Below are 60,948 nucleotides of genomic sequence, written 5' to 3' on the forward strand. Positions count from 1 at the left end.
TTACATAAGAATAATATTCAGTAGGTAATTTCACTTGTTTTATTCAATTTATTAGCTTTGTGGACTTATATGATTATTCATTTATTAAACATACCGATGTTATTATAATATAATATAGGTTCGTTTAAAGTGAAAAACATTCCATTTTAAATTAATGCATTATTTTTTTTAACAATTTTAAAATAAAATTTCGAAAAATCGAGCACTGTAAGCAACTAAGTATGTAACAATAAAGTTATATTGATTTTGTCTTCGCAGAGCACAGCAATGAGTAATAAACTTGTGATGGTGTTGTTGGAAATCTTAATTATATTTATTACATTTTTATGATCCGCCATTTTTTTTTTTTACCTGAAAAGATTCTTTTTTCCTCCATATAATATTATTTCACTTTATGATTACATTAAACTTTAACAATTAAATATTAATTAATTACTTATACATGATTAAAACTGAAGATAACTATCTTAAATTAAAAACATTTTGAGGTATGAAAATTTAAAAATAATATATTTTGAGTATAGTGTGAATAATTCATCGTCAAAATCCGATATTATTAAATATCTATGTACAATTATTTCAATAAGGCAAAATTTTTAAATGTATTCATAATAATAATAAAAATATACCCAATATACAATTTTATTTTATTTTACATACGACTACGTTGATAAATGTATAACTCTGCAGTACCTAATCATTCATTTATTGCGAATTTTTATGAGTAAACACCTTGGTTGCATTAAGAAAATGAAAACTCAATATTAGTCTCGTGCAAAGAAAATGCTACTAAATATGTCGAATATAATATTAATTGCTACATTAACTTCTAATTTGATTTATCACTGAAAATCTTCTCAAGGTTATGTAGGTAGGTATGAGTGAAAAATTCCATCAATATAAATCTAAATAAATCTTGTAAAAAGCTCCTCTGGGTAAAGCTTAAACGTGACCTTACTTGTTTATAAGCTGATGTAAACCATTTCAGCACGTTTATAATTACTATTAATATTGTATACATTTTTATGCGTTTTTGACGTGACCAGGCGTAATAACTCACAGTATTCACCAAAAAAGGACCGATACCTCCGATTCTATGTCATCACAGGTCAGTATATATTATTATATAGGTACTTATTAAAGAATTAAGATTATTACAATTTTAATTGAAATTATAATACTAAAATAATTTTTATACTCAGCCATATAGGTTTAACTATATATTAATGTATTATTAGAATAAATATGTACCTATAATAAAATAATTTCAAATTGCAGATACTTATATAACGTTTATAATTGTATGGAATACTTCTGTTAATTTTTATGTGGTTTCGTAAAAATTATAATCTTTAGATCTGCCATGATTTTTGTTTTATTATAACATTAAAGACTAAATATTTATTTATTGAGATCATTTCAAAAGGTTAAACAGTTATTTATTTTTCAAGTTTTGCATATGAGAGTCATTTCAATTACACTTGAAAGCTAAATAGTAAGTAATCTTTATAAGTAGGTCATAAAGGGGTGTTTAGCGCACACATATATTACACGGAGCAGTCACGAATGAGTTTCTCAGAAATCTGACGCTTTATCAAACTGATAGCTAATGATAAACAAAAGTTTAATTTCACTAACGAGACATTATTGCGCGTGCTACGTAGCCACGTAGGTAGACCATAATTTTATGTAATAAAGCTTTAAGTGTAATGAACTAAACATATTTGACCTACAAAATATAGAATAATATGATATATTTTGTTAGTAAAACGTTCTTTACCTTTTATTTTAGTGACTCAATTAAATTAAATTAACTATTATATCAACAATTATACATAAGTATTAGGTATATAACTATATAGGTACCTCATATTATGACAATTTTATTTAAAACAATAAAAATAAAACTTAATGTAACTAAAAATTATTCAGCAATATACCTATTTTTTAATACTTTTGTGATGAGCTTTTATTTATAAAATCATTACAGAAAATATAAAATAAATTATTAAATACTAATAAAAATATTTGATAATTATACAAAGTAAATTACATTAAACTGTAATGCAAAGTAAATAAATCTAGAAGTGTATAAGTAGTATTATTATTTGAAGTTAACATTTTAAAAAGATAATATGATGAAAAATAAAATAAACGCTGATTGGTATAATTTAATTTATATATACTTATTATTAAGTAATGATTAATTTTATTAATTATTTAAATTTATATACCTAATTAAACTTTCTAAAATTGTTTTGGTGATTTTTGATTATATAATACATATTATTCCTAACACCTTAAAAACATTAAATATTTTATCAATTTTATCTAAAATGTAATTAATTTTTACTATAGATTTATCCAAATGTCACGTATAAAGTGAATAAAGGTTCTAGTAATTATGCCCGTGTTACCGAACCATTATCCAGTGTAAAGTTACAAAAATTAAACTTTTATCTTGAAGACCAAGATGCTAAAGTATTTGGTGTTACAAAAAAGGGTGGGATAATATTTATCAAGGATGCAAAACTTTTACAAACATTTAATAATTCACAATTCACGTAAGTTTAGGAAAATTTCAAAATATTTATTTATAATATTAGTTTACTAGTTTATCATTTAAATCATTATATAATTAAATCGAGTCAATAAAAAATTGTACATAAGAATGTACAGAATAAACTGTTATTAATTATTTATTATTAATTAATATTCTTATGAAAATTAAGTATATTTTTTAGGCTAAAAATATTTTATGGAAAAGATAAAAAAACGGAAATAATTTTAAAACTTGAAAATTTACTGGAAGAACAATGCAAGAAAACGTCACACTGTTCTAATATTCATTTAGACACAAAATCTGAATGTACATCGTCATGTGGGATTGGGTGTGTAAAGTATAAACTTTGATATTTATATTTATAATACAGACGTTTTTTATGATCAATCAAAATATCACTGAATAGTTAAAACTATAAACAAAATGTTTAAGCTCTGTCAAGGTATCCTATATATTAGATAATAATTTGATACTGTTTTAAGAATAATTATTAATTATACATTCAACGTTGTTATGAATCTATACTGTTTTTCTAATGTCACGATTAAATTATAATTTATGAAGTTTTTACAACGAACTATAACCATCGCATTGATGATTATAGTCGTTTAATTTAAATTTTTTTACCAACCTTTTTTTAAAATAACATAAAAACGTTATTAATAACAATAATTTATGTAAGAAATAATATCGTAGCCCGTAGGTACATTGAATATTATTATTAATATTATAATGAATATAAGTAGTAGCTATAGGTACAACCTAATATTAATTCAAATCTTCGCAGGGCTTTTTCAAAATGCCAATGGCGAGAATCACCAAAACCAGATATGTTCACTGCAAATTATTCAACTTGTTCCCCAGATATTAACACTTGTCCAGATGGAAATTGTGACAGCCTGGAAAAATTGAACCATTTAATTTGCCCACAAGACTGCACCAGTAATTATAATTATAATTTTTTTACTAATATACATATTTTTTACCAATATAATTGTGATAAAGATGAAGTGTTTGGAACTGGAAAAGAAGGTCAACCTGGGATTTCAGGAGCTAAAGGCATTTGTACGTGTGACGAAATTGGAAAATGTACATGTGAAACAAAACTCAACATTGGACCATTGAAAATTCAAAAAATTCAAAACGATTCCGTTGTACCCACGCATACGCCATGTATGGTATAATCTATTGCACATAAATGTAACATCTAAATTAATTATGTAATTAAAATTTTCTCTCTTGAACTCATGTTTTATTCAGTAAATAATATTGAACAAGATACGTGCGGAAATTGGTGCGACAGCAAAATAAATACGAGTATAATAATAGTAGTAGCGTTTGTAACAACTGGGGCGGTTATGTATTGTTGCAGAAATAGGTAAATTTTAGTTATCTACGATATAATTTTATTATAATAGTTTTATCAAAACTATAATTTTCAGAATTGTGTGGATTTTGGGTAGTAATAAAACGAATAGGAACGTCAGGACACTCGAGGAACTGTTACCAAACTTCAATCAAGATGAATATCAACAAAACCCAGTACCTAACAGAGATACTTTTACCATTAATACAGTAAATAACACAGTGCCTATTTTCATTACACAATTATTATCATACTTTTTTCAACAGGACTTTGACCCTAAATGGGAGTTTCCAAGAAGTAGACTTATTCTGGAGCAGGTGATTGGCGAAGGAGAATTTGGTAAAGTGCTGAAAGCTCAAGCTATAGATATTCCTGGTACTAAAGGTATAATTATCTAACTTATATTAATATATCCTATCTATGAATAATGTGCATACATAATAAATATATAACTATCTATACCTATTGGCGATTTCGCCAATACTTTACATGATTGTATATAATAACGAACTGTCAAAAATGTTTTTCATAATAATAGTGTATTAAAAATACTAATTCAATCCATTACTATACTCAGTCAAAAGTCACGTCTCGATTTTGGTATGGGACTCATGACCTTAACGGCTTTACGCGTTTGAGCTATAATAATATAATATATGAACACATTCATTATTAATAATAAAAATGCTACGACGGCGTCTCAACGCCGTCCTGCAGCTATTATATGCATACTCGAGTTGTCTTCACCCCTTCGATAGAGTGTCACTGAAGGGGGTCACATTCCAACATTATTTTATGACTTTGTGTGTTTATTAATAATATATATTATGCATAAATTCTACATATTATATAGGCATGTCAACGGTCGCAGTAAAAACAATAAAAAACGATGCAGGAAAAACCGAAAAGGATGATTTGTTGTCAGAGTACAACTTGTTAAAAGATGTAAATCATCCAAATGTAGTTAAACTACTCGGAGCTTGTACAACTCAAGAAGGACCATTTTACCTTATTATTGAATATGCCAAATACGGCTCACTTAGGTAAGTTGGCTTATGAATAAATTGACATCGACTTAAAAAAAAAACATTATCTAGATCTTACCTGCGAAAGAGTAGAATCCTAGACAACAATACAAATGGCCTTGTTTCCAATACTGCAGGAAATTTCCAGCAAAACGAAAGCCAGATTTCTATGGCATTTCCACTTTACCCGATCAGTCCAAGAGATATTTTGAAATTCGCCTGGCAAATATCCAAGGGAATGGCTTATCTAGCAGACCTAAAAGTAAAATATTTCGCTTGTATTACATTTTAACTGATACTAAACAATACAGCAAGTGTTATAAAAAATTAAAAAATACTTTAAAAATATATTTAAAATAATACGCATTCAAATACATTTTTAAAAGTATTTAACTTCTTATTATCTTATTAAGCATTATTTTAGCCAATGCATTTATATGTAATACTTATTAAAAATTCAAATACTTTTTTAAACCAAAAAATTTTGTTTTTGTTCCTACACCTAAAATATAACTATTCCTAACATTTCTATAGCATTTTAATTATAATGTCAAAAACACAAATTTGAATTTTATATAATTATTTAAAAAATTACTATCAATTAAATTAAATAAATCATCCCAAAATAACAAATAAAAATCACTAGTATACCTATAGGTGTTCATAACACCAAAATTTAAATAATTGGTAATCTTAATTGGTAGATTGTAAGTGTTTAAAAAATGAGACATTAATAAAAACAAGACTAGAAGTAAGACTTTTAAATATAAATACGAAAAAACAATGTTAAACATATATTATCTATAGTTAGTTCATAGAGATCTGGCTGCAAGAAACGTTCTAGTTACTGAGGATAAAGTATGTAAAATATCTGACTTCGGTTTGACCAGAGATGTTTATGAGGATAATACTTATTTAAAAAAAACAAAAGGAAGAGGTTTGTATATTTTTTTCTTTAGCTAATATATCTGAAAAATGTACTAAATTAATGAACATAAATTGTGTTTTAGTTCCAGTGAAATGGATGGCACCAGAATCATTAGCAGATCATATATACACAAGTAGATCAGATGTTTGGAGTTTTGGAATCTTACTTTGGGAATTAGTCACTTTAGGAGCAGTTCCATATCCTGGAATAATCGTACAAGATCTATTTAAACTATTGAAAGAAGGATACCGAATGGATAAACCAAAAAACTGTTCAGTTGAATTGTAAGTATAAGGACTATCTATCAAGGGCGGATACAGTGGTCCTAAACGGGGAGGGGGCAATTTGTTAGCTATCAACTAAAAAAAGATCATAATCTATTTAAATAAAAAGTTTGTTGGAATATATGATACTTTTTTTGTGAACCGGGGGGGGATTGCCCCCATTGCCTCCCCCTTGTATCCGCCCTTGCTATCTATAGGTATACATATGACAGAATGATTGCAAAAAAAAATTTTAGCATCTGACTTTTAAATTAAATTGATCAAATTAGTATTAATAATAATATCATTAAGCGCTCAACATTTTCAGAAATTAGAAATTAAAAATAGCAATATTTTAAAATTATAATTTTAATAATAAAATTAATAATATATACGATTAATCAGATCTCAAAATAAAATTTAAAAAAATTAAAACAAAATATTTAAATAGTAATAGCATGTTGTTTTGTATACACTGATTTTAATTCAAACATTTTCATAGTTCTGTTGGAATTAATAAGAAATTAAAAACAAAAAAGCGATAAGTAGGTCAGACAGGTCAGTGTAATGAAGAAGTGTTAAATTTAAATTAAGTAATAAATTATAGCATAATACAAAAAACGACCGGATTCTTCGTATGGTGTATTGGCGTGTCAGCTTCTATGTCTGAATATTTTCTATTATTATTTATTTATATTAGCAATTAGCAATAGAGTAGATTGAAATATACATTTTGTTCAAAAATTTCACATATATTAATAATAATATTGTATATCATATGTGATATATTATTATTATTATTAAGCAGTGGCGGCTCGTGCATAATATGTGCAATCGTACTCGGTGCGGTCGTACTCTCTACAGAAATGTATAATTTATAGTACAAATATATTTACAAAATAAATTGATACTTATTTTAGTATATTATACATTAACAAATTAACAATTCAGTATATTTTTAATTATTATTAAAATTATTTTCGTAGTACTTGATTATAATATCGTAATCGTTACGAACTCGCGATGTTTTTATACGGGTATATGGATATACGCCTATACAACGCCGCAACTTGTGCGACATTGTGGATCGCACATAAAAATACCGGTTTCCTGTATAAACTGCAGGTTTAATAATATCATACGAGTAATAATACGTCATATAATGTCATCACGACAGCGCGGCGGCTATAGAAACTTATGATGTACGGCAAATTTTGTCGCTCAAATCGGACGGCAACGACATATTTAATTATTATATCATTATTTTATCATTTTAATTTTTTGTATGATGTATTATATTTCTTTAATTTTTTCATCGCACTCCTGTGCTAAACTACTACGAGCCGCTACTGTTATTAATTTATAAGTCATCAATACTAAAGTAGTAACGTACTACAAAAAAAAAGTGTAAATAAGTTAGTGGTTTAAAATTAATCTAAATGTAAAATGGATGAATATTTTCATTGTGTATTTGTGTATATAATTAAACAATTTTAGTGGAATGTTTCTACGATTATTATTTTTTTAGTAAGTAGTAAATTAACAAAAATAGTTTGAGGAGAAATTTTGAAGGCAAACCTTCGAATAATCTGTCAAATTTTGTACTTAAAACATTCAAAAACAAATTAATGGTGTTTTACGTTAAATTTTCTCTTAATTCTAGCAAAAAAACTCATATGAAAAATCATTTTCAAACCTCAGGTGTCAAAATTAAAAATGTTATGTCTTTTTGAACTACTAAAATAATTTACGAGATTTCATAAATTTCAACAATTGTGTTAACGTTTTAACTTTTAATTGTTTATAAAAAAAAACTGTGATTAAATATTTTTAATATTTTTAAATTGTAAAACTAAAGAAAATTTTATACCACAAACTTGGAAATTAAAGCATTTTTAATACTCCTAAAGGTGACGTCACTTATAATATTTTAATATAATACATTAATTTATAATATTATAATTAATATTTAATTAGTTTTCACGTAAAAAACATAATTTAACAGGGGAAAACTACAAATTCTAGTATAAATATTTTTTTTCAATAATTATTAAACACTCATATTTGAATTCAAACTTTAAAAAGATTAAATATACTAATAAAAATAATCGTAGATAGAATAATTATATTTATCATAAGTACTTGTCACAAAACGACTGCAGTACTTCAAAATATGAATTATCTATATAATAGTAACAGCTACACATAATATGGTTTATGTTACATTTATACATTTATCAAGATCAACAAATTAAAATAATATGATAGGATAGGTACCTACACTTATATAATTATATCTTCAATGCTTTACCAATAAGTATTATTTTAACAATTTATAACTTTATATAAGTAGGTTGTGTACGGTGCACCTAGCGGCTATAGTTTGCATTTGGGCAACATAATTTTTCAACATATATATATTTTGTACAATAAATATAAAATGACAAAAGAAAAAAAATTTATATTCGATATGAAAAAAAACAAATTTATATTATTTGATCTTTGTATCAATTTACCTATGTAAGGTTTTCAGCTGTTATTCGTTTCTTCGTTAGTACTTACGAAATACGCGTATCTGGTTTAAAAAGTTTGGCTTTTGCCTTTTGTATTCTATGACCGTTATTACAAGTGCATATTTAATAATAACTTTATATATATATATACAATATATAGATTTCAATTCTATAATGTATACATCATATGAATTTATGATGTTTAAATAATACAGTTGTGTTTTGAACAAATCGTTGTATGTTGATTTTCTGAATTATGTTTACTATAGGTACGATATAATGAACAACTGTTGGGCAGAAGACCAATACAGAAGACCTAGTTTTAAATCGTTAACAACGTCGCTGGAAGAAATGTTAGAAAAAGGAAACGATTACTTAAAATTGGATTTCAAACAAATTGTGAATAACATGTGTTACTTTATGGATGGTAATTTCTTATTTACAGTCGCATAAAAAATTATTTTGTAACAAAATGTTTTTTATATATATATATAATATATAGATGAAGAAATAGCAAATCAAAATCAAACAACAACTGAAACTACACAAGAAGAAGTGAAATATGAAATTCCTAAACCTGTTGGTGAAATTGGAATAGCATATGTAACGATGAAAGATTTTAAATTTGATTCAGAACAGCAACAAGCCGAAGTTGTGTGAAGTTATTTAAAAATATGATTTTGTGCCAAATGAGAGTTACCCAAATACTAGTCAAATTTTATATAATTTAATATTATTATTATAAGTAGTAGTTAATTATCAATACATTTTATATACAAATATATTATTATTTAATCTAATAAATTTAAATTAGATATTATGCTTCCAATTGTAAATGTATTAAAACATATTTTACTGTAAAAAATTTTTAATTGTAAGTTATATAAAAACATTATTTATATAGGTATAATTTTTATTAGGTGCTACATTTTAAATTTACTTATTTATTTATTTAAGTTCCTATCAATAATATATAATTATACAACGAATGCAAACATAATAATATATAGTTACATCCTAATATAATTAATCTCTTCAGTTTTCTTAAAACATACTATTATACCTCACCATTTGATTTTTTGTATTTCTAACGAATTTATGGATTGAAAATTATAAATATCAATGACTAATTATCAATATAATATTTTCTATGATTACATCACAGAACGGCTGCAGTATGTGTGTTTAACACACTTGCAAAAGGTAGATAATATACAACTCAACACGACAACACAGTAATTTGTATAATAGTATATAATACATAAAAATCCACCTCATACTAACTTGGCTACTCGTATAATATTGTAACGTGGTCGGGGAATGACCAGTTAAATATGAGATATCCAGGGAGAGTCGTAGGACTCTATAGATATAGTTTCCGTAGCCAGGGGTAGAATGTAGGAATCTTAAATGTAATATAAATAACTAGGATTCTGTTTCAGGTGTTATTAACTTTTATTATATACTAAATACTTATAAATAATGTTACTCACGGTAATTATCTTCTATACTAAAAATGACCTTAACGTAGTCGTACGGAGTCCTGCAATCCTTTATGTCTAAGGTGTGACTGGCTACCTATACATTCGGTGGCTTGGCTATAGGCCTTACAAATATATGTGTGTTTGTATGTGTGTGTTAATACTACATTGGTCAGCAACAGAGTCCGTACGTATACATATAAGTGTCATGTAATATACTTATTTATAATTGTTACAAGGGTACGTTTGTCAATTTAAAATATTTTTTTTCGTTCAAAAATTACATTTTACTACAAAATTTCAACCATACCTATTACCTATATATTTTTCAATTAACAAAATAATTCAATCACTAAACTTTTGACTAAATGGCTCGCACCGCGGTATCACACTTTCGGGCTCGATATTTAGATGCAAAAAATCCTTGAAAGCAAAATGGAGAAAAACTTAAACAACCGTTTCTACCGATAAATAACATAATACCAACCTACTCTACATTAATATATCCTCCAATAAGTCCAATATAATTTTTCCTAATATTTCGAACCCTTCTCTGGGGCCTATAGGTTAGCTGTAACCTGTAGAATAACTCGAAAAAAATCAGACACTTTCGTGCCGGAAATCATTTTAGGAAAATCAAAATGTAGTCATTTAAATTAAATTCAAAAAACACCTACGAATATAGCCGTATACTTGGTTTTCAATTAATCGATGAAACAGAAAAGAGACGTAAATTTTAAACAGATTTTACACTACATATCAGAAAAGATACGTATCGTGCTAAATCGACTGCCCTTCAAAAATTGAAAAACTGAAAGAACAAGGAATATTTTAACGCAGTGTAGACAAACAATCGCCCATTTTTTTGCAGACTGGGCCGTACTTCTTTCGATGCGGCCCGTGAGATCATAACAACTTGAATAAATAAATTGTAAAATGACTTTAAGAACTTGAACAACCCAAATATATGATATGATCTATTACAACGATGATATTTACATCCGAACAGAATTGTCAAGTTACCTAAGATGACAATTGTCTTCACTTTATTTTTTACGTGTTTATTTATACTTGCTAACTGTATATATTCAAACTTTGGCCAAAAAGAAAGGACAAACATAAAATATAACGCTGTAATGGTGTAGCTTAATTTAGTCTCTATCTCAATTCACGGACAAATCGGCTTACCTAATCGTATTGTACCTCGCTTTGTAAACTAATGCGACCGAGATGGGCAATCCGCCTGTGGCAGATCAGATATAGCACTAGGTATATTTTCCAACGTAAGTTAAAAACTATACTCTATAAATTTTCATGATAACTCTAAGAACAAACTCTAAAACTTAATATATAGGTCGATTATTTTGTATGTCTACTATAGCTACAACAATAAAAATAGTGCATTTTTTGCACATTTGAATAACAAACAATAAATTAAATATTTTCTTTGATTTAAAAATGATCTTATATATGTATGCAACGCATACGCATGGCGTGGATTTGCTTGTATATGCTAATTTTTTTTTTTTTTGTATTTCTGTAACCGATAGCAATCTTGCATTCCTACCTATTCATAAACAAAAAATATTTAATTTCCGTGAGCCAAAACGAAGTTTATGTGTTAATTGCTATATACAAATCTTTATTGCGGTAATAATAACGTTAAAATGCCCCACGTTATACAAAATAATTCAAAAAATCTATAGACAATCTATAACTTTTTTTGAAACCAGTCAAATATATTATAAGTAAATATACTTTAGTACTTTCCAAAATTAGTGCGTTCCAACGTACAAACTCTTCAACTTTTTAATACTAAAGTAAAGTTATAGTAGTAATTACTATTTTTCGTATTATTATTATAATTATTTTTTTGATATTTTGAATGAAAATCATACGAAAATAATATAATGCATTTTATGAAAACTATGCAAGTGCAAGTCCAATTTGCGTGTATATTTATACCACGATAATCGCACTGGTCCACGTTCAGACCACGATGTACGGAGGGATACCAAACTTGTACGAATCAATCGAATCATGGAGGAAATTAAAATATTATGAACAACAAGACAACTGCCGCCATAGAATTTTCTCTCCCTGGTCACTTGTATTGACTCTATGTGAGTTATTGAAATAGAAAGAAAAATTGTCGATACACTGAAAAAAGGACAATAACCTATATTATACTATTATTTATATAATCTATTGCTATAACAATTAAACAGTTATGAAATCATTTTTTCAACGATCGATAATGCACAAAATAAAAAATACTTAAATACGTGTATTGCTATCAGTTGCAGTAAATATATTATATTTCGTATCTAATTTTTACATTGAAATAAAAGGTAAGCGAAATCAGTATTTTACATAACACACTTAATATTATGCATTTATATAGTATATACATTATATATACTGAGCCTATAAGAATATTATACGTTATACGATAAATGATTATGTTCAAACAGCCAAAGTACCTATATAGCCTAGTATAACGTTTTAAAATAAATCATTTGATTAGGTATGCACTATGCAAATTTATGAGTACTAACGTGTAGGTAATTATTAAACGGTTTTTTTCCGCGTATTAATCAATACAATAATAATTAATAATTTGTTTCTATTTATACCTTTAATGTAATTAGGTGTAACGTCAACTAAAGTCTATAATTTATATATATATATATATATATATATATATACATATTATAATTGTTTTTCAGTTATAATTTATATATTATATATTATATGGATTATTTGAAATCGGATAATTTTTATTAAGCAAAAAAAAAATGTCTGATACATTCCAACAAACTAACATTAGTAATCAAACGACAAATAATGAAAACAAAAAGGACGAGGTTAGTATTTAAAAAATAAATTATTATCGGAGTTTAATTCTTTTGACTACTAATAAATAAACTCATTAAATTTAAATAAATATATCTATTTATTTACCAGGTCATTGGATTTAAATTATATATGCATATGCACAATATTAGATAAAATAACACATAATACAATATAATATTATTTTATTATTTTGAAATAATAGGTAATAAAGTTTAATTACCAACATAGTGGAAGGGGATCGTCATCAGATATAACAGAAAACAAGATTGTGGTATTGGACTACATGACTGCAGGTAGGCAAATTAATCTGAATCTTAATAATTCATTTGATAATTTAAAGAATGAAACAATAGTTTTGTACAAATTGAATATTTCTTATGAAGATATTGTTAAAACGTTTAAAGAAAAGCTTTTGTCGAAAACTGTAGACGATAAATACATCATAAGCGATAAAGACGCTATTAATTTGGATAAAATGATAGGATTGGCGTGTATTGCTATGAGTGAATCTGAAAAAAATAACAAAGAATTAAGGACCAGAAACACAATTTTACAGAATAAATATGAAAATTATAACTGTGTAGTTAAAGAATGCAATAGGCTAAAATCTGAAATGGATAAAATAATAACTCATCTTTGTTTAGCATTAGGTCGTAGATTCAATGACAAGGAAGATATTATGCATTTGATCAATATTTGCGCTGCGTTAGTTGCGCGTGAAAATGAATATCATTACATATTAACGGAAAGCGAAAAGTTGAAAAATATTTTTTATAAACAACTAATGAACATACGCGTGAAAACGTTAAATAATTATGATGAAATACTTAACAGTGTAGATAAATTAAAAGAAGAACTGCATATTAAAGATCTAAAAATATCACAGTTGAAAGACGAGATATATTCAATGAACGAAGAAAAAAATATACAATTACATTTATTACGTGAAAATTTGTCAGAGTTTCCTAAAGAATTAATTGATGAAAACTACGATGGCACATTTGATAATCTGCAAAATAATAACGAATTGTACGAAGGCAAAATGTTGATCACCGAACAAATCAACCAAATCCAAGGATCTAGTGACTTAAAATCCGAAAATCATCAATTGAATGACTTAATCAATATGCTTGTGAGATTAACAGCCGATAAAGAAGAACATTTAAAAACAATAAATAGACGTTTAATAAGAAATTTTGAAGACAAAAATCAACAACTAACAAAAGAAATTGACGATCACAAACAATGGCAAAAACATTTGGAAAACGAGAACGAAAAACTAAATCATGAAATCGAAGACTTAAGACATGTCCATAAAATGTTAATTGGAAAAGAAAACGAACATAAAACCCTCAAAGAAGATTATTCGAAAATGCAATTAATGTACGACAAGCTAAATAAAGATGCCACACACTTATTAACGTTGCTCGACGACTACCGACAACGATTGACTAACAGGGAAATTAAATGTCTCGATGGCAATAACCTAATTAAAACGCTTCAATCAAATTTATTAGAGCAGACGAATAAATACGAATTTGCAAATGCAATGTACAACAAAGAAAAAGAAAAATGTCAGAGAAACGAAACTTACACACAACAAATGATTGACGATTTTACTAGCCAGCTCCACGAAAAAGACATCAACATTGCATTGGTACGAAATGAATGTAATGGTTTGAAACATCAAATTGAATCATCAGAAGCTGATGTCGAAAATTTAAAACACAAGACAATTACCTTAGAGTATATGTTGACCGAGAAAAATAATACCATACAAAACATGTTAAAAGCCCAAAAAAAACAGCAGCACAGAGCAACTTCACGGTCGTCTTTATTGTTATCCGATAATCAATTGCACATTCACAGCCAATTGGAGCAGCAAATGGACATACTCTTAGACAATATATGTAACTGGCAAAATATAATAGTCGGTTACGAAAAAGTATTGTACAACATGCAAAACGTCGTCCAGCAACAGTCCAAGAAAAGAAACTATTTGACATCCAAATACCAATATCTTAAAGACATTGAATACAAAGCAACGTTGACAGAACATTTAACCAAAGAAAAAGAAGTTATTCTATCCCAACACCAAAATGAGATGGACGATGTAAAAGAGAAATACAATTCTAAGATCGCACACATGTCAGGTATTATATGTGTATACTCGTATAAAAATATATTATTCTTTTATATCTGTTAATATTCTTATAGATTAATAAGAGTAATAAGACGTGTTTTTAATTTTCAGACACAGAGAATGAACTAAGAAATGAAATTCGAGACTTAAAGGCAAGTTTAAAATTGAAAAGTGCACACATAATGATAGCCGAACAACTAGCAAGCACACAATTAAAAGAATCTCTTACCACTATTCAACAGTTAACCGAAATCTCTAATAATCAAGTATGTAATCGCTTATTACTAATAATTATGTAACCTTTCAAGATTTTATTATTATAAAATATTAAAATGAATGAACAGTATGAAACACTATAGTTGTGTACCTATTTATAATGTAACTTTAAAATGACGGAAAGGTAAGTAACCAATCTGTTATACACTAGGTCACTAGGAGACGAGTGTACCTTTGTCATTGAGATAGGTCACTGCTATAATATGTTTAAATTTTAATTCAATAATAAATCATTGCATAGGTATGAAAAATGATTCTAAACGGACTAGCGGAGTCTCCGTCGTCAAGACTATATTTCTAATATTTTATTTTATAGAAATTTGTTTTACTTAGTAGTTTGTAATACGACATAAACCAAAAATAGGTTACAGTATAACCGTTGTCCAATATTCTAAACTTTGGTAATACTAAAAATGTAAAGAATTTATATACAAATGATGAATGGCCAATTGTTCACATTTTCGTTAAAAAATATCAAATAGGTATTCATAAAAATTATTGCGGATTTACACTTTTTTTCAATTCTAGTAATAATAACTTATCAGAAACCTTGAACTAGATTTTTAAGCTTTATAACTAAACGAACATTTCATGTAATTAATTATAGTTTAAGAGTCAATATATTTTAAAATTTATATTATTATGTACTCGTGTAATGAATACAAATATTTTGTGAAAATGTCGTTTAGTTTTTACTGCTCCAAAAGGTAATGACAAAAAAAAAAATAACAACATTGAACATATTGTCGTAAAATCAATCCATTCATAGCTCCGCTCAGTCTAAAAATAAAATTTTAAATAAAGTAATACTTATAAGACGTTTAGTATACAGTATACTAAATTATTTAGTCAAAGTATAGCATTATATAAATTAAAATAAAATAGGATCATTATAATACATAATGTCAATAATTTAATGAAATCAATTTAAAAAATGCTTTCCGTGGCATATTTATAAATAGATGGGTCGTGGAGAAAGGGATTACTCATAGTTTATATATTTTACATCTCAATAAAAATTATACCAAAATCTTTGACAATTTTACTATCTATCTGGTACTCAAGTCACATTGTCCCCTCTCCTTGTCTCATGTAATGTACTGTATATATAAAACATTACAAATCGCTGTATTATTATGCATTTTTACTAAAAAATATATTAGTTACCAATTTATCATATACTTTCTTGCAGTCATTGCAATTAATGAACATACAAAATAGAACACCCAAAAAGTGCTGCGATACGCATTTAATGAATACCACTAACAAACGATTCCAGGTAAGAATCATATACACCCCAAAGTCAATATAATAACACCTTAATTTTTTTTAATTAATTTAATATTTAATTCCGAACAGCAAATGGAGGGTTTGGTTGATTATATGCTGAAACTGAAATCAGAGAATAAATTGATGAAAAAACTTTGTGAAATTCGCAATGAAAAATTGCGATTATTTGATAACTGTCACTGCATATGTACAAGGACGACAACAATAATGAGAATGAAATAATTATTACTTTTGAACTGCTTTATATTACTATTTAAATTACTTTAAACCATTAAGTGGAATATTATTCAACTTCAATTAATTAATTTTGTGATTTTCTGTTTTAAGCAATACCTAGTGAATACTAGGAAAATTCTATCATGTGTACAGTTTAATTATGACTTTGCTTTGTTATATTAACCAATTATTCTACTTAATAAATTTATATTTTACTAAATACCTTAAATATTAAAAATTTAATAGACACAAATAAATTTCAAGTTACTATTTACTATTTAGTACTTTTATTTGAATATCAGTCATAATAATAGTTCAATATTGAACTCTATACACCTAACATTCTTATTTTAAAATTGTTAACGAATTAATATAATAAATCTTAAAATTATAATTATTTTAATATCAAATCAATTATTACATATCCAAGTACTCGGTAGATATTATTTTACCATTTATTTGAATAGGAAATTTATTAAAGTCAAATGACAATTATTACACATACACTCCTTTTAAAATTATTCACAGGTTTCTTAAAGACAATAATTATTATTAAAAACATTAAATTTTAACTTGTTTTGTTACTCACATTGGAAATTGAGTAACTGGTCAAAAATTAAATATGGAAACAGGACACAACACGTAATGCTGCTTACACCATAGGTCACAAGTTAACCATTATATAAAACAGTTAATATTGTATTACTTAAATAGTAATTTTAAAGTAAATAAAAACTAAATGCTGAGCTGTAGCAACTGACAATATGTATTAAGAATATTAACAATCCAATTATTTTGTACTAGAATTATTTACAACAATAAATTAATTGTCACTACAATACTGTCTAAACAACAAAACATTGATGACGTGTATATATATATATTTATATTAAATTATATCATATATACTTATTTTACTTAAATGGGGTAAAATAAATTGACATTACAATTTCCTTTTTTATTAAATGTTAAATGTTAACTTAAAACATATTTTCAGTGGCTAAAAAGTTCTTAAAAAAATTCTTTAGTTGGAATGAGAAACAAAAAAAAAATTTCCTAAACTTTGAAACACACCGAGAATACAAAATAAAAAAAACCAACACGAGGTACTTATTTGATTATCTTATCATTTAATCAAAATGTTTATACAAAAGTAGCTTAAATTTTAAACGATAATATATATATTTATATATATTTTTTTAGAAGACAAACCTATGAACTAAATTACAATTCAGTATTTCAATTTTTTATTTTTAAATATTATTTATATTATTTACTTATACTTAAGTAGTATTAAATTTATTTAAAAAAAAAAGAAATTATTGCGTTATAATCTGTTATAAAAAAAAAACCATTATGTAATAGTCGGTGGTCGAGTTAGTTTTAAGTATTCCAGTCAAGTGTTACCTAGTTTAGAAACTTTTTTTTCACAAGTACATGCTCAAAACTTGACTGATAGTGAGTGACTAGAGACTTAGAACATGTACACAAGACAAATTAGTAGGAATATCGTGTTTAAAATTTTTAAAAAAAATCCAATTTTGTCTTAGTCACTCAGTAGCAAAAAAGCTTTGTTTTACAAATTATGTATAAAAAAAAATTACATTTTGGAATCAAATTCTATCGAACGGAGTTACCGAGTACATGCGGCACTATGTATAAATTATATAAAATTAAGAGACTTGTTCAATTGTACATTATGTCAGTTTACACATCATCTTCTTCTTCTACACCATCTACATCATCATCTTCATCTTCTGAACAACCTGTGAAATTAATGCATGAAATGACTATAGTATTAAAAATGTGTTATATGTAATAACTTACCGTCAGCTTCATCTAGATCATCTTCACCTTCGGCGAATTCCTCTTCTTCATCTTCTTCACCTTCGGGTTCATCTTCTTCGTCTAGGTCTTCCTCACCATTTTCTTCTTTTTTCAATTTTTTCACTTCTTCTGATTTGTCCTATAATTTACACAACAAACCGATTTAGTTATTTTACTTATGAGTTACAATAGTTACATTACATTAATTCGGGGTATACTGGATTTTAATATTAGATTCTAATCGCGCAAACTCGTTGGTGTAGAATTTTAGAATGCGAGCATATTTTAAGTAACACACATTACGTAATACCGTCCTGAAAATGGCGTCGGCAACTCCGAACGAACGAAAATTTTCAAATAAAATGCGAAAGAATCAGTACGCGCCGCCGGTCTTCGGCTCCGTGTCAAGACATCGTGCTCAAGTAATAGTAGTAGTGGAAGTAGTAATAATAATATTAGATATAAATATATATTTTTATAAAACAATAATTCCCCCAACCGAATCGACTCCACCCCACCACCGAACAGAAGGGCGATGATGGATCAGTATCGCGTATTCGCGTCCGTTTCAGTTCTCGACGTATCCGTGACGTGCGGAAAACACGCGTTCGAGACGACAACGGCAGTATAGGCCGGTTACCCCCGCCGCCGGAACACACAACGCCAACGTCGGCCATCCGTTATGGAAAAGCGGCTGCGGCGCGCGTTCAAGCGGTCGGTCGGTAAGGTGCGCGTGTACTATAAACATAAACCATAGTACTCGCCCAGCGCAAAAGGATTTTGATTTTAAAATAAAATATGTAAAAAGGCCGCCACCACCACCGCCGCGTTATTACAATAATAATAATAACCGTACGACGCGCCGCAGTAATGAGTAATATATTATATTAATAACGTAATAATAACTCGAGACGCGAGTTGAACTCGTGTGTGCGGCGCGTGTAATTACACGGCGTTTTGTGGTCAATTTCTCGTACGAGAAAACAGAGTACGACGGCCGCGGTTACTATGACGTGAGAGGGGTGGTGGGGGAGGTGCCGCGCCGATGTACCGACGCCGACACGATTGACAGGGCGGGCGGGTGAACGGGTGTACCGTGGATGGACGGGCACGGGAGGAGGGGTTTTAAAAGAGACCGGGTAAACAACCGTCGGTGTGCCGGAAACAAACAGCGCGCGCCGTCGCCGAATATCGGAATACCTACGACAGCCGAGGTGATTGGTGAAGGTGATAATCGCGACGAAGAAGATGTAGATGGCGGCGGCGGGCAGCGGAGGTTTTCTGAACGGTATATATCGAGACAATCGAACCACTCGGCGGCGGACGATAAAAATCGGGATATAAAAAAAAAATATAATATACACGATAGCCGGTTAGAATGGGAAAATAGAGTTCGAAATATTAACGAACGAAAAAATTTCGAGTGGTTGCGCGAAGGCACTCGAAAGGACGCAATGAAAAAAACCGCACGCATGCCGGCCGGCAATGGTGTATGGCCGGGGGTTAAAAATGGCGGGCATGTGGTGTTTTGTAATCGCGGCGGCGGCGGTCGCCGGTAACCGGCAACGCGGTGACGGTTGCGGCGGCCCGCGCGATATTTCGAAAACCGGGTAAAACGCGCGCGTAACGGATGCGCGGGACTCTTCGCGTACGCGCGACTATGTCGAAAATAATAACATTAAATACTAAATCCCAAGTCGCCCTATCGAACAATATTGTTGTCATTATTTTTTATTTTGTTCTTGTCGTTCTTGTAACGACCGCCGTTGGATTAATTATAAACCTAGGTGTATTAAATTATATGACACAAAAAATACAAAACAGAAAAAAAAATACTAAGACTACAACTTACGTCTGCTGTTCTTTTGGTGCCCTTAAGGTCGGCCTTGGCGTCTACGACATCATTTTCGGCGATCTTGTCTACTGCGACGTCGTTCTTGGCTTCTTTCGTACTCATTTTGGTTTTGGGGTTTTGAAATTAAAAAAATTTAAAAAAAAAAATTTAAAAACGTACAGCTGGACGGGGATTCGCGACGTTTAAAAAATCGACGGGAATAACGCACCGGTGCGGAGTGCGTGTGCTTATTGCGGACGACAGAAAACCTGGTCACACGGACTTGCGGACGGAAATAATCGTAAAAATGAATAAAAACCAAATGTTATGCACGCGGGTCGGCACGGAAAGCTAACAGAGCACACGGACGATCGGACAAACGCACAGCGAATACGGCCCGAGCGAGCGGCGTTCTTTGTTTGTGAAGATGGCGCGTGCTGGTGGGGCTGGACGTCGCTGATTTTTCAAAGTCTATTTTCACCGGTTAATGGCCATTTAAAACCCCAGTAATAGTTGCTAAATTTTTTGGACATTTTTTTCAATACGTTTATGCTTTTATTTTGTTTTTAAATGACCCACGGACGAAATTCGAGAAAAATCGAGAGGGGTTTGAGATTAAAACCGGAGGCCCACGGTAATGGTGTTGAGATTAAAGCAATCGCGAGCGCGACCCCGCGGACGCTTCGAGCGTTAATATCGAACAAAAAAAAAACATGCCGCGGTGGACCGTGTTTTTATACGAATTCAAAACATTGAACCAATTTCGGAAACATAATTTATTGTTATTATACACTGTAGTACTGTACTAAAAATAATGTTAAATTATGTTACATTACGCAGAAGAACGCTCATGATATTATTATATATTATTATAAACATTACCACTATTCTTGGGCCAACGTACTCTAATTAGTTATAAGTATTAAAACTTATTGCTATTAAATAATAAATATTAATTTTTTTTCTATTGCACGTTCGTATCCAACAAAAAATTTGTTTTAAATCGTACTAGCACGACTTTCGGCAAACGCAACACATTGTCGTAGAATATTATAATTATAAAACATGTTTCGTGTTTTCGTCACACTCTGCCGTAATTTTAGTGCGATTGCTCTACACGACACTACTTGTACATTTCGTCTTCTCACATAATATTACACATTAATAATACATTATATAAGTATATCGGGGAATTGATGAATTCAGTCTAAATACACACATCATAACTTTATAACAAAAATTACAATAATCTACGTGTTTTACACTTTTTGATTTAATAATATCAATATAATTAATTAATCCGGTATCATAATATCTTATTATTTAATAATAATTAATTTATCATTTGTCAATTACGTGTGTGTAAAATATTATGATAACTGATAACTATGATAGTTTCGTTAGGGCACCGTCGTCCGTCACACTAAAATGCCTAGATCGGACGTAAACACATTATATTGTTGACGGCGGGCGGATGGGTGGCGTTCGCGTAAAAAGTACAGTACTAAGTGTTAGTACTCATTTATTCAAAATTCTAAATATTTGAATGTTGACCAGTACATTTTTACGCAATTACGCATAGATACTTGAGTTTTTACTTAGATAGGACGTGGGTTACCGTTTGGTGCTCCTCGATCGAGATTCAGCAAACATCCAAAATTGTTCGTCAATGGCCGTTATTGTTTGTTTAAAATAATATTAACTTTTTTCCGCGCGTAAAAAGAATGGTACATATACATGTTCATTGATTATGCATTTATGCTTACATAATATAACATACATCCATTCGTTTTATATTATTATTATAATAAATAATAATATTATATTAAACAATATACAGTAAACCGCCCTTATTGTTTACGAGTTTGCGCGCGCGCGTTTGTGTATGTGTGTGTGTGTGTGTGTGTGTATGTATGTGTGAGTTATATACTTATACAATGTATAAGATGATGATTTTTAAACAGGACACAGAAAACGAGTGAACTGTACCGCGTGTAATAAAATATAATATTATGAAAGAAAAAAACAATAACAGCAATATATATTTTTATTATATTATATTATATAACAATATTATGAGTTTAACGGTTCCGGCGATCCGGCACCGCCATCACCGGCATTCACCGCCACCGATGCCACCTACGCGCGTCACCAACATTGATTTTCCAAAGAGAATATAAACCAGAACGCCGCGTGCCCAGGAAGTTGTAAAAACTCACTGTGTTTGTAGTTTGTATTCGTGGCCCGCGCGCGCCGTCGTAAACTCGTAACAAAATAACGAATAACGATTATACTATGGCGTCGCAGACGGACGTTTGCCACTCTGTAGTTATTTAAACATAATATTTATTTTAAAACAAAAGTTAAAATTACGTGTATAATAGTTATTTTATTTTTCATCAACAAACAACGATATTAATCCAGTACTCTTGTGCGAGATTACAAAAAAACGTCGGTAAAAGAGAAAAGCAATATACTAAAATGCATAACAAGATTTGTATCGGACATACGTAAATGACGAGTTATTGGCCCATGCGACTGTATAAAAAAGAAAAAACGCAGGCCGATGCAATTGAAGTTCAACAACAATTTATAGTACCTATTATAGTTCTGGATTTATTTGCTTTAATGTAATTACTAATTAATTTCATGTTATTATACATTATACATGAACGTCATGAACTATTTAATATATAGGTACATGTTGCATTTTTTGATATGCGTATACAGCACTTAATATTTTGATTTTTTTTTATCACTTCTTCTGGAGTCTGCCCCAAAATATAACGAATGCGTATAATAAAAAAAACTATCGTAAATCTAGATTATCATCAGTATATACGCGGGGCGTCCTTCACTACAAATAATATGAAACGCGACGAGATTCGAATTATATTGCTTGCGTGTTTCCGACATTGCTGAGCTGTCCGTTAGTTCGTGTGTTTTGACTTTTTGTCTTTGAGAAACTAAAATCATCACATCGGTTTATTGCTATATGCGCTGCACAATGTTTCGTACCTACCCATATATATATACAGTGGTGTTCCCATGAATTTTTTTGAGAGTATACTATAACTATATCATCAAATACGCATGTATTATGGGTATACGCAGTTACCCATAATTTTGAAAAAAAATCTTGAGAGTATACGGCATATATGTAGTATACCCTATGGGAACACCCCTGTATATATATATATATATATACACATCAATAATACTAAACTACGCGCGTATATTATACACGAACACGATACACCATACACCGGGTAAATTTGTCAATCCAACACTATGGCGTTTGGATAAATCTCTAGCTATATAATGCCCTATGCCACAACAATAAGTATAACGTTTATAATTTCACGTCATAATCATCGCGTGTTAATTCGTTGGATATACAATATCTTATATAATAATATGCATAAATATTCAAGGCGCTCGTGTATATAAAATATACCTATACATAAATATAATAAAATAATATCCTATTATAGTTTTTGTATAATACGTACGATGTATGAACCGCTGTTCACTTGGTTGGGTACTTTTGGGTCCGAGGTAGGTCGAGGCCCTATGCGCAGGGGTGAAATTTTAGGAACACGTTTCAACGGTATACAATGCATGCGTTTATTTATATATATATACAATAATAGGTACCTCCTATAACGCGTATATTATAGGTCCAGGCGGTTCATACATAGTTGTTTGGAAGGACCGGCGGCGGCAAACAATCAGAATTTTCGTGTACACCCGGCTCACGCATGATGCGCGTTTCTATACGTAGGTATGTTCGCGTATATTTTCGTTTTTTTTTCTTTTAAAAATATTGCATTAATTAAGTTCGTTCTTTAATCTATGTATTCGTACATCATATACAGTCAACCAGTTTCGAACAAATTATGTTTTCGATATTACCTATACATGCATTATGCAGTATTATATCGCCGGTAAATAGCTAGCGCCTAGCTGTACCTACAAAGTGTTATAGTTAAATAGAGTACCTATCTAAAATGTAAATATTTACGTTTGTAATGTAAAAAAGCATGTTACACCGATTATACCGAATGTTGTTTGATGAACAGCATAAGAAAAGGCATTGCCAACTACCTGTAGGCTGAATTATAGAAAAGTAAATTAAATGGGCTATATATACAGAGATGAATATTAAACAAAATTATTCAATTATAATTATTCTTATTATTTTAAAATAAAACTAGTTTTTTTTTGAACATGATGCTAATCTCTGAAATTATTTAAACTTCTTTTTGAATTTGATAGACTACTTCTTGAGTGTGATTATAGACTATTTAACATTACGCTATTAAAGCTGAGCAAAAAAATAAAAATAAAATCATCATAAATACTAACTAGTATAAGCCATTTTTACTTATATCTTATTAGTTATTATTAATAAATAATAACGATAATATTACACCAACTATCAAGTAAGCCACTAGTTTCAACAGATTTTAATTTCGTATATAATATATAATTCTATAAATATATAATATAGATTACCTATAACCTACGCTTTACAAATTATATATTTAAATATAAATAAATATTGAAATAAATGAACACCATGTTAATAACCTTTTTGTTTCACACTAAACATCAACGTGATATATTTTAAAACAATGTGACACTTAATCGACATATTTTAATTTAAACCACGATAGCCTACAGGTTAAATATAGTTATAAGCGTAAAATATAAATGGTAATTAAAGAATAATTAACAATTAGTAAAATAAAATATAAATGTATAAATATAAAATTATATGTGTTATTAATATTATATATTATGTATTAATAATTCAATATTTATTCAAAGTGTTAACGCTATTTTTTCACGATATTATGTAAATATATAATTAATATTCAGCTTATACGAGTACATTTACTGTAAAAAATTTAACAGATTATAGCATATTTTAAATAACATTGAAAATAAAAATATTCATAATTCATATAATAACATTTGTGATTTTGAGTTTAACTTTGTTTTATTATTGATAAAAAAATATAGAATCTTGAAATTAGTGTTCTGTGTTTTTATTCATTGATTGATTGAAGGTATTCACGAATCTAGGAAAAAAAGCCCCTAACATTCATAGGAAAAAAAAAGCCGTGTACCAACTAAACATATTATTCGTTATTTTATTATGATTTACATAATTAAATACGTCATTACATTTATCTGTCTAACACTTTTTAATATATTTATAATTATAAGTATAGCTGAAATCTGCATTTAACATTGTCAATAATAAAATTGTCATTTATCATTTTATACTTACATATTTTCAAAAAAATTTAAAATAATTATAATTTGTCATTTGTATATTATATAATTAAAAAAATATTAAATAAATTATTTAAATTATATACAAATGACAATTTATTTATTTTTTTAAATTATTTTAAATGTTTACCCTTAAACATTTTTTAAATTATGTAGGTACAAATTACAATTATCGACAATATTATTAAATGCAGATTGCAGTTATACTTTTAGATATGTTAAATTAATGTTTCATAGAAAATGTAATGATTATATTTAGTTATGTAAATCATAATTCATAATAAAATAACGAATAATGTATTTAGTTGATACGGGGCTTTATTTTCCAATGAATGTTGTTAGAGGGTTTTTTTTTTAGTGCTTTTTTTTCCGATTACCGATTTCACAGTACTTAGTACTTACCTACTATTCTACTCTACGCGTGTAGAGTAGAATAGTGCGTATTATTAGATATATAGGCATATATGATATAAGTATAGATACTTACTAATCACGGTGTTAATAGTGTACATATCTATATAACATGTAAAATATACATAAATATGTCTATATATCTATGATTCTCTATACTATAAATATTAAAACATATAAATATATATTGTAATAACTAATAATATGGTTTTATTAAAGATTAAATAGCAAATTTATAGTTAAAAGTTATACCTATTTTTATATTTAAAATGGGTAAAAGTGTAGCACTACAATAGTTATATGTAAGGAATAAGGATACGTACCATAGCTATCTGATTTAGCAGATTATAGTTCCATCATGGTATCATTATTGTTATATTTGTATATTGATCATAAATACTAATATTGTAGTATTTATCATGGTTATATGTTTACAAGTTAAGTAATATAGGTATATCTATATTATATGTATTATTTATACAAAATATATTATATTTTACAGCCATGAGTCTATGATGGTATTTAAATAAATGCTATTACGTAACATAAATAAATAATTAAAAAGTAGATTAAACGTAATATCAACATTATCTAATTAGTAATTAGTAATTAACATAAGTATACCAAAACTTAGTTATAAGTTCCTCCTAGTTTCTATAATTTATACATGTCTATAGAATATAATTTATAGTTAAGCAGATAAATAATAGTTAATGAAACTTACTATCAGCTAATCGAATCTCTAAATAAAAGATAGACCATAACCGCAAAAAGTTCATAAATAAAAGTCCACGGATGTCGAATACCAGAATTTAATACACATTTAAATTATTTAATATTATTGTTTGTATAGATGATTTCATTAAGTTAGGTAGGTTTTGTCAAATAGACCTACTTATATATTTTTTAGATTAAATAATTATCTCAAAATAATATCAGATGGTATTAATAGTAGGTTAACAGGGTAATCGCAATAATAGAACTGTGTCTAATGAAAATCGTATAATTGAGGCAGTTGCCGATAAAGTATACCTACCATAACGTACATTATAAATTTATATAGTATTTTATTTATTTTAAGTTATTTAAGTATTTAAAATTATTCTTGTTTATTATTAATCGTATGGTAATTGTATATTTCTCCCCTCCCCGATATATTTTCAACCCCCTAACTACGACTTTTCGAGTTACCAAGTTACTCCCCTCCCCCGGGTTAAGAAAAGCTACTCCATAGAACAAATTATAATTTTTATTTTTTATTATAGTTTTGCTGTATACTACATTATGGTGAAATAGATTACTCTCTATAATATGTATAATGTTCGTATATTTTTATAAATATGATACACTATAAAATGTTTATAGTTGATAAAGTATATTATATATATATTCATATAAATTTGTATTATTTTTATATGGTTATTATTATTTGATTATGTATAGCCGTATAAGTATTTAAACAAAGTAAAATACAAACTAACTGTTTATATTTGCATGCGTTAACTGTTAATATAAGAAAAAGTACCTAGTATTATTATTGAGTATATATTAGTACAATATATACTCAGTGGTATTACGTAATTATAAAATAAATATTAATTTTTTTACATTGGACTTTTTTACGCCTAACTTTTAGTCTTATAGAAACTAGAATACCCAAATGACAACTAATAAAACTCAATTTATTATTTAAAATAGACATTACAGTCGATTTCTGTTAAAAATACCGTTTAATAACTGTATAAAAACTATAAATTATACATTTAAGCTTTAATTATACCTCAAAAGTCAAAATATATAATAACGTTATTGATTTTTTGAATATACGAAAAATAATATTACAACTCAAAGATTATGAAAATAGAATGCTGTTAGTCTAAGTACGAATGGTTTATTACTAATTATACATAATGACATAATGTAATGTGTTAATTAATAGAGAATCATTTAGGATAAATTAAATACCTAATCATATAAATGAAGGAATGAAGTCACTAATAGCATTGATTTTAGAATATTCTAATTTAATATAGTTATATATGCAACAAGGAGTAGATTATAAATGCCTGAATGACTACGTTCGTATTTATAGTTATTTGGTTTGATATTTAAATGATTTTTGACGGAAAAAATAATATTATATTTACTTTAAATAAATTAAGTAAACATAATAATAATATATTGTTACTAATTATCTTATTTCTATAGTTCTATAATAATACAATAGAAAGCTGAATTTACCAAATTTGCATCTAGATACGAGATACCAAACGATGTACCTACGTATATATGTACCTAAGCATAATATTCTGCCTTGTTGAATATATTCATTAAAAATCGAACAATATATTTTTTAAACATTTGTGTCTTTATTATTAACTCTATATTATTACCAAGTATGTGTTTTTATGTGAAATTTTAGAATAACTATTGTCCATGAAGCATGGAAGTTTATATAGTAGGTGTAACTAAGTATATTTTGTATAATTAAATATTAGTATTCCACTGCCCTTGACAGTAATAGTACTTAGCAGTTTTATACTCGAAGTAATAATACTTGTTCATTTGTCAAAATTTATAACATTTAGATAACAAATAATTATAATAAATATTAATTTTAAATATAAGTACAAATCCGTCATACAGACTAAATACAAAGGAATATCTTATTTAATTTTAATTTTAATTTATAAATACAATTTACAATCTGTATTCTGTATGTCTCTATTAAAATACCAAATACATAGGTTATAGGATTAAAAAATAATTGTCAATAAGTAATATGGCTTGATTAAAGGGTATATAATATATAATATTGTATATCAGATAAAATGAAATAGATTTTAATCAATAATCACTTTTTAAGGATTTATTTACATATCTTTATCATTAAGCATACAAATTATTATATTTTTAAAGACGTATATGTACTAAATACCAAATGTACCAAATTGAGTAAAAAATTATTTTAATTAGAAAATCTAATTGTTCTCTTTTATTCTTTAGACCTAGAACATCCAATACTTAACTTTTTTTTGGTTTTACTACTAACACAAGTATAGCAGCAAAGAACTACTTCCCTAATTTCTTATACCTTACTACCTAATAAGTAGTAAGTACAAAATACTACATTATATTTTATATAGCCATATAGGTTTACAAAGTCTTAACTAATAAGTAATAACCAATATATATATATATATATATATATAGGTTGTATAATATGTATATATTAATATTTAGTATATTATTGCTATTTATTACCAACATACATATTATATGTATATCAGAATACGATACTTGATAATATCTTTAAAACGATCTGTTTATTGTATACTTGTATACCCATAGTTAGAAGTTGTATTACGTATATTTCGACATACTATTATAATAATATATACTTAAGATTATCAGTTATCACACTCATTATTACAGTTTTTTTATGTAATATCTTCATAAGTTACAGAGTTTAATTTATTGTAAAATACTCTAGTGTTACCTATAAGATAGTTATGTGTAATCACGTATTCACTCAAACATTACACTCGCAAGCGTAACACTAAACAGTAAATATTTCAATATTATTGTGTTAGTTTATTAGTTTATCATCGGAATAAAAATCAAATGTATTTAAATATTTTTTTTAAACAACGCCTCTTTAGTAAGTGATTAATAATTACTGTCTATTGATTAAACATTAGAAAGTAAATGTACTTCATATTTTAATCAAATATTTAAATCTAGATAAGTTATACATTGTAATATCCATAAAAACATATATAACCTAAATACTATATAGCTAATAAAGGTTTAGTATAATATGGTAGGAACTAGGAGGTAATACATTATACAATTTATATATACGTATATATAACTACAACATCGACTATTATTATTAAAATTTGGATATAGGTATAGTATATTTATAATATATTAATATATTTACCAATATTTACTATTAAATATAATAGAATATTACAATACATATTACTATATTAGTATATTACAGTTAGTCCGTCTGCGTATATTATTGGTAGAAGTAAAATATATAGGTAAAAAATAGATTTAAAATTAAATATTATTTATTATTATTTAAAATATGGTATACATTTTGTCTTCATAAAAAGCATCATAATCGAGTACAACCTCGTGAGTACAATATATTATTATAATAGGCATTATATCACTATAACTATAATATAGTTTAATATATTCTCCATATGGTATACAATGTACCTATATATGCAGAATTTATTATAGTACATACGAGAGTCACGCAAACGTTGAAACGTCTGTATTATATTACATTTATATAGTATTATAGTATATAATATAGTAGCCATTAATTATAAACTATGTATAATGTATTATATTATATACCTATCGTCCGTCAGTATGTAGTATATACATCGTTTATATCATATATCATTATGAATTTAAATCGATATATATTAATACAATAATACACAACTACAAAAATTATTATAGGTACTGAATAATGATTTTGTTTTACATATTATTGTTATTATTATTATAATTATTGTTTGGTTTACCGCTATAGGTACAGTGATGTACTCAAAAAGTCAAAAATAATAATTATTATTGTATGGAGAGGACTACAGTGATAATACGTAATACATAAATAAATCTTTATATCTGTGCATATAATGTTTATTATAATATAATATATAATATTGTGGCCTTTATAGATGTTCAATTAAAATTACTCTAGTAGTCTAGTATAGTTAATTTTCTAAATTGTACAGCAGAACAAAATCAATAAGTATTTAATTTTGCAAGATTTTTAAAAAAAATATATAACTTAGGTTTTTAGTGCCTAATATATAGTCTTTGACATTTATGTAATATTTATGTTAAGTCTTGGAAATTATTGAGCCATTTTAAATATAATATTTTCAATGATGCAGGGAAATAAAGAACTCAAATTATATTCAATTTAAAAAAAAAAGAGACTATATGAGTAGTCATCAATACTCATCATCATTATTCATTATTCAGTATTTCAGTGTATTATCTATATTATGTTGCTTTTAAGTTAAACGAAAAGAACCTATGTAGTATGACAAGTATTTTACATTACGGTGGACGCGATTTCGGTGACAAATATATAATAACCGCTGTTAGTTTACACTACACCTATACCTACCTAAAACATATTATATTATTATACAACTGCCGCGCCGTCACCAATATATAGCAGAACGGTTTTGCATTTCGTGCGGCGTGCGGAGCAGGGATCGAAGTGCGGGAATAGCACCGCCGGGGAAAGGCGCTCCCGTCCAAAAATCCTCAACAACCGCCAGCAGAGGTCCCTTTTGTCGAAGGGGGAATAACTGTCTGACGACATATTATTATATAACGATCTATCGTTGCGCGAGATCACGCGAGGGGAAGTTAACGCTGTGCGGTAGAAATATAAGTATGTATAAACCGTACAGCGTAAGTAGTAAGTACCTACTAACTATGCCTTCTATAAGTATGTTGGCCGCGCATATATATGCACTTGTTAGTTGTCAGAATATTGTATATATCTAAGTTGTCAGTGTGTGAGGGAGACAGAGATAGGAACTCTGAGTTTTAAAATGTCTTTAATATTAGTTCATTTAAAAAAAGTTTCAATAATACTTTAGTCTCTATAATGGATATACTGTCGTGGTGCAGGGTAGGTACTTACGTCCATATTGTACATATTTTATAATAGGTTTTTGGTTTATCACTTTTTAAAACTAATAGTATTTAATGTATACCCTATATATATTTATAAAACTTATTTTGTGTCTTCCCCCTTTTTTCATTCACAAATCCAATCCTGTTTCGGCAGCTTCCGTCAAAAGTCACGTGTATACATTGTAGATCCATCAGTCTGAGTAAAATATTTTAAAGTTTTACATGGAATATGGGTTATTTTAAATTATTATTACAATATTAAAAATTCGTTAAAATTAAATATACTTATCTAGACATCTAGTTGTGCTTATTATAAATATAAATATAGTAAATGATATTCTTATTTTCATAAATTGTATAATAATTTGCATAGTTTATGGATTTTTATAATTTACATAATATACAATAACTAATAACTAATAACCTAATCAGTAATCAAATTATAACTTAGAATAAATATAATAAAAAGACAAAAACTCTGGAAGTAAAAAAGAGATATATAGCTATCACCTCTATCCAGTCTCCACCACACGGTAAATACTGTCGATTTTTAAATTTAATAATGTAAAATAATCTGAAATATTTTATTTTATAAGCCAAATTCCTCAAATGTATGATATTTTTTTGTGATTGGAGAGCAGATGTAGCAGTCCTGTCGTATAATATATAAATAATATAATAGAAGACATTATAAAACGAATTTTATTTTGTTGACGTTAAATATTACTTAAATTGTCTCTTGTCTGTATTAGACAGTTGACAGTCGTGTTCATCGCAAAGGTACACAATCAGTTAGAAATTGTTGGTATTTTCCACCGTGTATAATATTATTGCTCTAAATTATTACAATATAATAAAGTCTGGAGTTTAAAATGAACCCTTCAATTAAGCATAACTATAGTCTATAATACTATTATTACTAATATTTATTTATACGAAAAATTAACGTTTTGCTACGCCACATTTTCCCCGCCTTATTTGTTTGTAACAACTAATAACTAAATAACTAATGTCTAATAACCAATATACTCACAATATATATATTATATCATTTACTTATATGTCTATATAATATCTATATATTATTATTTGTTATATATCTGAAGTATGTAAAATAACATTTTATTGGTACCGTAATACTGGTGAGTGACGAGACTATACGAATAAAAAACAAAAAGGTGGAATAGTAGACAGGTACCTGTGTATACCTACATTTTAATATATAGTAGCTACTATACCTATAGTTGCTAGTGCAAGTATTTAATATTACGCGTGTACATTCGTAATTTATTGCTTTCGATTGTCTTGAAGTCGAAGGGTGAAACTACAATGAGTTTAATAAAATTAATAATTATAATTATCGATTCGTTAACAGGAGGTTGTAACAGTAATTAAACAGTAGGTATATTATGATATAATATTTTATATTATATATTATGTAGGTACACAGAAACTGGAAGTTATTGATATGTGTGCCGACTGTTTTTGTATACATATCATATAATATGTATATATGTTCCAGTTTTCTAACATAACTCTGGAACACCTGGAATAATATCAACCAAACTTTATTCACATATGACTTACAATCCAGAAAAAAATAACATTGGAGCAACTAGCAAGACACCCCTATAGCAACCATATGCAAGGGGTCGTGAATGGGGTGGCCAGTGCTTTTTACTTCTCTAATAATTTATGATAACATTATGCACACATCACACGCACGCCATTACTTAGGTATTTATATTTTATAGAGATAATAATATGTATTTATGTTGCAAATGACGTATAATATTGCTGAAATTCATATTGTTTTACACTTGCAGAAGTGCGTGATAAATATATAAATATGTATTCGTTGATGGTCACTACCTATGTTAATAATTATTTTTTGTTTAAAAAAAAAAATACGATTTTGCTACGTTGAAAACCACTTATTGTAATACACTATAGTAGTAACATTAAAGTTTTTTTTAAAATAATAATGGCAACTGGTAATATAATAATGTATAATAAAATAAGCTTACATACTTTATAATTCATAAGCTAAAGCGTAATAATTGTCTAGAACTATTTTCAAGGTATTAATAAACCTAATGTCCTAATACTTCAGATGAAAGGGATATCCCATAAAATTCATGCAACAGTAATAGTGTATACTTAATTCATTCATTCTTCAAACTCTAAATAGGTATAATATAATTAATTAATATATGGACCTAGGTATCGATTATTCTATTTATATAATAGATAACAAGTTAATTAATATTCGATATTATATTTTAACTTTATCAAAAGTTCTGAGAGAAGCTTCGGAATATGAAAAGAAATAGAGATATATGAATAAGGTATACGTATATAAACTATAAATATATTATATCTGTCATAAGAAAAACTAAAGTACTTAAAAATCACAATTAAAAACAATTCGATTTGTTTTTTGAAAAAATGTATGCGTTATTGTTATTCGTTATATAATTATCTGGAAAAATTTTTCGACACACAAAATTAAACTGTCAGCGAATAGCTCAGGTTAAAAATACTACAATCATACAGGGTGATATGACGACAGTTATACGTGTATAGCAGCGATGACGACGATGACGAAAAGTTTTGATGCTAGTTGCAAGTCACATAATATATCTATATGCAGTCAGACGCCGTTTTCGCGGTCCATCTGACCACGTGTATATAAATATATAGGTAAGTATACTTACAACTTATACATAATATGTGTAAGTAATATTTAATAAGTATGAGTATGTCGGTCCGAACGGTCGAGTGTTGGCTTATAAATATAAATAATAACAAATATAATATATAGTATCTATATAATATGCGGAACTGTAGAAGTTACATAAACCTACCGCGGCCGCAGCCGCCGCCCCAAAGTAAAAATCAAAAACTCCAGGCCATTGAGCGCCGAGATGCGTATTATAAACGTGGTGCGAGCATGCGCACTGACTTTTTATGCGTATAAACTATACGGTATTATTACCGCTGTTGTATAACCGAGAGTTTCTAATTGATTTTGCCACCGTTGACGGTGACGGGGATGGAATAGGATGGCATAAGCCATAAGCGAACTGGGCCCGACAAAAAAAAATGTAGATCTATTTTACTAAACTTTTTTTTTCTTTGCAATTATGCTTACTTACATATTGTTTATTTATTTATTATCATTTGTGGATTTAGTATTTGATGAGTAATTAAAAAATACAAGATTATTCCAAGCCGATGAAAGTTATCGATTCACTGATAATATAAATTGCAGCATTACAGTTGAGCAAAAATTATATTTTAAATCATTTTGAATTTTGAATTTTTAAACCGTTATACCTACGCAACAAGATATAAATCCCGGAGACGCTAAAATTATACAAATCTTACGATACAAATTACTTTATTCTCATATTTACAATATTTGTAATAATAATCAATTGCTTAAATAAAATATTAATTATAAGTAATTCACAATATTATACAGTTACAGCAACTCTATTATTGTCTTCAATTTCAGTTACCACGCAATATGCAATAATATATTATCTTCAGTTTTTAATTGATTTGTTAAATATTGAAAAAAAATTAACAGTAATAAATTTTAAAATCGTTATTGTGTCATGATAACTAGTACGTATAATCAATTTTTTGTTCGTCGCATTATAGAAAATAATATTAGTATATTATATAAGACATAATAGTGCATAATTAATCAAGTTACTTGATATAGAGGTGTTAATAAAAAAATTGAGACTAAGCACTCCCTAGCTTTCACCTATAGTTAATAAGACTATATATATATATATCTTGTTCTTAAACGTGTACTTAGAATAGCATCTAGCATATTTGCATATTTGCTCATTGATAGTTTTTGAAATAATTGTAAATTGTATACCAATGGCCAATGCGGCTATAACTATAGATGACTATAATACTATAATATATATCTACGAAACTACTATACCTATGAAGCCTATGTGGCTATGTATAGGCTATAAATAATAATAATAATCACGAAATATTATTACAATATCATTCGTATGGAAACTCGACCCATAAATATATGTATTTATACTATTACCATTTATATAATTGTGTTGTCCGACGTGTCCGTGACACTGTGGAAGAAGATTTTAAATACCTATATGTATCATAATAAATATCTTCGCGCACCGTGTTGCATCGGTGCTCGGTCATCCCATAATTCTCGCGGGGGCGCGCTGAGCATGTTATTGCCGTTATTGGGAACAGATATCGTTATTCGGTTGAATAATCCAACTTGAATTTGTTTCATCGCACATATTTCCACTCTGGTTACTGAGTTTGTATTGTTGTATATGCGTACGGTGAACGTTTAAAATTCTCGAGAGCCGATACTGTGCTGCATTATTAGACAGACCTAACACCTAACTACTTAAGCCTTAAACAGTTATTCCGCACGGTGCTTATAATATAGTAAAAGTATACCTAATGCCGATATATTATAAAATATTGTCATCGTTGAAAACTGTAGACCAACATAATTATATACCTATAACTATTAACTTGTAATATTGATAATATTGTTACAACTCATTATACCTATATATTAGTCCTTATTTTTTTTGCGCAGTAGCAAATGACAAATAGACAGAAGAAAGTTTATGTTTACTAGTTATACAACCCTTAAAAGATGTTTGTCTAGATATGCTAAAAAAAATGGTTAAGTGTATAGTACCTAGCAAAATTTACAAAAAAAATTGACTGACCTATATAACCAATATTTAACGTGTTTCCGTCAACTCGTATTGCTTATTATCGTGTCCTATGACACCACATATTATATCATACCTATATATTATAGGCTATAGGTATAGTATAGGTATACTGTAAAAAAATTATAAATACAAGATATCATTATTAGACGTAAATGTAATAAATCATAATACAATATGTTATATGTTATATAAGTACCTGTAGTACATCTACGTATATTCGGTATAGGGATATCCCGTTATTGCTGTTATAAGATGATGTCTGTATAGGTATGTCTATTTACCTACACTTATATCAGTGTATTATTTTTCTTTCGAAGCGCCCCCACATCAGTTAGCAACAGCGGCATAAGACATAAAACAATAAATATACATACATATTACTGTTATATAATTCTATATAACACAATTTCTGCAGGTTAAAAAGTTTAAAACTAAATCACCCCAATTCACTGGTGGTGAAGCGATAGAGTTGACCTGAACTCGACCCTCATCGCCATTCCCTGCTGGCCCCTGGGCCCGCCACCACAATATCTATATACCTACGACGTAAATTTCAAGTATACCCGTTCCCCCTATAGTAATTTTATAGTACATACTATAGACATGAAAAAATACGCGTTTACATATTATTAAACATTTATACAGGCGGTATACGCAGTACGTTTGTATTATACCTTTTATACGTATCTGTTATAAGTTATAACAAATAATATGACATCAAAATATTGACCGTTGTCCCGGCGTGTCCTTTAAACCTACATAATGCATAGTAATCGCATTTATACATAGATCGCGTTCGATATTTTAATTGTGCTTTTTTTATTAGCGGGTATTAATGCATATACAGTGATATACATAATAATATGTATATAGTACACTATAAACACAATATAGCTCCTAGTAGGGGCGTTCTCATAGGGTGAGATGACGGATGAGGGTGTCATGTATCCCCTCTTCGGCTCATTTTTATGTATTGATTTCTCCTCATTTATTGATAAAATAAAAAGTCATGTTTTAAAACTTATTATTCTTTCATGTATGTAAGATTGATAACAATAAAATATATGATAAAATATAGGCAATGAAAACATATTTACCGCCATCACGGAGTGATTTACGCCAAGATGGTGATGTTACTGTAATAAGTATAATAAATAATAAAACATGTACAAAGTATAAAAATATTCGTTCTATATACACACGATTATAAATTATGTACTCAGACACCCAGTGATGGCGTATTTAGACTAGGGCTACTGGGGCCACCAAATCCCCATATATTTCCAACTTAGGGGGCGCAAGACCGTTATAATTACATTAAAAAATATTGAAAATGATTTTATTTAAAATATGAAAACAAATCTATAACATCAAAATCTTACTATGATCACTATTTAATTATTCAATTTCTGTAAGGTGCCAACTTTCTATAGGCTTAGAGCCCCCTAGGACCACCAAGTTTCATGCTACGCCACTGGATATACCTTTTATTATATAACTAACTATTAATAGTCTAGCACCTGCATGGCTGCATGAAAACGCAACTTCCAAGAATATAATACATGATACATTATTTTTGTTTAACGTGGTTTGAGAATGACCAAAAATGGATATCCCATTTTACCTTCAGAAAAACTGAACACGCCACTGTAGTATAATTGTGTAAGTACCTAATTTAAACTTTAAAGACTGATTGACCTCGTGGTAAAATTACTTTACCCAGTTTACCCATATTAACACAATATCGTATCAATCGTATCATTCCAATTCCAAAAAGATTATATTTTTATTAAAAAGTTTTAGTCGTGACGTATCCGGTAATTTAATTTCTATTCTCTACCTTCTCTTCCCTCATTTCCAAAAATAGGTAAAAATGTAAAATATTTTGTTTATGTATAATCTACCGCAATATCGTTGTCCAGCTGTCATCGGGTACAAAAATGAATACTTAAATAAATATAAATTTGTTAGTTCGTTAGGTACTAATTAGTAATTATTAAACATTCCAATTTTTACTATTATGATAGGCAAAGGCAATACAATTCTATCTATTGTACGGTTTACACTACGTATACAAAACGAATAAGAATACCATTATAATATACCAGTTGATATTTGATCCTGCACGGCGACGGCCGTGAGCCGTGACAAATTAAATACTTCATTTTTCTAAGAAATAATATCAATTTTATCAAATTAACTTTCGAAGAAATTTAACTTCTTTTTTTAAATGTAGTTACTAGTTGCATATTTCTATAGGTACCTACTTCCATGTTAGTAATACTGATTTTAACATTATGTAACACTAAATAAAATTAATACATTTTATTTTTTAACAATAAATATATATTATTGAATACTTTGTAATTATTTGTTTCCGTGTGGCCAGTGTCACACGCGCACATACATTTATTGTACTGAAAGGAGATGCTTATGATAAATATAATTTTATGTATTTGTGGGAGGAGAGGATGTTATAGGTAAAATTTAGAAACATTTTACCCCCCCCCCCCACAAATATGAGCAAATTATGCCAATGCAATTTTTTTTTATATAATAAATGTAGGAATAGTGGTAGGTACTAGGTACCTATAATAATAATATATGTATAGGTTGGTATCTAAAATTCTAAAACCCAGTTGGCAGTCAGTTTCTGTCTGATATTTTAAAGATAATTATTATTCTCAAACCAATGTATTTTGTGTTGAACATTTAAATTCGATTTCACAAAAATAATTTTTTTTTGATATTTCATCTTTACAAATTATTAAGAGGATTAGACATTAGAGGACACTATAGCAGTATAGCAAGTACACTTGCATTCGTTGTTTTCGTCTTACATGTGAATAATATAGAAAATTTGTGTACAGCGGTTTAAGTTTAATTTCGTTAGTTGAAACATCAAAGTGAATCGATCTATTATAAAACTCAATGATAAAAAAATAAATTATTATTTGTGTTCGTATATTGGTTCTTTATGATACTTAAATTTTTTAGCGTGTTTTACAAGTTTTATCAGTGTATTTAAAAATGATTATCTCGTTAAAAAATTGAACTATCATAAAAAACCAACTTAAGAACATAAATAATAATGTTCTTATCGTTGTTTCAAGTTTCATAATAGGTCGATTCACTCTAATTTTTAAACAAACGAAGTTAAACGTGAATTTCTGTCTGTAAATTTGCTGTTACGCTTTATAAGTTAGGACGAAGACAACAAATGCGGGTATAGCCACTGTATAGCGTCGTATTATTATCCAAATATTTTTCATTACATTATACATAAAATAGATAATTTCTACTTAAATATTTTTCGGTATAGGCAATTAAATATTAAAATATGCAGGTAGCCTAGTTCTTTGGAAGAAATATAAACTATTAAACTATTTTTCTCTAATAATCGTTGATTCATTTTGATAGTTGGTGTTATTGACTTACAAATAAATTTTTTTTCTCGATTTAAATTAAAATATTCAATAGCACATTAGCACTATATTGAACAGAGTATTATGTTTTAACTAAAATAATGATTAATTACTTTCATAGTTTATAAATGATATTGATTTTTTTTTAAATCTATTTTATATCGCTATAAGTAAACAAATATTTCTTAAATAATAATATACCATATAGGGTACCCTATGGGCATAGATTATACAATAAACTAATAATCAGTAATAAATAACAATACAATTATTGTATAATCAATGCTATGAGCTATAGCATATAAGTTATAATTATATTGTATCATTAATAATGAAATCATTTTTAAAACAACAAATTAGACATGGAATACCCATTTTTATACTAAATCAAAATCTAGTCTTCAAGAAAAATTAAAATTAAATACTTTTGTTATATTATATTATGATATACAAACAGTTATATTAGTTGTTTATTGAGATCAGATAACATTTCCTAAAATAAATTTCTTTAATTTGAATGCATTAGGTAATTATATTTTATTATTAATAATTATAATTATGATTGCAAATTAAGTAATATATTTGTTAATTTTATACTTAAATATTATCTTATTAATAATTAAGTTTGTTTATTAATCATACAATATTATTTATATTATTGAAAAAGTAAAATAATTTTATATAATAATAATTAATATACATACTTGTTTTGGTTCTTTACTCTAATATTTGTAAAACCCTTAGATTGTACTTAAATAAACAATATTATAGACCGTTTAGTCATTATATAATACATCATAAAATAAAAGTTGAACCCATAACTCATAAGTCATAAGTCATAAGTATAATAATTTGTGATTGTATCTACAGATTTAAACATAGCATACATTTATTCAATATTTAATACTATAAAATCAGTAAATCATATTATGTATAAATATAATTATAACATATTCTGATATTCATCTAATTGGCTTTATTAAAATCATGAACACATATTTATTTATTGTTTTTGTAATTCATTTCAACAATTATATGGAAACCATATAATTAAGCCTATTAAGTACAAGAAGGATACAAGAGAATTTTAAACTAAAAGTATAATGCCTCGTTACTGCCATCAACTTGTTGGGAGAATAAATCTTTCAATATTTTTTTTATATACATAATATGTGACCATATAGTTATCCTAGTGTTTAGTTCAACTTGTATAATTATAGAAATTAATTGACTTATTACTTAAAAAAATGATAAAATATATATTATAAATATTAATGCAGTTTAAGAGAATGTCAGCGCAATATTTGTTTTCTTTCTACATACAACAGATAAAACGCTTTTGCCTAAAATCTTTTTTTTTATGATTTTTCAGTAATCTTAGAGTAAAATCACTTATTACAAAAATTATAGAGGATAATATTTTTGAAGGAATACAATATCCGTTTTATATTTTATTTTTACTTAATTTTATATAAAATAAAAATAAAAATGTTGTGAATTTAAATAATGTTAAATTGATTTGAAACAATATTTAGACAAATTGATATGTCATACCCACAAAAAAATTATTCTCATCATTCTGGTAATGGGTGATTTTACTCTAAGATTACTCAAAAACATATTAAAAATGATTCTGCATAAATGCATTTTGTTTATGTTACGCTTGGCCAGAGAGGGAAAATTAACAGTGTGCTGACATCTTCTTAGAAAATTATTATCAGCTTTCAGGTACTTATAACTTATTTAATCATTTTTAATACTTTAAGGTATAAAATAAAGAAAAATTTATTTAAATTATTTCGCTTCTATTTAACTATAACAATTCAACACTAATAAATAGTAATTTAGGTATTGGAATACATATTAAAAAAGAACTAATTTGAAATTTAAATAGTATAATATGTATCTTTAATTTTTGCACTGAAAAAAAATTAGTATATAGGTATCTTGTTAAAGCACTATTTTTTGTAAATGATTCATATAAATAAATTTGAAAAAAGTATAAAATAAAATTAACATTACATTACAAAACAATTTTGTTAGCTAATGAACAAGACAATCCAGTGTTATCTGGCTCAACATTTAATTGTTCCACTTTACCATTTTTGATTAACATTGAGTATCTCTTGGAACGGGTACCACCCAATGGTGGCAAGTCAATGGCCAAATCAAAGGCCTTTGTGAGTTCTGCATTAGGATCAGCTAATAATCGTACCTAAAATAAATTAATACAAAATCATTAACTATATAAATATTCTTGTACAATAATAAGATACAAATGGGGTTCTGATATTCATTCCTGATTATTTTTCAAGATATTTTCTCTATAACTTCTATGTATTAGAAATTAATACATGTGACATAAAAATTAAAGATAACATGTTGTAATTTATTTCCAGTGTATATTTTTATTTTTATTATCCCCGTGGGCAACCTTAAATAAATTATATTTTTAACAAAGTAACTTTTGTTACAATCAAACTATTGATTATATAATATACATATTTAGAAGTGACAGGTGAATAGAACAATCAATATACAACCTAACCCCAAAACTCACACATTAAATGCAACTAGTATAAATAATAAATGGTCTACACTCTAAATCAAGAAAATAAATAATAATGGGAATAAGTCTGTAGTTGTAAGACATGTTTATTTTTAAATATGAATATGAATTATTTACAACATATTAATGATATGTATTTTTTTTACTAATTATACTAACGTTTAAAGGTCAAACTTTTATCAAACTGGGTGATTAATACAGTCATAATTAAAAACCCACGTATAAAATAGCAAAGTTTAAAATATTTATTTCTATATTATGTAATATAAATTAAATTTATGTTTTCATTTTGATTTGTAAAACGCAGAATCTCTCTTTTGTGAGACAGACTATAATTTTAATAAAAATAAAAATATATATGTACCTAATTTGAATTTGTTTCATTTGCAATAATTCAAAAAAATAAACACAAACATTTTTTTAAAATAATAATCACTGTTATGTAAGGAAGTGACTTCATATACAGTGGCAGCCTAGCTAATGACCGGTGCCATCTTAATGAATCAAAAAATGCCCCATTCAATTGCCCCTTAAATTGCTATAGGGTTTTTTTCTGAATAAAAGTTGTAAATCACTAGATTAAAATTCGGGTGACTGGCGCTTTTCGACAATTCCAGGGGCAGCCTAGGCTGCCACCGTAGACATGCCTATGGAGGTATATTTAGACTATTTAGTAAAATAATATTAATGATAATTTGAAAAATTACTTTTCCTTCAGCTTTTTGATCTTGAGCCCAAGCTGCCATGACAAAGGCATCATTCACAGAAATGCAAACAATTTCATCTACACCTTTACTTTTCAGATCTGCAGCAGTGTTAACATAACCAGGCAAATGTGTCTAAATACATTTAATTAAATTAATTAAATAGTTAAAAAGTAATCTATATTATGTATGAATACGATACAGCAAAAAATGTAAAAATTTACCTTCGAGCAGCCTGGAGTGAATGCTCCGGGAACTGCAAAAAGTATAACAGTTTTTCCATTGCACAGTTCTGATATGTTAACTTTGTTGGCGGGTGTATTTTCGAACAAGTCTACGCTTGGCACTGTATCTCCAACCTGTTAAAATTGAAAATTATGAAGATAAAAAAAATAATAATTAAATAGTTTAAATCTATCTCACTTTAACCGGCATCTTGGAATTCAGGCTAATGCTTAATAGACGTTTGGTTATTGTACTGAGTACTGTGGACGGGACTGCACTCACTGTCTTCTGTAATGCCCCAATAGAATAAAACATGGTTGAAATAAGCTTGGTATAATTATTATATATTATGAGACAAATGATCAGTAAATAAACAACGCAGTTATTTACTATTACGTATAATATATTATGTATTGGTAATTTATGTGTGTATGTGTGTGTGTACTTTACCGTTTTACGAAAATGGTTAATATTATTAAAATGTAAGTGATTGACTGGTGACCGGTACGGATGGCAGATGAGCACAAACGATGAATAGGTGACGAACGGTGAACAACGAATGTAAAGATTGTAAAGTTCCACTAGTCACTACTGCCACTGCTAACTGCCAACTGCCAAGGTCAACGCAAACTTTGCGTCGCAAAGTGATAATAATAATTATTATTAGGTGGTCGCTGATCACACTGATCGGTGATAGGGCGGCGGTCGAGTTCATATACAATGGGGCGGACGCAAATAGTATATTACAGTAAATTCGTAAATCTATAAACCTTGATCGTGTAGTAAGTAGTAACAATACGTTACTATGGTCAACCGTGTATAAACACGGATAATAATATGTTGGCTATGATTCGACGAGTGTCATTTATATTTTATAATATAATATATTATGTAGTATGAACTGCAAAAATGTCGTACCCAATCGTCCTAAAATTAAAGCCGAGTTCACAGCAGCTATACCGTATTCTACTATTCTAATATCTGATTGGCCGTTGTCTACCGTGAGTTGGTTGCCGAGCTCAATTTTTGGACACGACACGACAGCATAAGCGGAGATTTGATTGAATTTTAGTGAGAGGTTTGAATCTGTCATTACAAAATGAGTTGTGGGAATGATGTGTTAATTTGAAAAATGTTCAATAATTTTTAAGCCATGACGTAGCTGTGAAAGCGTGAACCCGGCTTAACACAATAATACGTCTACAGTGGAAAAAAGTTAAAATAAGTGTGGGTTACGGTTTTTAAAATTCGAACTTTCAATTGTTTCAATATATCTAATATTTAATTATCTATATATATATATATCTATATCAAAAAAATATTAAATAATATTATATTTTTTTTTAGTATACTTATGTAGTATATACAGACCAATGTATTATAAAACATGGCGGTGCCCAGGTGCGGCGGCTCGGCTGGAACAACACCATCCGCCAATGAAAATGTCGCAAGCGTAGTTATAGTAAGTTGTTGTATAGTTGCCGGCACCGGTATTAGCATACCATGGTTGCCGGCAAGGTTTATAGATAGTATCTATAAACCTTGGGTTGCCGGTGCCCGGTTATCACTATTATCAGATTTGTTTCAGGTTGGCTACATTCTACAATAATACGATACTTGTAAACTAATAATTATTAATTTTAAATTTTAATAAATTAAAATTAAATGTAAATACGCCAAATACGGTATTGCAGAATCTTCGTCCATTTTGTTGAATACTCGAGTTTTTAGCATAACTATAGAATGTTTTGACTTGACTATGATAAAATAACTATAATACATTGTAACAATATCAACCACTTTGGTTCATGATCATGAAAATGCCACTTTATCACCACATGAGCACTTCGCACATGGCATAGCTATAGATAATAAAGATATGAATTCAGAGTTTTTGATTTTAGTTTTAGCCTTTCGTCGTGATTTTAATTAAATAACTTAATCCTGTGTTTAAAATAATTTCTAGAGCCAGTAAAATAATAAATGATCGAAATTTTCCTGTGCTACTAATTGTATGTTTTGTTGTATAATTTCATATTTATTTAACAATATAATATAATTAGTGGTCTTGTTTGTGTGGAAAAATGAAGAAAAATAGAAATTCAATGGTAGTACCTATTCTTTACAGTTTATAAATTATTATTATTCACTACATAGCTGCATAGATGTATGTTTTGTACACAGTATAATATAATAATAGGTATATAACATTGTATTAAATTCTGTTTTATTAGATATCTATAGGTTTGGTGGATATACAATCTTGTTGACACTATACCACTATAATATTTAATAGGTAGCAGATTACCTCAATTTTAGAAAAACTTACTTTTTTTTGTTTCTAAACAAGATTCATTTTTTTTTTAAATTTTGGAATAAATAAAAACAATATTAAAAGTTATTTTGTGTGCCTGCCACAATATTTGACTGTCAACCGTAGTAGTAATTTCATAGAGGAATAAAAATATGTATTTAAAGTTTTAATGAATACAATTTTTTTTACTTCATTCAAAGAAAAAATAGATAAATATGGAGAAACATCATTGACATTGGCACCATTCTCAATATAACACTCCACAAATAACCAGTTTAGAAACATAAACATTCATATTTTCACATAGTGTAACATAAACACTTTGAAAGCTGATCAATCATAATTATTAATTTTATGAATAGGGTTAATACAATGAATTATAATGAGAAATTATGAATAAAGTAAAAATAATATTAGTACAATCTAATCTATAAAACAATACTAATAATAATTATACTCTGTCCAACGAGAGAACGCCCCGCAGACTGACCAAAATCAGTTTTTCTGCAAATTAATATATATTAAATTTTTAATATATAATAATTAATACCAAGCCATAGGCGAAACAAGTTTTGATAGCAGGATAACACAGAATTGGCGCGTTCTGTCGCTGGACAAACTATAGATGATTCTTGGTATTATAAATACTCACATCATTAAATGGTTACTTATGTTTAGACTGTAAATTAAGATGATGTGTTGTAAGATTTACTATAATTTTTGAGAAATTGAGCTGCTATAGAAATATTGAATTTTGTTGTATATTGTTTTTTCAAATAATGTTAAGATAATAATACATTTTGCATTACAATTTATAGAAAAACAAGTCGAATAAAAATGAAAATCAAACAGATACAGAAGCTATAAAGAAAAAAAAACTGACTACTAGACAAAGAAAAGCACTTACAAAAATTATAGAAAAAAAACAAAAAAGCCAAAAAGTAATTTAGTTTGTTCTTATTATTACCTATTAATGTTTTTTGTTATATTTCATAAAAAGTTTTATTATTATTTTTTTTTTATTAATTTTTAGAGATCGGAAATGTTAAATGAATTGAAGAGTCTTGAACTTTCAGCACCTTCATTGTCTTTAATGACATCTATAAGTCAAACTCAAACAAGTGGATTGAGAAATGTTTTAAAACAAAAAGTAACAATATTACATAATTATTTTAATTTTATACTATATAATATTAATTTTAAAAAAAATTGTAATAAAAAAAACATATATTTCTAGAAAAAAAGTAAAACAATTAAACCTATTGAAGAAAATAAGAGCTCAGATGAAATGACAGTTGATGAAGATGTTGGTTCAGAAATTGACGAAGATGAAATTGAATAATAATTTATTTATATTACTTAAAATCATTCAGCAGAAAGACTGTAATCATTAATTTTACAATGGTGGCCATAATTGTTTTATTTTATTATGTGCTGATTTTGGTAACCATGTTAAATATCCTTCCATCAAATCTATAAAAACAAAAAAAAAATTGTTGTAAACATCCAACATTTTTATTATTTAATCAATAAAAGTTTACATGTTGGCTTTTTTAACCAATGTTCTTTAATTTTTTTCGCTGAATCATCTTGGTTTTTCATTAATGTTTGTGAAAGCAGATAAAACGGTTCTTTTAGGCTAAAAAAAATAAAAATAAAAGAAACAGCTGTTCATGTAATGTGGAATATGTACCTACAATTGCACAGGCATTAGTAAGAATTCAGGTTCAGTTATCAAATATCGTTTAAAATATAGCAACTGTGGAAAAACTTTTCCATACAGTATAAATATAGCTAACCAAGAATACTTTTGTTCAATATCAGGAAATTCAATCTCAGCTTGTGGTAATGTCCATCCAGCTTGACCTGAATAAAATTTAATTTTAACTCTATTATTAGATTGCAGAGTTCAGACAAAAATTAGTAAAATAAATTACCATAAGTTGCATTAATTGTACAGAACATTTTCTCAGTTGCTCTATCATACCTAGGCTTAGGATAATCCAATACTTTTAATGTTTTACATAATTTACTAGCATACATGGGTAACCATTCTGGATCAATTGCAGTAATGCCTTAACAAATAGATTATTATAAATTTATAAATGTTTAATCTCATCTTGTATTAGCTTTATTGTTAAAAAAAATTAAATCCTAACTAAACTAATGTAAATATTATTATTTATTTACCTTTAATATACATTTTGTCTTGCACTTCAAATATCTCCTGGTAAACTAACCATTCTGGTTTACATATTTTTAAAACACTGCTGTTGTGTATGTATACTATTTCTGATAAATTGGATGCATAATAAGCAGCCTTATTTTGTCTTAAGCCATTTCTTTCTAATTCGCTGGTAGTTAATCGCCTTGCAACTCTATCCAACATACCGGCTAACACAATTTGTCTTATTTGTTTCACCTACAAATAATACATTTTGCATTATTGCAAAATAAATAGTAATTCCTAACATGTCATACTTGTATTGGTGTGGGCGGTCCCAAGTCTAAATCAGTATTTAATTTTAATGATGGTACATGTATGTTGAGTTGATTAATTAATTGATTGTTCAATTTCCAAGCTTCTAAAATTGATTTTTGATGTAATCCTGTTTTAGTGCAATAATCTTGTAGACCTCCTAATCCCGATTTTCTCATTGCATGACTTGCGCCTCCCATGGATCGTAGTATTACCATTAGATCCCCTAAATATTGTAAAAAAAAAAAAAATAGAAGGTATACAATTTTGAAATTATATTTTTACATAAATAAATCTAACAAAATAATGTTAATTATAAATTTAACTGTTCAACTTTATTACTCATAATAATAAATGGAAAATGTTATATTATTAATATTTAATTTGAAAATAATTGACAGGAGTAAAACTTGCCAATACAATTATTTTATTGATTAAATATTTGAATAAATGCATTGTTATCAGTTTTTACCTAAAAGTAAAAATTCGCCTCTGTTTACCCATGAAAGTTTGGTTTTTTTCCAGGCTTCAACATTATCACCAGGTAAATACTCTTGAACAGACATTGCCGAAATTATAAACAGCATATACTGTAATAAACTACGGTCTTTACTCAAACATAGCATCTTGGCATAGTTAGGGGTTAATGGAAAAACAGCCATACTCTTTCCCAGAGGTGTAATATTGTTAATTTCTAAAAATATTTTTAAACAATTACTTATTACATAGTTAAATAAATATTATAGTTATTGAATTCACCAGCATCATTTTTGTCAGCATCTAAAGCGCCAAGTGTTATTAATCTTTTTTCTGCTCCTAAAATGGTCTGTTTATCTGGTGGAGTTGGAAATGGAAAACTAGTAATTTTATTAATTTTCATTGATTTCATTTGTAAAATAACATTATCAATAGGTATGGTTTGAATTTCAGGTAAATTCCATTCTGGAAATTCGTCATTAAATAGTGCAGATGAAAATAAACTATAAGATAAAAAAACAACAATATATCTTACAAAATTTTTATTATAACAAAATAATTTTGTCTTTTTGTAATTTCCTTGATAAGATCAATAAAAATAAATAAATATCTATTTAATTCTATTTAAAAACTGTAAACTTACCGATAACAGTGTCCAGGTGAAGTTCTTCCAGCTCTACCAGCTCTTTGATTTGCTGAAGCTTTACTTTCCCAAACAACTGAAAATCTTGAAACACTAGTTACTGGATCATATTCTCGAATTTTAGTTTTTCCACAGTCAACAACGTATTTGATATTAGGTATAGTTAAAGAGAGTTCTGCTATGTTTGTACTAACAACACACATACGACAACCTGGAGGAGGTGGTTCAAATATCTAAAAATATAAGGGATATAATCTTAAAATGATTTTAAGTATTTATATACAACAGTAAATAAGTAGCTCTAATTAACCTTTGATTGTTTATGGGCAGGTAACAATGAATAGAGAGGAAGCACCCATAGTGGTGTAGAACTAAATTTCATAATTTTACTTGGAATTTCATCATCTGAATCATTACTTGAGTTATCCGAAAGAATTAACTCATCTTCTGAATGCATTTCAATGTCATAATCATCTAAATTAATATCGGGCAAACATGTTCCAATTTCTTTTTTTACTTCAGGCTTACATTTAGTAATTACTTCTCTATTGGAATCTGTTTCTCGATATGGAAATGCTTTACGAAGTTTTGATACTAATTGTTGTACTTCTAATTTACCTGAAAACACATTTTTTTTTTTTTTACTTGATTATTAATATTAAATATTTACAGCATTATAAAGAAATAAATGCAGTCAGTTTAAAACCCCAACTTTTATTTCCAAAACATGATTTTTTTGGTTTCAAGCTTTTTAATATTTTTTTTTTTTTTTTTTATTTATTCTCGAAAAATGTTTCAGCACACCAAGTGCTATTACAATATCTTAATTATAATAATGATACGGTTAAAAGAAATAATAGTAATAATTAAATATAAATTCTAAATTAACATTATAATATAGTCGTTAGTAGTGAATAGTGATAGACATGGCTGGTCGAAAAATAGTTTCTATTTATTTGAGATAAAATTAATGAGGATACGGTCTAAGAAAAGATAAGATTATGTAGGTATTATGAAACAGTGTGCGATAGTATTATGGGGAGATAATGTCCTTAGCTATTAGTGTGTTTAAGACTGAGGTAAGGAGGAAATTAATGGATTAATTAAAGAGCTTAAATTAGATATGAGTTTTGAAAAGGTATTTGATATTTGCTCCGTGATTTTATTTTGGTTATTGGTGGCTTCTGCATATGATTTGGTTTTGGCTCTGGGTTGAGACTGTTGAGAGTGATGGTCAGGATCTTTGACTGGTTGAAACTTTTGAGCAGATTTTTTATATATTGACTGGAATGCTGGGCATCCTTTGAAGTTTGCGGTGTGGTCTTTAGCGCATAATGCGCATTTGGCTGGACTATTTCGGTCCTTGGTGCACTCGATTGTCAGGTGGTTTTCACCACATTTGACACATCGAGCTTTATGGCTGCAATAGTTCTTTGTATGTCCATAGTCTTGGCAATTGTGGCATTGCGATGGGCCACGTCTTTTTTTGATTGGTTTTTCGATTTTCACTATTGTGTTGAGAAGATATGTAATATCGTGGATATCATTATTATTATCTTGCTGACGGATATCCACAAAGAAAACTGAAAGTGGGCAGTTGTTCCTGTTTTTGGCATTGTAAATACTCTTGACTGAATGTCCCAGTTCAGTAAGAGCAGAAGTAATATCGGTGTGTAAGGTGGAACTATGTAAATTTTTGATGACGACTCTGTATGTGCGAAGGCTTGGGGGGGAAAACGAATGAAAGCTAGCGCTTGTTTCGTGTAAATGATCTATTATTGCATTGTAAGATCGTTTATCGGTGGGTTGTACAATGAGGTATGATGGAGTGGACTTACAGGTGTAACCATTGGGTCCGGTGATATTTTTTAAGATGGTGTTGAATGCTGAGAAGTTAGATATGTTTTTGATGTGGATAGGAGGAGCCTCGGGCTTAGCGTTGTGAACTTTTTGAGGTGGTCTATCCGGATCTTTCGTGGTGCTAGCTGAAGGTGTGGTGAGTACATTGTCTTCATCGGTGTTAAGTACGGTGTAGCGGTTCGGGGTGACAAATACTTTTGTGTTTTTGTCGATTTGACTGGGCGAACTGTTTGATAGGTTTCGCTTCGTTGTTTTAGGTGTATGCGACATGGTAATGACGTAATGTTATTGTGGCAATTATATAATAGCGATATGATAACGGAGCGCGGACGATTACGACGTGCGTGTGTTCATGTTGAACGTTGCGACCGAACTATTTTTTAATCTTATGAGATATCTAAAATTGCAAAGTTTAATTGAAGTTTATAGTAAGTTGAAATTTTATTTTTGGGAAATAAGTATCATATTATGCTGAAAATAGTTGTTACATAATACATTTTTTTAGTTATATAAATTATTGGAACATCTAGTATTTTTGTGGTTCAGAAGCATAATTTAAAATATTCTTCAATTTGCTTTAATAAAAACCACAATGGAAATACAGGGTGTCCCGCCAGGATTTACCCATTGCGATATTTCCTGAAATAATAGAGATATCATAATTCTGTTTTTTTAATAAGATTCACAGGGACAAGAACTACAAATTTTCCATGTTTTAATTTATTTTTATGTTTTGGTAAAAAAGTTAAAAAATTTATTTTTTTATTTAATTATTTAAAAAAAAATTAAAGATAGCCATTTTGTAGTTTTTTTTTCTGAAAATATTGACGTTTTAAAATTTTAATTTCATCAATTTCCTGATTTTTAATATTTTTTCTAGTTTCGAAAAAAACTGCGAATTATTTAATACGATAGTGCCATAGTGGTATCATTGTATCAAACATGTGGCCCGCCGCCCGCGTGCTCGTACGGCTGGCAAACGGGTTTCAGTGTGGCTTGCAATAAACGTCATATTTTATTTCTTCAACATTGTTAAATTGTTAAATAAAGTTAATAACTACCTATTGTACAAAATATCAATATGTACATTTTTGTTATACCTAGTATTAAATATTATAATTATAATAAATAGATAAAACTAATGTATTTTGTTTACTTTGAGTTTGAATTTAGTAAAAAAAAGGTGTTTCTATTTATTATAATTATAATATTTAATACTAGGTATAACAAAAATGTACATATTGATATTTTGTACAATAGGTAGTTATTAACTTTATTTAACAATTTAACAATGTTGAAGAAATAAAATATGACGTTTATTGCAAGCCACACTGAAACCCGTTCGCCAGCCGTACGAGCACGCGGGCGGCGGGCCACATGTTTGATACAATGATACCACTATGGCACTATCGTATTAAATAATTCGCAGTTTTTTTCGAAACTAGAAAAAATATTAAAAATCAGGAAATTGATGAAATTAAAATTTTAAAACGTCAATATTTTCGAAAAAAAAAAAACTACAAAATGGCTATCTTCAATTTTTTTTTAAATAATTAAATAAAAAAATAAATTTTTTAACTTTTTTACCAAAACATAAAAATAAATTAAAACATGAAAAATTTGTAGTTCTTGTCCCTGTGAATCTTATTAAAAAAACAGAATTATGATATCTCTATTATTTCAGGAGATATCGCAATGGGTAAATCCTGGCGGGACACCCTGTATATGAAAAACTTCTTTTCAAAGACTAAAATGATCTACATAAAAATAAAGGTTAAAAATATAATATAAAATAAATATATACCAGTAAGAAACACTAAAATACCACCAGCTGGTAAATTGGAATGAATTTTATAAATTTTTTTGTAAGCTTCAGCTAAATAATCATGTGGAGTTTTCTTGTTAAAATGTATTGTCACTGGAAACTGTCTTGAACTCAGCTACATAACATTTCAAAGTAGTTTAAATTAAAATATATATTAAACAATCTATTATTTTTTTAAATATTTACTTCAATAATAGGCGGTGGTTGAGGAAAAAGGTTTTGGTTTTTTGAAAAATCGTCAACTTTAAGAGTAGCAGACATAATGATTAGCTTCAATGGATTTGATCTTTTTTGACGCAGGTTAACAATACGGGATAACATTCCTATTAGTATATCAGAAAACACTCGTCTCTCGTGAGCCTCATCTAATATAATTGCTGAATAGTTTTTAAGCAAAAAATCCTGAAAATAAATATAAATTATATATTTATTTTTTATTTAAGTATAGTAAATAGCCAAATTTACATTTTGGATCTCTTTTAACAATACACCATCAGTCATAAACTTTATTTTTGTATTAGGACCTGCATTTCCTTCAAAACGTATTAAATATGATACAATATCAGATTTTTCATTTAACTCTTCAGCTACTCGTTGAGATACAGATATTGCAGCAATACGTCTAGGTTCTGTGACACCAATCATTTTATTCCCACTGAAAATAAACAAATACAACATATTTTTGTTAGTTGTTTGATTTATTAATGACTGTGTTACATTTAATGTTATTTATTTATACATTTTTTACAAAATAAAGGTGTTGAATTATACATGTTATAAAAGTGTGTTTACCTTGAGTAGCCGGCTTCATATAAAAATTGAGGGACTTGTGTCGTTTTTCCACTACCCGTTTCACCAACAACAATAATGACATCATTTTCACTGATTGCTTCCATAATGACTTGTTCTTCACCAATAATCGGTAACTTTGAACGTGAATTTATAATTTCTGATGTCCGATTGATCAGTACTGGCTGCCTTTTAGCAACAGAATCTGTTTTTCCACTCATAATGACTGATTTTGGAAAAAATATACAATCGAATTAATAATTTAATATCTTCTTCTTCTTCTTCTTATGTTATAAAACGCGTGAGGCTTCGCCCGAAACCCACTTGAGCGCGCTTGCTGTACTAACCGTAGTTGCGTTCGCTGAAAAAAGAATGCGCTTCGGTCGCCGCCGCCCGCCGTTATCGCGCCGGTCCGGTTATCAAAAATATGTTGGACGACTGTACGATTATTACGATTATTATTTATTATTATTACACGATTTTCTACAGATCTTATAGCTTTTTCCGAGTTTTTCCGTATTCGTGTAGTATACGCCTTATTATACGTACCGAAATTCTGTCGTGTGATCGTGACGAGCGATTGGGCGTGAGACAAAAGTCGTTCAATACATATATGTATATATATTTTATATATAATAATATAATAAATATAAATAAAATACGCATAAAACGAATATCGATTACAAATATATTCAAAAGAAAATTAACGAGAATGTCTGTGTGTGTATAATGAAATACGAAAAAACGCGAATTTGGTGACGGTTTGGAAACGGTGCTCGAGATTTGCCATCGATCCTCTACTCGAACTGTAGTCGATAGGATAGGATTAGGTAGGTGTAACGAGTTCGTATCCCGCTCCGGCGACATTCCCGGCGGCGCTTTGATTAACACTGCAAATCATTTTTTGCATTTTTTTTTCCAATGTTTTTTTTATTTTTATATGATTTTGCTGGCAACGTCGGTATATTTTTTTTATTACTCCACTAATAAAAAGTAGTATTTCAATATTTATGTACTAATTTTTTTTTTTTTGAATATTGCGAGTATTAAATATACATGTTTTGGTATCAGCTTTGTTATTATGTTTTTTGTAATAGTACTTATTGACTACCACTGAGTATGTTATATTATATTATTTATAGTATATATTATATAATATTTATGATATTGTAAAAAAGATTGGTACCTACCTGATGAAACACAATATGTGTATGTATGGAATACTTAGAAAATATTTTAAGAGACTGTGCTATTTATGAATGTATTTATTAAAGTCATATAGATCGGGTATGCACACTAATATTTGTATGTAATAAATGTATTGTGGATTATTTCACTTATAATAACTCATAATACTCACATCGTCCGCGAACCGACGCAGTCGGATTGCCTACCTGAGGGGTTTGGTAACAATTAAAGTATATTCAATTTTTAGCAAATAAAAAATTCAGATTTCATAATTTACGCCCACATAGTCTGCAATTCGACGCAGTAAATAGGACGTAGATAGGACGTTAACACTTCGTTCGACTTAATCTTTTTCCCTTGCTATACCACATCAGACTTTCGACGTCAGGAGGTATAACAATCCGCCGTAGGTGGATTGCCCAGCACAGGTATTGATTTGCATCGAATGAGGACTGATAGCTAGACACTCGATTACCATTTTTCGTACTTATTTATTTTTTATACATTCAAAAAAGAACCGGGCAAGCCTCGAGACGAACTATATATGTACACCCGACTACCATTTCCAACCGAATTTCCCTTGGAACGATTTTCACTCGACCCCTTCGAAGGCGCCGGAGGCGGCTTCCACAAGCCAGGAATCGAGACATATATAATAATAATTAAATAAATAATATTATTATCGACGCCACGAACGTCTTATCAATTCCCGACAACAACCGCCTTATCATCATTCATCCCAATAGAAGACTCGCAGTACTACCAATCAGCGGTAGGTCTTCCTTTTTTGAAAACTTTCCACTTTCAAGCTCTACCATCCGTCCTAGGGTATTCACTTACAGCGAGTTTCACTCAAAGCGAGTTTCCCGAGGCTACGCTGCTAGTTGTAAAATAAATCAAAATGTAAACCATGACAAAATAAATGTAATGAAAATGAAAAGTTTTAATTATTTGAATTTCTCACGTGGTGGTATTGTGTACTTTTTGGTGTTCACCGCTGAATGTGATAAGAAAATTTGATAAGCTACAATGATAAAAATTGGGGAGTAACCAAGTTGGTTCCCGTTTGGCCGAATTGGTTCCCGTTTGAAAAAGGTATTTTATTAAGTTGAGCCGAATTGGTTCCCGTTTGCGTACAGGTAATTTTTAATTTACTACAAATTGTTGCGAATCGTTCCATTCAAAGCTGAATAAAGAATTTACAAGTGCCCATCCTAATATATTTTATTTTATGGAAACTTTAAATAGCATTCAAACATTAAATTACATAAAATTTCGAAGTAATAATACTAGAAAACTAACTAGCAAACAACAAAAAAACAACAAGTACTTGGAAAATTGTATGACTGATTATATTAATAAGACTATAGTTGACTTCCAAATCAACGATTTAAAATTGTATATATTCTATCTTTTTTTTTATAACACACATTAACGCACATTTTTAACCAAGCCTACTTTTAAGTTGACAGTCCTAAGCTTGTAAAATTGAGAAGGAAAATGTGCGTAATTAAACGGGAACCAATACGGCTTAACTTAATAAAATACCTTTTTCAAACGGGAACCAATTCGGGATGTGGGGTTGGAGCTCGGGAACCAATTCGGTACCAGCCAAAAATTGAAATATATAATAGACACCGCCAGGAATTTTATCAGGGGGGTGCATCGTGCAAGTAGGTATACGCTAATTTCTAAATAATGCTTATATACGTAATAATAATAATAATAATAATAGTTAAATACGTAATATTATATAATATAATGTACCTAGATAATTATGCAAAATAAAATAGTTTCAATACTATTCAATTTTTTTAATTTAATTAAATTTTTTGTAAAGCCAGGGGGGTGCAAGTCCCCCTTGCACCCCCCTCGTGGTGCCCATACTCTTACTCTATAGTAGACACGGACTAAGATATAATGAACTGGCATCGAATAGGCTGAGGGAGTAGGTCGAGGGACCGAGCATCAAATGTTATGAAAAATAAAGACCCAATGATTCCAACGCCATCTACATTTTTTATTTTAGAATATAAGTGTATAAATTATATAGAGAGCACTAAAATCATTCGGTTTTTGTAACCCCCTACACTCCTCGTTCGTCTAACATTTTCGGCTAACAGATATATTTGCACTCGATGCCAGTCCATTCTATCATTGATTATAATGAGTATTTATAACCAATGATTATATCTTAGTCCGTGATAGTAGATAATGGATGGACAGAATAGTAGAAATTTGGTATGCTGACAAGTTTAGTTGATCCCGGGCATTTATTACCTACACTGAAATTACGAATTAAGATACTTAGGGTATATGCAGTGGCGTGTCATACATGTGTCATATGTGCGATATGTGGAAATGCCACGGGCCCTCGGCTTGGGGGGGGGGGCATTATTGCTCAACGTTCCACAAAAAAAAAAATAAATAAATAAATACAGTTATGTACGAAAAAGTAAAAAAATTGTTTTCAATTTCAAATGGTTCTCATTCTCTCAATCTGATTTCAGTATATCATTGTTATAAAATATAAATTTATGTATATCTATATTATTTAGAATAAAAACATGTAGGAACTAGCCACTAGAAGTGGGGCGTTTTTTTAGTTTTGCACACAGGCCCATTTTTGGGATAAACCGCCACTGGGTACATGGTATATTTTAATTCATGACCGAATACCGAAATGTATAAATTTGAGGATTCGAGACTAGTAGACAACTAAACCCATTTGTTAATGTTCCATCATTTTTAACTAATATGGAACTTCTGCAGTTTTAATAATACATTATATTATATTATTATGTATACATCCCTCAACAGACTCTCAAGATAATATTATGTATTACACATCACAGTCATCACTCATCAGTCATCAGTACTCATCACACATGAATAGATTAGCTGATTAGTACATCGATGTTAATATTATAGACATTTTTCTATACTTTAAGTTTTAACTACAAGCTTAAATGATCATTGATGTAATAAAAATAAATATTTTACTGCTGTTAAAGTTATTCTAGAAAAGTGCATTTTTACCAAATGAAAACAACCATTTTGTAAATGGATTAATAAATTAAAATAATTTTTTTAAATAAATGCTTGTGAAGTCTGAATGGACAAAACGCTGAATGACTAACAATAACGGTATTAAATATTACAATAATTGATGTATATGTTACGCCGAATTTATGAAATTGCCGATTTCATGAAATCAGCAACGTTGTCGCCGAATACGTGTAATCGGCAAGACCTTTCTTAAAAAAATTATAAAACATAATTTAATTTAAATAAATGTATAAAACGCTGGAAATATGATAAAATCAAATTGTAATAATAAATATTATATGTATATAAAAAATAAAAAATAAAAAAAAGGCAAGACTTCTTAAAAAATATATAAACATAATTTAAATAAAATATATTGTGTAAAACACCGGAAATATAATAAAATAATAAATACATTTTAATGTGTAAAAAAAGTGAATAAAAAAAATTGTATTATATTTAAACATTTTGACAAGTATGGCCTGGGTGGCACGCCGAATTACACATTATTTATCGCGATATTTCGAGACCAAGTTCGACGACCTTTGTACGGAATAAGATCGGGGGAGCTTTAAATTGCGTCCCGTTTCAAGTTTTTTATGTAAATTGCGGCCCGGGTATGTTTTATACATACGTAAATTGCGGCTTGGGTATGTTTTATACATACGTAAATTGCGGCCTGGGTATATTTTTATATATTTGCCTACCTAAATTTTTATTATCGTTATGTAAATTACGTTTAAGGGTTACAAAATCAATATTTTCCTTCCCATTTTTCAGACTTAGGACTGGCAATATTAATTGTATTAATATTGGTATTGTTAAAAATATTAGTTTTGCTGTTTTGTTTATAATTAAAAAATATAATATAAAAATGAGTAAAAATGTCTATAAAAATGTGAATAGTGAAAAAAATAATTTTATAAAAATTCGAATTAAGATACTGGTAAAAATTTATGAGACAATTCTCGCACATAGTGTAACCAAGTAATTTGTTTTGCTTGCAATTCATACATTTTGTCATGTATAAATGTTTCTTTATCAGTCATTATTTTGCTTCTTGTTCCCCGACTTCGCAATGTGATGTACGTATCACATTGCATGCCTTTTAAAATTTCAATGAAATTAAATATGTTTGGGTGTGACGAATTGAATGAACTATTTCTATTAATAACTAAATATTTATTATATAAGTGAGCGTATTATTTCCTTATCGATCAATATTAAAGATAATGTAATCAGCCGATTGGAAATCGGAATATCCCGGGCCGCAATTTACGTACATTCAAAAAATACCCAGGCCGCAATTTACGTATGTATAAAATATACTCGGGCCGCAATTTACACAGTATATAACTATGACCTTTTTTGCGGGACGCAATTTACCGACTCCGAAGATCGGCAAGTTCAACAATAATAGGTAATAAAGATTACGGCATAATGCGTTGGTAATGCGATCAGCACGCGTGCAATTATTGTTTATTTATAATCCACTATTTTTAATTATGTCATAATAATATGTTACCGAATTCATGCAATCGGCAGAAAAAAGTCTGCTTAATTCATGAAATCGGCGTAACATATACATAAATATGTTTCTTTTGTTTTTTCGACATACCTCTACCTAATTTAACTGTTTGTAAATGAGATTTGATAAATTTGTAATATAATAAATTGTATAGGAATACGTATTCCTTCACAATTAATTTTACCTGTTTTAAATATTTTATTTTAAGAATAGATATTATAGTTTGATGGTGAATAAACTTCTTTCGATTATACATTTTTGGTATAGATATTTAAAAACGAAAATTTTTGTAATAACGTATTAACGTTCAATTACGGTTCAGTGTTTCTTGTTCTTCTACTCTAAATTATAAAGTAATGTGTTGTGGATATAGACCGCAGAAAAAAATAGAAAATTAGTACCCATTCTATTTTTAAGACTATAAACCTAAACTTCAACGTCCTCAACTCTTAAGTAATATTATCTAAAAAGTTAAATATCTGCATGATATAAATATAAAAATGAAATAATTGGGTGATTAACAATATATGTGTGCGATAATTTTTGAAATGGTATACCTATTATATGTAATACCTAATTGAACCAAAAAAAACTGTATCATTGTGAATTTGTGAATAATTTCGTTGTGGTTGCCAAGACAAAATTAACGATACCTAACGAAAAAAATGACAATGTTATAACTTGCAAGATAATTTGAAAAACATAAAATTAAATTAAGGTGCCCGTATGGCTGTATGCCGTGTGTCATACATATATAAGCACAATGCACTAAACTGAAATTTATGTTCTCATAAAATATGAATCCTCTACATACAAGATATTATAGTTATAAGTAGGGAACGGATTTTATTGTAAATACATATTTTTATTGAAATGAGATATTTTTAATCTGATAAAAAATTTGTACGATTAAGATCATTCTAATTAAAATAAACCCAAATTTATTTTACATATTTTTACATATTTGATAAATAAATATATATTTTGTACATATTTTGGTAATTTTTGATTTTTTCATTAATTTTCGATGACTAAACATTATCTGCTTCGTCTAAATTAACAAGATTAGTAATTTTGGAAATTTTGGTATTTACGTAGGTACTTATTTCCGGCACGCCGCATGCCAC

General features: G+C 28.3%; 6 protein-coding genes across 9 annotated transcripts in view; 3 read left to right on the forward strand and 3 right to left on the reverse strand.

The window, feature by feature from the left end:
- LOC132930471 (proto-oncogene tyrosine-protein kinase receptor Ret-like) overlaps positions 1-9,684 on the forward strand; it is a 10,564-nt gene extending 880 nt beyond the window's left edge. Inside the window, exons 2-16 of one of the 3 annotated variants that reach the window (XM_060996362.1) lie at positions 1-24; positions 1,047-1,108; positions 2,359-2,564; positions 2,745-2,891; positions 3,351-3,505; positions 3,569-3,736; positions 3,824-3,941; positions 4,006-4,138; positions 4,196-4,313; positions 4,783-4,972; positions 5,027-5,216; positions 5,762-5,891; positions 5,965-6,166; positions 8,928-9,085; positions 9,161-9,684. The exon at positions 1-24 is cut by the window's left edge and continues 40 nt beyond it. In XM_060996362.1, coding sequence (XP_060852345.1) covers positions 1,097-1,108; positions 2,359-2,564; positions 2,745-2,891; positions 3,351-3,505; positions 3,569-3,736; positions 3,824-3,941; positions 4,006-4,138; positions 4,196-4,313; positions 4,783-4,972; positions 5,027-5,216; positions 5,762-5,891; positions 5,965-6,166; positions 8,928-9,085; positions 9,161-9,318 — 2,085 coding nt within the window. In that variant the 5' untranslated portion in view covers positions 1-24; positions 1,047-1,096 and the 3' untranslated portion in view covers positions 9,319-9,684. The remainder of the gene's footprint in view (positions 25-1,046; positions 1,109-2,358; positions 2,565-2,744; positions 2,892-3,350; positions 3,506-3,568; positions 3,737-3,823; positions 3,942-4,005; positions 4,139-4,195; positions 4,314-4,782; positions 4,973-5,026; positions 5,217-5,761; positions 5,892-5,964; positions 6,167-8,927; positions 9,086-9,160) is intronic. The other 2 variants (XM_060996363.1, XM_060996361.1) reach the window with 2 other exon arrangements.
- Positions 9,685-12,937: 3,253 nt separating this feature from the next.
- LOC132929066 (girdin homolog) lies at positions 12,938-17,032 on the forward strand. Its single transcript, XM_060994123.1, has 5 exons — positions 12,938-13,006; positions 13,201-15,151; positions 15,253-15,407; positions 16,610-16,696; positions 16,777-17,032. Exons 1-5 carry the CDS (start codon positions 12,938-12,940, stop codon positions 16,927-16,929), a joined length of 2,415 nt encoding a protein of 804 aa, XP_060850106.1. The 3' UTR covers positions 16,930-17,032.
- A 321-nt stretch (positions 17,033-17,353) lies between these two features.
- On the reverse strand, positions 17,354-20,984 carry LOC132929068 (acidic leucine-rich nuclear phosphoprotein 32 family member B). Its single transcript, XM_060994124.1, has 3 exons — positions 20,603-20,984; positions 18,751-18,889; positions 17,354-18,689 (listed from the first exon to the last, which is right to left on the reverse strand). Exons 1-3 carry the CDS (start codon positions 20,705-20,707, stop codon positions 18,631-18,633), a joined length of 303 nt encoding a protein of 100 aa, XP_060850107.1. The 5' UTR covers positions 20,708-20,984; the 3' UTR covers positions 17,354-18,630.
- Positions 20,985-42,057: 21,073 nt separating this feature from the next.
- Positions 42,058-44,432, reverse strand: LOC132928223 (peroxiredoxin-5, mitochondrial). Of its 2 annotated transcripts, XM_060992751.1 has the most exons (5): positions 44,121-44,432; positions 43,869-43,958; positions 43,670-43,804; positions 43,449-43,580; positions 42,058-42,387 (listed from the first exon to the last, which is right to left on the reverse strand). In XM_060992751.1, exons 2-5 carry the CDS (start codon positions 43,878-43,880, stop codon positions 42,196-42,198), a joined length of 471 nt encoding a protein of 156 aa, XP_060848734.1. In that variant the 5' UTR covers positions 43,881-43,958; positions 44,121-44,432; the 3' UTR covers positions 42,058-42,195. The 2 variants fall into 2 exon arrangements, with proteins under 2 accessions (XP_060848734.1, XP_060848733.1); XM_060992750.1 differs by lacking the exon at positions 44,121-44,432 and having other exon boundaries at positions 43,869-44,114.
- Positions 44,433-45,520: 1,088 nt separating this feature from the next.
- On the forward strand, positions 45,521-47,541 carry LOC132928224 (uncharacterized). Its single transcript, XM_060992752.1, has 4 exons — positions 45,521-45,778; positions 46,803-46,925; positions 47,018-47,134; positions 47,222-47,541. Exons 1-4 carry the CDS (start codon positions 45,755-45,757, stop codon positions 47,324-47,326), a joined length of 369 nt encoding a protein of 122 aa, XP_060848735.1. The 5' UTR covers positions 45,521-45,754; the 3' UTR covers positions 47,327-47,541.
- Positions 47,319-54,373, reverse strand: LOC132928222 (probable ATP-dependent RNA helicase kurz). The gene is made up of 14 exons (XM_060992748.1): positions 54,061-54,373; positions 53,734-53,923; positions 53,455-53,670; positions 53,248-53,383; positions 49,894-50,201; positions 49,584-49,816; positions 49,223-49,443; positions 48,936-49,157; positions 48,466-48,689; positions 48,175-48,406; positions 47,922-48,059; positions 47,682-47,850; positions 47,526-47,623; positions 47,319-47,457 (listed from the first exon to the last, which is right to left on the reverse strand). The coding sequence occupies exons 1-14, from the start codon at positions 54,276-54,278 to the stop codon at positions 47,381-47,383; spliced, it is 2,682 nt and encodes an 893-aa protein (XP_060848731.1). The 5' UTR covers positions 54,279-54,373; the 3' UTR covers positions 47,319-47,380.
- Between the last annotated feature and the right edge of the window lie 6,575 nt (positions 54,374-60,948).

Source organism: Rhopalosiphum padi, chromosome 4 (assembly GCF_020882245.1).
Source record: "Rhopalosiphum padi isolate XX-2018 chromosome 4, ASM2088224v1, whole genome shotgun sequence".
NCBI lineage: Eukaryota > Metazoa > Arthropoda > Insecta > Hemiptera > Aphididae > Rhopalosiphum > Rhopalosiphum padi.

Coding starts and splice junctions, on each gene's coding strand:
- LOC132929068 (XM_060994124.1), bottom strand. CDS start 20,707: ATGAGTACGAAAGAAGCCAAGAACGACGTCGCAGTAGACAAGATCGCC. Junction 18,890..20,602: donor GCACCAAAAGAACAGCAGAC/GTAAGTTGTAGT, acceptor TGTAAATTATAG/GACAAATCAGAAGAAGTGAA. Junction 18,690..18,750: donor TGATCTAGATGAAGCTGACG/GTAAGTTATTAC, acceptor TTAATTTCACAG/GTTGTTCAGAAGATGAAGAT.
- LOC132928222 (XM_060992748.1), bottom strand. CDS start 54,278: ATGAGTGGAAAAACAGATTCTGTTGCTAAAAGGCAGCCAGTACTGATC. Junction 53,671..53,733: donor TGTTAAAAGAGATCCAAAAT/GTAAATTTGGCT, acceptor ATTTATTTTCAG/GATTTTTTGCTTAAAAACTA. Junction 49,158..49,222: donor TGCTGACAAAAATGATGCTG/GTGAATTCAATA, acceptor AAATATTTTTAG/AAATTAACAATATTACACCT.
- LOC132928223 (XM_060992750.1), bottom strand. CDS start 43,985: ATGTTTTATTCTATTGGGGCATTACAGAAGACAGTGAGTGCAGTCCCG. Junction 43,805..43,868: donor ATTCCAAGATGCCGGTTAAA/GTGAGATAGATT, acceptor CAATTTTAACAG/GTTGGAGATACAGTGCCAAG. Junction 42,388..43,448: donor ATCAAAAAGCTGAAGGAAAA/GTAATTTTTCAA, acceptor AATTTATTTTAG/GTACGATTATTAGCTGATCC.
- LOC132928224 (XM_060992752.1), top strand. CDS start 45,755: ATGAAGAAAAATAGAAATTCAATG. Junction 45,779..46,802: donor AGAAAAATAGAAATTCAATG/GTAGTACCTATT, acceptor TACAATTTATAG/AAAAACAAGTCGAATAAAAA. Junction 47,135..47,221: donor GAAATGTTTTAAAACAAAAA/GTAACAATATTA, acceptor ATATATTTCTAG/AAAAAAAGTAAAACAATTAA.
- LOC132929066 (XM_060994123.1), top strand. CDS start 12,938: ATGTCTGATACATTCCAACAAACTAACATTAGTAATCAAACGACAAAT. Junction 13,007..13,200: donor ATGAAAACAAAAAGGACGAG/GTTAGTATTTAA, acceptor TTGAAATAATAG/GTAATAAAGTTTAATTACCA. Junction 16,697..16,776: donor CCACTAACAAACGATTCCAG/GTAAGAATCATA, acceptor AATTCCGAACAG/CAAATGGAGGGTTTGGTTGA.